Consider the following 72089-nt stretch of genomic DNA (forward strand, 5'->3'; position numbering starts at 1 on the left):
AAGAGCATGAGTTCTTAAAAGCAATCAATGATGATCTTTGCAAGAAAAGTTCTTCTTACATTGCCAAGCGTTTACTCTTGTCTACTTACATGCCACAAGTTAAATCTAGCAACAAGAGTAAGAAAGATTCTGCTTCTAGTAGCAACAACAATCATGCTAAATCCAATATTGTTGATTTTAGTAGTTCTCTTGATTCCACTAATGATTCTCTTAGCCAAGTTACACTTGAGCAAGAAAATAGCTTATTGAAGGGAATTATAGAGAAATGTGTTTACATGAGCCTTGCCGGGAGTAAGCAATTTGAGGAAATTGTACGCAAGCAAGGAAGACACCGGAAAAATCAAGGTGTTGGTTTTGAACGAAAGTTCAATGCCAATGGAGTTGAGTGGGAAGAAGATCAATACCCTAAGATGAAGTTTGTTCCTCAATAAGAGAGGTATGATCCTACTTCTTTCCAAGGAACACAAGCTCAAGATGATCTTCCACCACAAGACCACAAGCTAAAAGGCAAGGACAAGCTTCAAGAGGAGATTGATGCATTTGAAGAAGCTCCTAAAGCCTTGATCAAGTGGGTTCCCAAGACTACATCAAGTTCCACTTCATCAAGTACGACTACAACTCCAAGGATTCTCACCAAGATGGTGTGGATCCCGAAGAAGAAGAACTAGAGAGTTCTTGAGGGTGACTCCGCTAACATACCTCACTCATATCATTTTGTCAAGGACATGTGCAAACAACTTCCACATCTTGCACTAAGTTCAAGGAGTCACAAACCCTCTTGTTGGTAAGACAAGGGACAAGGTAACCCAATGCTTTCATGGACATCATCTTGTGTGAATATCACTCTATGTCTATGGATATCCTTGTTTGTTCCTTATGGGACTAACCTGTGTAGGTATTGAAAGTGCAACTCACTCCAATGGATTGCTCCGAATGATCTACATCAACATTGAGCATCCACATCTTCAACACCTACATGAAGGCATCATCGACAAAACCCAAGGTTAGTTCATCTCGCTTATGGGGGATATCACATCTAGGGGGAGATTTACTCTAATCAATTGAGCTAAAGCAACTCTAATGGTGTGAACACAACAATGCTTTATGTAAAAGTGGCAACCCCACTTGTGCTTAAACGATGAGTATGACCTACGATCAAATGTTCTCATTTGACTCCTAAGTCAATATACTCATATATAGATGACCTAGTCATCGCCAAATTGCTTGATAGATGCTAGAGTGATTGTGCATGCTTTGTCACATATTTCATTTGTCATTTTATTGTGTGAGCATGCTGGATGCATATTTTACTCATTCGAGGACATCCATTTGTTGCTTTGGTTGTTTGGATTTTCTCTTTTGCCAAATGGATGGACAAGAATGCCTAAGAACTACATCTAGCTATCTATGCTTTTCTTGTCTCAAACTCTATTCATGCTACATCACAAAGTTTGATCAAGTCAGATTCGAGCCACTCTGTGTGAGGAGCACTCGGAGTCCCCAACTCGTCATCGACTTAAACTTCCAAAACCTCTTTGTGCATTTCGGTATGACCAAGTCATCCATTTTGGTCACACCGAGATCACTAAGTTGATCTAGGTTTTCAATCTCGGTGCAACCGATTAGAACTTTTCGGTCACACCGAGTTGCAGTAACTGCTCACAGTTTTGCATCTCAGTGCCACCGAGTTGTTCCACTCGGACACACCGACAGGGTCAGGTTATATATACTGATGGGTCAAATTTTGGAAATTTTTCCAAAACCTTTCACCCGCGCGTGACCTGCTCTGCTACCTCGGGTCTCTGGATCGTCCTCTCGCCGCCAACGACCTCCCGCCGCTGGTCTCCGCCGCCATCAACGGCAATCTGCCCCGCCGTTGCCGTCATAGCAAGTTCACCACCGAAGTAGGGTATGAACTTGATCTTTGTGCTATTCCTTAACTCTGATTCTTAGCACATTTCTTTGCCATGATTCTTGCCATGTATGAAATCATCCTATATAGAGAAAGCACCCCGTAAATTAGATTTGATTTGAAAATTTAGGGTTAGGTCTCCGCCGAACTCATCTCGGACCGACCGAGTTGGAGAAATTGGTCTCACCGATTTGGCTTAGGCCATTGCACATGTGTTTTCGGTCTGACCGAAAATTGCAAATTGGTGTGACCGAGTTCAATTCTTTGTGAAACCCTAGCAGTCTCGGTGCCACCGAACTGTGACTAGGACTGACCGAGTTCACTAGTTTAGGTCCCAAAAGCTGCTTCGGTATCACTGAGTTTACAATTCGGTAGATCTGAAATGCTTTCTGTGAAGAACAAAAACTAAGTTCTCTAAGTCATCTGTTTTACAAAAACTCTACACTTTGTGATGCTCATCTACTCTACCTCATCCACAACGTATTCACAGGGTCTGCTGACAGTTTGCCAGCAAGATGTCTGATCAAAGTGACAGCCAGAACAAGTCTGAGGAGCAGGTTCAATTAAGTGAGGGCACTAGTCGCTCCAGCACTTTTGATGATGGAAGTAGGGGCACTCCAAGCAACTTGCCAAAGGCAGCAACCAGATCCAGGAAGAAGAAAACCTTAGAATCTGAAGATGAGGTCTATGTGGCTGTCGTGGGTTTGTCACGACAGATGTCCTCGTGAAAGGACTTAGTCGTGGAGCCATCGCTACGGGTTAGCTTAAAGGGGTTAAACCGGACAAGGGACACGAGGGGTTTTTATACTAGTTCGGTCCCTTCGATGAAGGTAAAAGCCTATGTCTAGTTGTGTTGGTATTGCTAGGGTTTCGATGACCAGGGAGCGAATCCACTTTGCCTGGCTCTCGAGTTGTTGTCTGTTGTCCCTAAACCGCTGCCGGGTCGTCCCTTTATATACATAGGTTGACGCCCGCCGGTTTACGGAGTCCCGAGACCGGATCATAAACGTGTCCGGCTCGGTCTCTATCCTTCCTATCTTACAATGCAAGTTATATGATAAAGTCGGTTTACATCTACAGGTCTTAACTCGCCTTTGGGCCTTGGGCCTTCGTAAAGCGCCACCATCTTTACGTCTTCATGGGCTTCTGATCTTTTTGGAGTTAATCCAGCTACTCCTGGCCGGTTTACGTCCAGTAGTAATATCCCCAACATTAGGCCCTAGATTGATTTGAACTTGTTCATGTCAATCTTCAACACTTATAAAAAATTCTTCCCTTGCATCTCCTTCATCTTGTAAACTGTCGTGACGTCATACTCCAGGATCATGATAAATCGCCATGACGTCATCTTTTTATTTTAAAAATGATACATCTCACCTTTAGTTTATGAACCTCTGACAATCGAGGCGACCGCTCCTGTTAGGTATCCAATATTCCGGCCCCTCGATTCTCGCGCCTGTTACCTCCCCCTTTACCTTATAAATAGGGCCAAGGGTCATTTCCTTTTTTTCCCTCCGTCTCTTCACTTCTTCTTCCTCCTCGCGACGACCCTGCACCAGAGCGTCGCCGCCATCGCTGAGCTCCGCCTCTGAATCTCCGTTGGCCACTGCATCGACCTGGTTGCACCAGATAGCCGTGGCGTAACTCCGCTTGCTTCAACAGCCGTTGTAAGACCTTCCCTTTCTTCCTTTATAGATCTACCTAGGGTTTTAGTGTTCATCGAAGTTCATCAAAGCTCCAACAACTGTTCTTCCTTGTTCCTCCTTAGTCCATGGAAAAACCCTCAAGCTTGATGTATTACGTGTAGTAGCTATAGCATTCCTTATCCTTTGCTATCACAACAAACCCTTATGTGCATAAAAACTGATCTGCACCTTTGTGAACTACTTCGGGACCAACCTTTTTAGGTCTAAATCTTTTTACTTTTCCTGTCTTATGGTAGATCCCAAATTTCCATGTAATCTTGTGAAACATGTTTTACCTTACTTAGTCGTTCTTGCCTTAGATCTGTATCTTCTTCATTACATAGGCGGTTTACCTTTGTAGAAAACAATCTATCACATACCATTAGTCCCCTTGTAAACCGGCAACTCCTTGATTTCTGTTGTCATATTCTGGTTTAATAATATGTGCATATCTCTTTTCCACTTATTGTCTTGTCATTCATAATTATATCATCCTCCGGTTTACCAAGCTTACATACTTGAATTCCTTTGTTCTGTTGCACCTTACGCATCACTATGAATGAATTAATAAACCGGCATTTCTTTCCAGCCTTTCACTTGCAATGGCCAAGCAGTTTTATTCCTGCAACTGGGCTCCCTCCCGAGTCACAGAGGAGCAACTGAATGGTATGGTTAAAATCCGCACCTTACCAAAGAAGAACGAGATCCGTTGGCGAGTTCCTGGGCCAGAAAATCATCCCACCCCTAAGCAGGGGGAGGTAGTGGTGTTTGTTGATCACATAGGCCGTGGCTTCAAACTACCCGGGTCAAAGTTTTTCCGGGATGTGCTTGCCAGCTTTCAACTCCACCCTCAAGATATTGGACCCAACTCGGTATCCAATATATGCAACTTTCAAGCGTTCTGTGAAGTGTACCTACAAGAAGAGCCAATTGTGGAGCTCTTCCGGGATTTCTTCCATCTGAACCGGTGCACAGAATTTGTAGACAAGCCCAATACTAAACTCGATGGCGTCTCCATTCAGAAAAGAGGTTGAAGTTCCTCATGCCAACCTACACAGTCATCCAAAGAGTGGAATCAAACTTGGTTCTACTGTAAAGACACCTCCCCTGAAGACGAGAATCCTCCGCCGGGTTACCGTGCCCACCGGCTTGCCAATACTCATCCACTTCCACAACGCCAAAGTGCCCAGGAACGGGCCCCGTATGAACCTCAACTCGCCAAGCTGAGAGCCTTCTTGGCCAATGATTTAACAGGTGTAGACTTCGTCATTTGTTGGATATCGTGGAGCATCTTGCCGTTAAGTCGCCGCTCCGGCTTAATGTGCGAGTATACTGGTGAAGTAGAAGACTCCCAACGTCATATCAATATTCAGCTAACAGATGAAGAGGTCACTGAGGCCGTCAAGAAGATATTGAATCAATCGGAAGCTGTCTGTCGCCAAACCGGACTAGCCCCTTTTTACACGCAAAACAAACCGCCTGCTATGAGTATCGTTCCTCCGCTTTACACTTGATATCCTTAGACTGTACAATCCTTGAATATCCTTATTTTTACCTTTAAACAGGGTGATGATCCGTTTTGGAAGAAGAAACCTCAAGAGAAAGCGGCAAAAACTGCCCGCCCTAAAACCAAAGCCATCAAGAAAACCACAAAGCGGAAAGCACCTGAACGCATCAGTATGGAACTGGACGACAACCCGGATGAACCGGAAGTTGAGGTAGAACTTGATTCACTTGGCTCCCTTTTCATGCATCTCATTGACAATGATACTTATTAGGAGGACGTGGAGGGCAGCCAAGCTGACGATGTAGAGGTAATTATCCTTTCCTTCGGTTCAAACTCTATGCCAACACAAAAAATCCGTCAAGCGGTCTGGAAAGTAAGCCTTTCTCATCCTCTTGCTCACCTAGATCCAACATTTATTTTGAAGATGCAGCAGCATGAGGCTCGCCGCACCACTCGGCACAGCGGCCAAAAGGTCACTTCGGCCGGTTTACCCCGGTTCGGAAGCGCCGATCTGAGGTCTCACCCAGTTCTGACAATTCTTATCCCAAGGCAGGCTATTTCTGACAACCTCTTAATCCGTCTGATTCGAATTATCAGGTGACACCTCCTTCATCCTCTGGCGAGTCAACAACGACCCAACTTCCTCCTCTCAAAACTGTAGCTGGGTAAGTACTTCAACCCCTTCTTTTGATGTTTTCATACTTTATATACTATGTTTAACTTTCGTATCTTTTTCTGTTTTTAGAGCCAAAGCCAGACCCAGCAAAAAGGCTCGGGTGAACAATCCGCCCGAAGACCAGGTGGTTCTTGAACCGGAGCAAATGGTTGAACCATAGAAAACGGCTGAACCGGAGGGTCCAAATCCTGAAGCTACCTTAGATGAACCACCCCCTCAAGATCACAATACTGATGAACAACTAGAAGTTGACACCGCTGTACCTGATGATGAACCGGGAAATCCCATCCGGGCTGACGATAGACCTTCTAGTCCGGAGAAAGCTACTGACACCCCATCAACTCCAGAAAAGACTGCTGGAGGCAAAGAAGGCGATGTTATCATTACCGATATGAGCCACAGCTCTCCTGGCCATCCTGTTATATTGGCAAAACATAGTGCCAAGGAAGAGCGTGCTGCCATGGAAAAAGGCAAATGGAGCACCGACTTGTCAAGCTACGCCCATCTCAGCGCTCAAGAACTCCACTCCGGTTTTCTAAACCGTCTGCACTCAAACCGTGATTATGAAGCCGGTTTGGTGAACCTGATGAAGGAACGCTATGAGGTATTTTCATCACTTTTCCTTTCTTAAATCCAAAGTACAAGTATCATCCCAAGTAGCCCCCAAGGGCCGGTTTATGATGGCAATCATAAACCGGGACTTTATAATACTTTAACTCTTGCAAACCTGTCCTCCATATATCAACTGATCTATTGAAGTAAACCAGACGTGATTATTGTATTCCTGTAGTTTTCGCCTATGTAGTCCTCAAGGGCCGGTTTATCTTTCTAAGGTGAACCGGGTCTTGAATCCATGTATCCATTTGAACAGATATACATTAGCCCCCAAGTGTCAAAGATAATGCTTGCATTGTATTTGAGACTTGCAAATAAAATTTTGATGATAGAACAAATAACTATTAGCCCCCAAGTACAAAGTGCATAATTGGTTATACGCTTGGTACTTCAAATATACATATCGCCTTGTTGATATATGTTGCCATTGTAGGCCGAGCTCAGTAAAAGGGATGCTCAAACCGCTGACCTTCAGGAGAACGTTAAATCTCAGCAAACAGAGGCTTCCAAGGCCAAGGAAGAGTTGACCAATGCCTTAGCAGCCATGGAAAGGCTGAAAGAGACCTTTCACAAAGAGCGTGCAGACTGGGAAACAGAAAAGCCCGGTTTAACAAAGAAGGCCGAGGACGTAGAGGCAGCCCTGAAGCCGGTGGTTGAAGAACCGACCATCTTAAAGCGGCAGATTAACGCCATGACTTCTGCTGTGTTTGGTAAGTACCCTCTTGTGCAGTTTGTCTAATTCATAATATCTTATCAATGACCAGTTTACTAATGCTTAATCATTATAGGGACCCGCATTGCTCATCTGGGCTCTGACATGCGGATGAAGCTGAAAGCGCCTATACCTTGATAGAACAGCTGTTCTCTGTATCCCAGCGAGCCATTTGCACTGCAGCTTATAACAAGCCTCCGCCAACGTTGATAAAAGAAACTATTGCAAAGCTGGCCATGCTGGCTGCCCGGATCAACGAACTGAAGAGATCAGCCGCAAGGTCAGGAGCGCTGACCACGCTAGTCCGGGCCAAGGCATGGATTCCGGATCTTGAACCGGCCGATATCATCAAAGGGTATCCTGGTGTGAAAGAAGATGGCTCAGACTTCAATAACTATGATCTCCGAAGGCTGACAAAGGAGATGTGACCGATAGCGAGCAAACTGGCGGAGGACACAAATCTATCTCATTTTCAACCGGTTTACGATGCTGAGGGAAAAAGACAACCCGCACTGATTCATAATGTTGAAGATCTTGTGCCGCCAATCCGTAAGCATACTTATGCTCCTGACATTGACCTCTCCAGCCTTATTCATGAAGAGGACATTTTTCAAGCCTTAACTGGAATCGATTGGTCAACGGTTGATTTCCAGCATCTGGGGAGGGATGAGGAGAACGTGACTGCGCAAGATGACCCTCAACCGTCAAACCGTCCCGATGAAGAATCCTAAACCGGTGGCCGGTTTATCAGTTGCAGTCTGCCACTCCTGTTTAAAACAATTATGCAATTTGGGCTGTTTTGAAGCGCCTTGTAATAAGATAGTGTAAACACTTCATCTGCCATGCCATCGAGCATGTTTGTTTTGCTTGATATTTGAAAACTTGTCCTGCTTTTAGGATCTATTTATGCATAGTCCATTATGATTTGTGTTCCTGCATATAAGAACTTGAAAGTGTCCTAGTGGTTTACCACTGGACGGGTCATGATGCCCAAAAATATATACATAACTTGGATGGATAACCAAGATTTGTGTTAACCAGATATAAAATAGATGATACATGTAACATACCTCGTTGGCTGACCAACTATTTGTGTAGTAAGGGTGAAAAAACACCAATTCGGAGTGTTGATGACTCATTGCCCTCTTGTCGGTTCAGATAAAAACCATACTGGGCGATAATAGCCGCTGATTTGTTCCTATAATGCTGGTGACATCTAGTCAAAACCAGACCGGAGCAACGTACTGCCGGTTTAAAACTGATCATGTACTGACAACTAAGCCTTGAAAGTCACGCCGGGTTGTAATAAACACCGGTTTATCATAAAATATTCATAAATCCCTTATTAAAAGATTATAAAAATAGCAAAGACAAAAGAAATATGCAAGGCTTTTCATGGGCTGTCAGGCCCTAAATCGAGGCTTTTCATGGGCTGCCAGGCCGTTGAGTTACACCATTTAGCAAAGCCTTTTAAGATGGACCTCAATCTTTAACCAATCACCCTTTTAACTTCGACAAGTTCAGGGTCTATGAGATTGACTTGTCAAACGTTCGATGGGTCATACCAGCTTTACCTGGACGGAGTGGCTTACTTAAAGAGGCAGGATAACCCGGGGTTTTAAGTGAATACACCTGTCTTCTAAGCCTGGCTTGATAGCCTATTACAAGGGTGCAAGGTCGTTGTTCTTTGAGAAGCAAGGAGCCCCCATGTAATATTTGAGCTATGCTCAGTGGTTACCCATGTTTGAGTTGTGCTTGATGCAACAAACTCTCTTGAGTTCCACATAATTTCCTTTTGGCTTTAAGCCTATCAAGAGGTGTAGCTATGGTGTGAAGACAACCAAGCCTCCTAGTGATATCCCTTTTTGGTGTTAAACCGATCAAGAGGTGTAGCTATGGTTCGAATACAACCAAGCCCCCTAGTGATTCTCTTTATATTTGTGTGGCCTTATGGGTCGGGTTAATAAAACTCCGCTTTGTAAGTAGAAGCCCCCATGGAACCACACATGATGTAAAAAAGAACAGAGACCCCACTTTAACTGAGGCTCCGGTTTATTATATACATTGTCATAAGTATGTACATAAGAAGAGCCTGTGGCTCAGTTATAGTAAGGCCAAAGAAGGGCTATATTCCACGGCCGCTTGGTCTCCTCCTCCGATTTACGTGAGTCTTTGTGCTCTCGAACATCGGTAAGGTAGTATGACCCGTTGTGTAGGTTTTTGCTGACCACAAAAGGTCCTTCCCAAGGTGAGGATAACTTGTGCATATCAGTTTGATCTTGGATGAGCCGGAGCACCAGATCACCCTCTTGAAAAGTTCTGGTTTTAACCCGGCGGCTGTGATAACGCCGGAGATCTTGTTGATAAATCGCCGAACGTGCCGCTGCGAGATCACGCTCCTCGTCTAACCGCTCCAGTGAGTCCTGACGTGCCTTCTCATTGTCAGCTTCAACGTAATCCGCCACACGGGGCGAGTCATGATGGATGTCACTAGGAAGAACCGCCTCTGCACCATAAACCATGAAGAAAGGTGTGTAACCCGTCGATCTGTTAGGTGTGGTGTTGTTACTCCATAACACAGAAGGTAACTCCTCCACCCAACAACCCGGTGTCCACTTTAAAGGAACCATAAGCCGGGGTTTGATACCCCTCAAAATTTCTTAATTTGCCCTCTCTGCTTGACCATTAGACTGGGGGTGAGCCACTGATGCCACATCAAGCCGGATGTGCTCACATTGGCAAAATTTCTCCATCTCACCCTTTGACAAATTAGTACCATTATCAGTTATAATACTGTGAGGAAAACCAAACCGGAATATCACCTTTTTGATGAATTGAATCGCCGTGGCTGCATCACACTTACTGACTGGCTCTGCTTCTACCCACTTGGTAAACTTGTCAACTGCCACTAACAGGTGGGTATTTTTGTCCTTGGATCTCTTAAAGGGTCCAGCCATATCGAGCCCCCAAGTTGCAAACGGCCAAGTAATTGGAATCATTCTCAACTCCTGAGCCGGAACATGAGCACGGCGTGCAAATTTTTGACAACCATCACACCTTTTGACTAAATCCTCCGCATCAGCATGAGCCGTCAACCAATAGAAGCCGTGACAAAAAGCCTTAGCCACCAAGGATTTTGAACCGGCGTGGTGACCACAATCTCCTTCGTGGATTTCTCGCAAAATCTCACAACCCTCTTGAGGAGACACACAACGCTGAATTGCTCCTGTGACACTGTAACGATGTAACTCCACATTCATAATGGTTATTGATTTGGATCGCCGGATTATCTGCCGGGCCAAGGTTTCATCTCCCGGTAACTCACCCCGGTTCATGTATGCCAAGTACGGGACTGTCCAATCCGGTATAACATGCAAAGCCGCCACCAACTGGGCCTCCGGGTCAGGAATAGCTAACTCCTCCTCTGTGGGTATCTTGACTGACGGATTATGCAGTACGTCGAGGAAGACATTAGGTGGCACCGGTTTACGCTGAGAACCTAGATGGCTTAAAGCATCTGCCGCTTCATTCTTTCGCGGGTCTATATGGTCAACTTGATAGCCCTTGAAATGACCATCCACTATGTCCACCTCTCATCGATATGCAGCCATGAGTGGGTCCTTAGAATCCCAAGTGCCAGATAGCTGTTGAGCCACCAGGTCCGAGTCACCGAAGCACTTAACCCGGCTTAAGTTCATCTCCTTGGCCATCCGAAGACCGTGGAGTAAGGCCTCATACTCAGTTGCATTGTTAGTGCAAGGGAACATTAAGCGAAGAACATAACAAAACTTGTCACCTCGTGGGAAAGTTAATATGACTCTAGCCCCCGAGCACTCTAATTGCCTGGACCCATCAAAATGAATAGTCCAATAAGCATTGTCTGGATTTTCCTCTGGCGCATGCAACTCGGTCCAATCATTGATGAAATCCACAAGTGCTTGAGATTTGATCGATGTGCGAGGTGTATATTTGAGTCCATGAGGTCCAAGCTCAATAGCCCACTTAGCAATCCGGCCAGTTGCTTCTCTGTTTTGAATGATATCTCCCAGAGGGGCTGAACTGACCACTGTGATAGGATGACCCTGAAAATAATGCTTGAGCATCCGGCTTGCCATAAACACCCCATACACCAGCTTCTGCCAATACGGATACCTCCGCTTTGATTCGTTAAGCACCTCACTGATATAATAAAACGGCCGTTGAACTGGATACTCCTTTCCAGCGTCCTTGCGCTCCACAACAATAGCCACACTAACAGCCTGGGCATTAGCAGCCACATATAGCAATAAAGGCTCTTTATCGACCAGAGCCGCAAGGATAGGCGGTTCAGCTAACTGCCTCTTCAAATCTTCAAATGCTTTATCAGCCACATCACTCCAGACAAAGTCATCCGTTTTTTCAGCATCTGATATAAAGGGATAGCCTTCTCCCTGAGACGACTGATAAACTGGCTCAAAGCTGCCATCCGGCCCGCCAGACGCTAAACGTCATTGATACATGCCGGTTTAGCCAAAGTGGTGATAGTTGTAATCTTCTCCGGGTTAGCCTCAATGCCCATGTTCGACACCAGAAAACCCAGGAGCTTGCCTGCTGGAACACCAAAGACACATTTGTCCAGATTAAGCATCATATTATAAACCCGGAGGTTGTCAAAGGTTTCTCTCAAGTCATCTATCAATGTTTCCTCCTTCCTAGACTTCACCACAATATCATCCACATATGCATGAACATTGCGCCCAATCTGCTTATGAAGACAGTTCTGAACACAACGCTGGTAAGTCACCTGGGCACTCTTGAGCCCAAAGGGCATAGAGACATAGCAGAAGGCTCCAAAGGGAGTTATGCAAGTTGTCTTCTCCTGGTCCTTAACTGCCATTTTGATCTGATGATAACCAGAATAAGCATCCAGAAAACACAAACGGTCACAACCTGCCGTAGCATCAATAATCTGATCAACACGAGGGAGGGCAAAGGGATCAGCTGGACAAGCCTTGTTCAAGTCTGTGTAGTCAACACACATACGCCAAGTGCCATTTTTCTTAAGGACTAGCATTGTATTAGCCAGCCATTCCGGGTGAAAGACCTCCACGATAAACCCTGCGGCCAACAGCCGAGCTACCTCCTCACCAATAGCCTTATGCCTTTCTTCGCTGAAGCGGCGGAGAAACTGCCTGACCGGTTTAAACTTAGGATCGATATTAACTGTGTGCTCAGCGAGTTCCCTCGGTACACCTGGCATGTCAGAAGGCTTCCATGCAAAGATGTCCCAGTTCTCACGGATGAACTCAATGAGCGCGCTTTCCTATTTGGGATCCAGGTTAGCGCTGATGCTAAACTGCTAGGATGAATCACCAGGAACAAAATCAACCATCTTAGTGCCTATAGCCGATTTAAACTTCAACGCCGGATCGTGCTTTGTAGTTGGTTTTTTCAAAGAAGTCATGTCCGCCGGATCAACCTTGTCTTTATAAAACTTTAGCTCCTCTATGGCACACTCCAAAGCGATCTTCCTCCTCCCATGTACTGTGATGGTCCCCTTGTGACCCGGCATATTAAGCTGTAAATAAACATAACATGGCCTCGCCATGAACTTAGCATAAGCCGGACGCCAGAACAGGGCATGATACGGACTCCTGATTTTCACCACCTCAAAAGTCAATGTTTCTGACCTTGAATCATGATCATCTCCAAAAGCCACCTCTAGGGCTATCTTGCCCACTGGATACGCAGACTTACCGGGCACCACACCATGAAAAACGGTGTTCGACGGTTTAAGATTCTTATCTGTCAACCCCATACGACGGAAGGTATCATAGTAAAGAATATTGATACCGCTTCCCCCATCCATAAGCACCTTGGTGAACTTATACCCCCCAACTTGAGGTGCCACCACTAAGGCCAGATGACCGGGATTATCAACCCGGGGTGGGTGATCCTCTCTACTCCATAAAATGGGCTGCTCAGACCAGCGCAGATACTGAGGCACCGCCGGTTCAACAGAGTTTATTGCCCTCTTGTGAAGCTTCTGATCGTGTTTACACAAGCTAGTGGTAAAGACATGATACTGCCCACTATTCAACTGCTTCGGATTACTCTGATAACCCGACTGCTGCTGCTACTGATTCCCCTAATGGTTATAACCTCCTTGATTGCCCTGGTTCCCTTGATGGCCATGTCCGGTTTGATTGCCTTGGAATCTTGAACCGGAGCTGCCACCTCCATAACCCGGCCCATGAAAACCGCCTCCTGAGCCGCCGGGCGGGGCGTTGTCATATTGAAACATATTGGAATTCTTAAACTCCCGCATAATGAAACAGTCCTTCCAAAGATGTGAATCTGGCCTTTCCTTCGATCCGTGCTTTGGACAAGGCTGATTTAACAGGCGCTCCAGATTGGGGCCTGACTCTCCGCCCCTCTGAGGATGTTTACCCTTACGACGCTGACCGTTGTCCTGAGCGCTGGTGTTAGCCACAAAGTCCAAACTATTGTCTGCCTTGCGCTTACCATTATTCCCATGACCTGCCGGATTGTGCTGCCGCCCCTTGGTATTGCCGTTCTTTTTCCCTTTCCCCGGTTTGTCATCCTCAGACTCAGGGTCTTTGGTACTACCTGAATCAGCGTATTTCACCAAAGCAGCCATAAGAGTTGACATGTCATTGCAGTGATGCTTGAGCCTCCCTAGCTTCAATTTTAACGGCATAAACCGGCAGTTTCCCTCCAACGTCAAAACTGATGTATCTGCATTAATGTGGTCTGATGAATGTAAAATAGCTGAGACTCGCTTCACCCAATGCGTAGTAGACTCCCCCTCATCTTGAACACAAGCGGCTAGGTCCACAATTGACATAGGCTGCTTACATGTATCTTTGAAATTCTGGATAAACCAGTGCTTTAGCTCAGCCCATGACCTGACAGAGTTAGCGGGTAAGCTCTTTAACCAAGTTCGAGCTATCCCCTCCAACATCATGGTGAAGTATTTAGCACATACTGCTTCATCCACGTCCAGCATCTCCATCGCCATCTCATAACTCTCCACCCATGACTCCGGTTGTAAATAGGCAGTGTAATTCAGCACCTTACAAGGGCCCTTAAAATCCTTGGGCAGTCGTACATTACACAAAGAGGGGGTAAGACACGGCACCCCTAAAGAACTGAAGATCACACCTGGCTCCACTAAGGTGGTAGGGCGAACCGGAGTAGGTTGATGAGTGGCGTGCAGAGCTGCTAACTCGGCTTCTTGACGTGCACGACCATGATCCACCACATCCTGCGCATTAGCACCACCACCTGCTGGGTTGTGCCCTCGCGGCGAGTTACGGTGACGTGCACTGCTTGATACGGCCGGTTCATCCTCAACGTGCCAGCTGTAGCTCCGACTCGGACGGGGGATGGAATGAATCCTCTCGCGACTATGCGAATAAGCCTGCTGCTGGTGTAAAGCTGTTTGAAGGAGCTCTCTAGCCCGTCGTGTCTCAATCGCCACTGGTGACTCGCCGTCAGTTGGGAGGGCTGCCAATCGTGAAGTGGCAGCCACAATGTTATCCAACGGGTTGGAGTAATGCCCCGGGGGTGCCGGAACATACTGCGGCACAAAATTGTTCTGACGAGGCGGTTTCATCGTGCATGGCTGAACCGGCGCTCCTGTTCCCGGCGCCTCCGTCCGGTTTACCACTGGCTGGTTACTAGTTCCGGCTCCTGGCGTGTTGAAGAGATTTCTTGGCTCATAACGCGGCGGAAGGTGCGACCGGTATCTCCTCCTCATGACCTCATCTAAGGCATTCTGGTCCAACCTAAGCTAGTAGGCCTGAGCTTCCAACTCGGCCCGTTCTGTAGCCATCCTGGCGTTCTCTGCTGCCAAGTTCGCTTTAGCCTGAGTTATCTGATCCTTCACCTTTGCAATCTCCGCATTGTGCTGATCTCGGGCTGTAGCGTCCACCTCCGCGGCCATCAATGTTGCCAAAGCGTCGAATAAATCAGACAAAACCTGAGCGGGAGGCGGCGCAGAGCCCCCTGCTCCTGCTGGCGTTGTTGTTGCTGAATCGGAGAACATCGCCACGGCGGTAGAAGAGTGTTGCGTTGGTTGTGTACCGGCCATGAAGACCGTGACCCGGTTTGGCAGATCGAGGTGGTCTAGAATACTGTTGCCATCGGAACTCCCACTAATCCGACCGTCCTGCAGCTGATACAGCGACTCAGTTTCTCCGGTTGAAGATTCATCATCCGAAGGGATAAGGGTTTCTCCATCAGATGCCGGTCCATCCTCATACTCCACTCCACGGATGACTCCTACGAAAACATGCCTTGCTATGGGCTGGACCAGGGCAGGGCTTGCACGCTGAGACGTCTCGACGATGTCGGTGCAGGTGTCCGGCTCAGGGCCCGGTTCACCGATTTTGCCGATGAAGACATGAATTCCACCAAAGGGGGCCCGGTTCCCGTATTCGATCGAACCGGCCTTGGGACCCCACCCTGCGTTGTCGATGTAGAGCTTGTCGTGACGACTCTTCGTCATCCGGCCCACAGCCTATCCCTTGAGTCCTTCGAAGCTGCCCTTCAAGAACTCGAAACCATTGTGCGATAGCCCCACGGTGGGCGCCAACTATGATGGGTTTGTCATGGCAGATGTCCTCGTGAAAGGGCTTAGTCATGGAGCCATCGCTACGGGTTAGCTTAAAGGGGTTAAACCGGAGAAGGGACACGAGGGGTTTTTATACTAGTTTGGCCCCTTCGATGAAGGTAAAAGCCTATGTCTAGTTGTGTTGGTATTGCTAGGGTTTCGATGACCAGGGAGCGAATCCGCTTTGCCTGGCTCTCGAGTTGTTGTCTGTTGTCCCTAAACCGCTGCCGGGTCATCCCTTTATATACATAGGTTGACGCCCTCCGGTTTACAGAGTCCCGAGGACGGATCATAAACGTGTCCAGCTCGGTCTCTATCCTTCCTATCTTACAATGCAAGTTATATGATATAGTCAGTTTACATCTACAGGTCTTAACTCGCCTTTGGGCCTTGGGCCTTCGTAAAGCGCCACCATCCTTACATCTTCATGGGCTTCTGATCTTCTTGGAGTTAATCCGGCTACTCCTGGCCGGTTTACGTCCAGTAGTAATATCCCCAACAGTGGCTGTTGAGGAGGAAGTCAGCTCTAAAAGAAAGGTGTTGAAGAAGGAATATGGAACAGCTCCTACAGTTAAGCCAGGGATGAACAAGAAGGCACCAGCAAAAAGAGTTCCTATGTCTAAGGCCAGAGCCTCAACTGCTGAAACCTCCAAGCCAACTGAAGAGGCAGTTGGAGAAGCAAAGAAAAGGAAGGAAAGGGTCAAGAAGACCACTGCCAGAGTGCTTGGTAGATCCTCCATTATGAGAGATTCAGAAGAAGAGGAGGAGGAAGAGGATGCTGTACCAGCTCCTAAGGCTCAGAAGCTCATGGGAGATGCAATCAAGTCAGGGGCTGCTCTATCTAAGCCCAAATCTGCTCCCAAAGCTGCTGCTCAGAAGCCCCCAAAGCCCAAGAGAAACACAAGAAGTATACCTGCTGAGGAGAAGAACAAGGCCCTAGTTCCTGAAGCAGCAAAAGAAGAAGATTCTCATGTTTTGAGGAACTTGAAACCCAAGATCCCTGACCACAATGATGCTCATCCAGTCGCTGAGGACATGCACATCAGGAGAGACTCGGGACTGGGATTGTGGAGAGAGTCTGATCCATATGCTATTAGGAGGAGGACTGAAGTTGACTACAGGTTCCATACAAAGGAACAACAAGATTTCTATGAAACCATTCTGCTTGACAAGAAGCCCATAGTGTGTGACATGAGATGGGTCGATTGGGAATTCATCCAGGAAAATGAAGATCACTTCCCAAGAGTGTATGGCAGCTTTAAGGCTTGTGGAGTAGATGAATTCGTCGGACAAAAGCTCACTAAATGGAATGATGAGCTGATCATGCAGTTTTAATCCACTTCCCACTTCTATCCATATGGGAGGATAGTTTGGATGTCATAAGGTACTAGGTACCAGTCCATAGTTGATGAATGGGCTAAGCTGATCAATGCCCCTGCAGAGCATGGAGATGACTTGGATGTATATGCCAAGAAGAAGAAAGACCACAACTCCATGGAAAACATGTACAAGGAGATCCCTGACAAAGCTTTGGAAACACATAAGTTTGGATCTATACACTATCTGTTGTCTGGTTTGCTTACCATTAACTGGATCCTAAGGCACACTCTGCTACCCAAGTCAGGAGATCACAAGATGATCAGAGGGCATTCTATCAATCTGCTCCAATTGTTTGATGTCCCTCAGAAGTTCAAGGTTATGAGCTTAATGATAGAAACAATCAAGAGGACTGCTGCTGACCAGAAGAGAAGTTGTTGGTATGCTCCACATATTCAGGAGCTCATCAACTCTAAGATGGGCACAGGGAATTATTTGCTAGAAAAGGAGCATCTACCCTTATATCCTGATTTTGAAGACAATACCGTTGTGATGACTGAGGAAGATCCATCATCTGTGCAAGCACATGAGAAGAGAGAGAAGGCAAGGGCAGAGAAAGCTACAAGGATGCCAACTGCTGAAGAGGCATCTCAAGTCTTCCTGAAGAGCAAGCAAGATCAGTTAGGCTATCTGATTCAAGCTACACTAAGGATTGAGAAGGGCTTGGCCACCCTGACTCAGAATCAGGAGAGCCTTGAGAGGATTGTGGAGACAAAATTCTATGATCTTGATATGAAGGTGACTGAGATTCAGACTGCAGTTGAGCAGCTTCAGGAGGAAGCAGAAGAGAGGAGAGGAAAAGCAACCACTAATTCTTTTAAGCATGTGCCATGAGGTCCAAGGTCTGCTGTAGTGCCAGTCTCAGATGCTAGAGCTTTAGTGTCAGCACCAGCAGCTGCAGCTCTAGTGCCAACTCCAGCACCCACTCAATCAGCTCCAACTACATCGTCCGAAGCCTTCGTCCTTGGAGTTCTATCTACACCACTTCCCGAAGACCAAGCCTGAGAGACGTATAGCACTATGCATTTTCAAAAAATTTGGTAACTTGTTGCCAAAGGGGGAGAAAAATGTATAGATCATAGGCTTCGAGAGAGAGTGTTTGTTTTTTTATCTCTCTTTCTTTTTGGTTGAACTTTTATTGTGTGCTTGTGTGAGATACTTTATGCCTGTCCTTATGAGATTCTTATATGATCATGTGGTTGATCATATGCTACATTAATGTTTGGTTGAATGATGCTACCCTTTATATTCCTTATATGATCATTCACTTGCTTGGTGATGAGTGCATGCTTTTGATTTCTATCATTTTGAGTGCTCCACCAAGATGTATGTGACATGGAAGAGTAACCCATGATCCTAATCGATTGTGCATTTGCATTCAAAAGCAAATTTTAAATAATGCACAAATTTAGGGGGATCTCTTGATTATCACATACTTCTCAAAGCGACGATGTTTTTCAATCTTATAATCATTTGTCGAAGCTTTGATCTATATGTTGTCATCAATTACCAAAAAGGGGAGATTGAAAGTGCAACTATCCCTGGGTGGTTTTGAAGGAAATATGCCCTAGAGGCAATAATAAAGTTATTATTTATTTCCTTATATCATGATAAATGTTTATTATTCATGCTAGAATTGTATTAATCGGAAACATAATACATGTGTGAATACATAGACAAACAGAGTGTCACTAGTATGCCTCTACTTGACTAGCTCGTTAATCAAAGATGGTTATGTTTCCTAACCATGAACAAAAGAGTTGTTATTTGATTAACGGGATCACATCATTAGTTGAATGATCTGATTGACATGACCCATTCCATTAGCTTAGCACCCGATCGTTTAGTATGTTGCTATTGCTTTCTTCATGACTTATACATGTTCCTATGACTATGAGATTATGCAACTCCCGTTTGCCGGAGGAACACTTTGTGTGCTACCAAACGTCACAACATAAATGGGTGATTATAAAGGTACTCTACAGGTGTCTCCAAAGGTACATGTTAGGTTGGCGTATTTCGAGATTAGGATTTGTCACTCCGATTGTCGGATAGGTATCTCTGGGCCCTCTCGGTAATGCACATCACATAAGCCTTGCAAGCATTGCAACTAATGAGTTAGTTGCGAGATGATGTATTACGGAACGAGTAAAGAGACTTGCCGGTAACGAGATTGAACTAGGTATTGAGATACCGACGATCGAATCTCGGGCAAGTAACATACCGATGACAAAGGGAACAACGTATGTTGTTATGCGGTCTGACCGATAAAGATCTTCGTAGAATATGTAGGAGCCAATATGAGCATCCAGGTTCCGCTATTGGTTATTGACCGGAGACGTGTCTCGGTCATGTCTACATTATTCTCGAACCCGTAGGGTCCGCACGCTTAAGGTTTCGATGACAGTTATATTATGAGTTTATGAGTTTTGATGTACCGAAGTTAGTTCGGAGTCCCGGATGTGATCACGGACATGACGAGGAGTCTCGAAATGGTTTGAGACATAAAGATTGATATATTGGACGGCTATATTCGGACACCGGAAGTCTTCCGGGGAAGTTTCGGATAAAACCGGAGCACCGGGGGGTTACCGGAACCCCCCGGGGGGTTAATGGGCCTTAATAAAGTTATTATTTATTTCCTTATATCATGATAAATGTTTATTATTCATGCTAGAATTGTATTAACCGGAAACATAATACATGTGTGAATACATAGACAAACAAAGTGTCACTAGTATGCCTCTACTTGACTAGCTCGTTAATCGAAGATGGTTATGTTTCCTAACCATGAACAAAAGAGTTGTTATTTGATTAACGGGATCACATCATTAGTTGAATGATCTGATTGACATGACCCATTCCATTAGCTTAGCACCCAATCGTTTAGTATGTTGCTATTGCTTTCTTCATGACTTATACATGTTCCTATGACTATGAGATTATGCAACTCCCGTTTGCCGGAGGAACACTTTGTGTCCTACCAAACATCACAACGTAAATGGGTGATTATAAAGGTACTCTACAGGTGTCTCCAAAGGTACATGTTCGGTTGGCGTATTTCGACATTAGGATTTGTCACTCCGATTGTCGGATAGGTATCTCTGGGCCCTCTCGGTAATGCACATCACATAAGCCTTGCAAGCATTGCAACTAATGAGTTAGTTGAGAGATGATGTATTACGGAACGAGTAAAGAGACTTGCCGGTAATGAGATTGAACTAGGTATTGAGATACCGATGATCGAATCTCGGGCAAGTAACATACCGATGACAAAGGGAACAACGTATGTTGTTATGCGGTCTGACCGATAAAGATCTTCGTAGAATATGTAGGAGCCAATATGAGCATCCAGGTTCCGCTATTGGTTATTGACCGGAGACGTGTCTCGGTCATGTCTACATTATTCTCGAACCCGTAGGGTCCGCACGCTTAAGGTTTCGATGACAGTTATATTATGAGTTTATGAGTTTTGATGTACCAAAGTTAGTTCGGAGTCTCGGATGTGATCACGGACATGACGAGGAGTCTTGAAATGGTTGAGACATAAAGATTGATATATTGGACGGCTATATTCGGACACCGGAAGTGTTTCGGGGAAGTTTCGGATAAAACCGGAGCACCGGGGGGTTACCGGAACCCCCCGGGGGGTTAATGGGCCTCATGGGCCTAAAGTGGAGAAGAGGAGGGGCTGCCAGGGCAGGCCGCGCGCCCCCTCTTCCCCCTAGTCCGAATTGGACAAGGAGGGAGGGGCGGCACCCCCCTCTCCTCTCTCCCTTCCTTCCCCCTCTCCTAATTGGACAAGGAAAGGGAGGGGAGTCCTACTCCCGGTAGGAGCAGGACTCCTCCTACGCGCCTCCTACTAGGGCCGGCCGCACCCCCCTTGGATCCTTTATATACGGAGGCAAGAGGCACCCCATAGACACAAGTTGATCCACGTGATCGTATTCTTAGCCGTGTGCGGTGCCCCCTTCCACCATAATCCTCGATTATATTGTAGCGGTGCTTAGGCGAAGCCCTGCGATGGTAGTACATCAAGATCGTCACCACACCGTCGTGCTGACGGAACTCTTCCCCGACACTTTGCTGGATCAGAGTCCGGGGATCGTCATCGAGCTGAACGTGTGCTAAAACTCGGAGGTGCCGTAGTATCGGTACTTGATCGGTCGGGCCGTGAAGACGTACGACTACATCAACCGCGTTGTGCTAACGCTTCCGCTGTCGGTCTACAAGGGTACGTAGATCACCCTCTCCCCTCTCGTTGCTATGCATCACCATGATCTTGCGTGTGCGTAGGAAATTTTTGAAATTACTACGTCCCCCAACAGTTGCATCCGAGCCTAGGTTTTATATGTTGATGTTATATGCACGAGTAGAACACAAGTGAGTTGTGGGCGATATAAGTCATACTGCTTACCAGCATGTCATACTTTGGTTCGGCGGTATTGTTGGACGAAGCGGCCCGGACCGACATTACGCGTACGCTTACGCGAGACCGGTTCTCCCGACGTGCTTTGCACATAGGTGGCTTGCGGGTGATAGTTTCTCCAACTTTAGTTGAACCAAGTGTGGCTATGCCCGGTCCTTGCGAAGGTTAAAATAGCACCAACTTGACAAACTATCATTGTGGTTTTGATGCGTAGGTAAGATTGGTTCTTGCTTAAGCCCGTAGCAGCCACGTAAAACTTGCAACAACAAAGTAGAGGACGTCTAACTTGTTTTTGCAGGGCATGTTGTGATGTGATATGGTCAAGACATGATGCTAAATTTTATAGTATGAGATGATCATGTTTTGTAACCGAGTTATCGGCAACTGGCAGGAGCCATATGGTTGTCGCTTTATTGTATGCAATGCAATCGTGCTGTAATGCTTTACTTTATCACTAAGTAGTAGCGATAGTCATGGAGGCATAAGATTGGCAAGACGACAACGATGCTACGATGGTGATCAAGGTGTCGCGCCAGTGACGATGGTGATCACGATGGTGCTTCGAAGATGGAGATCACAAGCACAAGATGATGATGGCCATATCATATCACTTATATTGATTGCATGTGATGTTTATCTTTTATGCATCTTATCTTGCTTTGATTGACGGTAGCATTTTAAGATGATCTCTCACTAATTATCAAGAAGTGTTCTCCCTGAGTATGCACTGTTGCGAAAGTTCTTCGTGTTGAGACACCACGTGATGATCGGGTGTGATAGGCTCTATGTTCAAAAGCAACGGGTGCAAAACAGTTGCACACGCAGAATACTCAGGTTATACTTGACGAGCCAAGCATATACAGATATGGCCTTGGAACATGGAGACCGAAAGGTCGAGCGTGAATCATATAGTAGATATGATCAACATAGTGATGTTCACCAATGAAACTACTCCATCTCACGTGATGATCGGACATGGTTTAGTTGATTTGGATCACGTGATCACTTAGAGGATTAGAGGGATGTCTATCTAAGTGGGAGTTCTTAAGTAATATGATTAAATTGAACTTAAATTTATCATGAACTTAGTCCTGGTAGTATTTTGCAAATTATGTTTTAGATCAATAGCTCGCGTTGTTGCTTCCCTGTGTTTATTTTGATATGTTCCTAGAGAAAATTGTGTTAGATGTTAGTAGCAATGATGCGGATTGGATCCGTGATCTGAGGTTTATCCTCATTGCTGCACAGAAGAATTATGTCCTTGGTGCACCGCTAGGTGACGGACCTATTGCAGGAGCAGATGCAGACGTTATGAACGTTTGGCTAGCTCAATATGATGACTACTTGATAGTTTAGTGCACCATGCTTAATGGCTTAGAATCGGGACTTCAAAGACGTTTTGAACATCATGGAGCATATGAGATGTTCCAGGAGTTGAAGTTAATATTTCAAGCAAATACCCGAGTTGAGAGATATGAAGTCTCCAACAAGTTCTATAGCTAAAAGATGGAGGAGAATCGCTCAACTAGTGAGCATGTGCTCAGATTGTCTGAGTACTACAATCGCTTGAATCAAGTGGGAGTTAATCTTCCAGATAAGATAGTGATTGGCAGAATTCTCTAGTCACCATCACCAAGTTAGTAGAACTTCGTGATGAACTATGATATGCAAGGGATAACGGAAACGATTCCCAAGCTCTTCGTAATGCGGAAATTGACGAAGGTAGAAATCGAGAAAAACATCAAGTGTTGATGGTAGACAAGACCACTAGTTTCAAGAAAAGGGCAGAGGGAAGAAGGGGAACTTCAAGAAGAACAGCAAGCAAGTTGCTGCTCAAGTGAAGAAGCCCAAGTCTGGTCCTAAGCCTGAGACTAAGTGCTTCTACTGCAAAGGGACTGGTCACTGGAAGCGGAACTACCCCAAGTGATTGGCGGATAAGAAGGATGGCAAAGTGAACATAAGTATATTTGATATACATGTTATTGATGTGTACTTTACTAGTGTTTATAGCAACTCCTCAGTATTTGATACTAATTCAGTTGCTAAGATTAGTAACTCGAAACGGGAGTTGCAGAATAAATAGAGACTAGTTAAGGGTGAAGTGACGATGTGTGTTGGAAGTGGTTCCAAGATTGATATGATCATCATCGCACACTCCCTATAATTTCGGGATTAGTGTTGAACCTAAATAAGTGTTATTTGGTGTTTGCGTTGAGCATGAATATGATTTGATCATGTTTATTGTAATACAGTTATTCATTTAAGTAAGAGAATAAATTGTTGTTCTGTTTACAGGAATAAAACCTTATATGGTTACACACCCAATGAAAATAGTTCATTGGATCTCGATCATAGTGATATTCATAATCATAATATTGAAACCAAAAGATGCAAAGTTAATAATGATACTGCAACTTATTTGTGGCACTGCCGTTTAGGTCATATTGGTGTAAAGCGCATGAAGAAACTCCATGCTGATGGGCTTTTGGAATCACTTGATTATGAATCAGTTGATGCTTGCAAACCATGCCTCATGGGCAAGATGACTAAGACTCCGTTCTTCGGAACAATGGAGCGAGCAATAGATTTGTTGGAAATCATACATACTGATGTATGTGGTCCGATGAATATTGAGGCTCGCGATAGGTATCAATATTTTCTGTTCTTCACAGATAATTTGAGCAGATGTGAGTATATCTACTTGATGAAACATAAGTCTGAAACATTTGAAAAGTTCAAAGAATTTCAGAGTGAAGTGGAAAATCATCGTAACAAGAAAATAAAGTTTCTACGATCTGATCATGGAGAAGAGTATTTGAATTACGAGTTTGGTCTTCACTTAAAACAATGTGAAATAGTTTCACTACTCACGCCACCTGGAACACCACAGTGTAATGGTGTGTTCGAACGTCGTAATCGTACTTTATTTGATATGGTGCGATCTATGATGTCTCTTACAGATTTACCGCTATTGTTTTGGGGTTATGCATTAGAGACAGCTACATTCACGTTAAATAGGGCACCATCTAAATCCGTTTGAGATGACACCGTATGAACTATGGTTTAGCAAGAAACCTAAGCTGTCGTTTCTTAAAGTTTGAGGTTGCAATGCTTATGTGAAAAAGTTTCAACTTTATAAGCTCAAACCTAAATCGGAGAAGTGCGTCTTCATAGGATATCCAAAGGAAACTATTCGTGGGGTGGTAGGTGCGACATATGCCAACGGGTGGCTTATCATTGTGGGAGCCAGTAAGACGTCGCCGGTGCCTGGAAACGGGAGGAGGCGAAGACATGCACGCCGGCGAATCTTACCCAGCTTTGGGGCTCTCCGTGGAGATAACACCCCTACTGCTGCTCTGCGGGGTCTCCGCATGATCACTAGATGAACAAGTAGCTACACAATGCTCCTTGAGCTGTTCGGTGGGAGGAGGAAGAAGGGCACGGCTGGCTTGCTTCCCCTCCTTGTGTGTGTCTAGATCTAGCTGAGGGTCGAACCCTTTGCATGGGTGCCCCGGGGGGTTTATATAGGCCTACCCCCCGGGGGTACAATGGTAATCCGACTGGGCGCGGGGCCCAGCCGTCTGTGACCGCGCTCGCCGGCTTCTGCGCCGACTGCTGGGGCCCGCCGGCTGGTGGGTCCTGCCGGCTACCAACTCCTTGGCAACAGGCAGGCCCCACTGCCAAGGGTCTTGTCGATGGCTGGTTACTGTTGCCTCACCCTGATGACGAGGGCTTTGTCGAGGTAAGCGTGGCTACAGTGCCGCCGTCCGGCGGGCGATTACCGTAGCCTTACCGTGTCTTGTCTCCTTAATGGGGCGTCTTCTTCGAGGGCGGAAGCGAGCCGGCTACGGGGAGCCGGCCCCGTCTCGGGCCGACTGGGGGAGGCCAGGCCGCCTTCGGGTGTCTCTCTGCCCAAAGGGGCCCACCGCCCGTGGGCCGTACTGGTAGCCCATCGTGGATCACATCAGGGTCAACATGGCAACAGTGCCGCGCCAGATGGGTCATGGCCACTCCGTACGGTGCACTGTGCCAGGCGTGCTCCGGGATTCGGGGGTGGCAGGCTTTACTGTAGCCACGCCCCGTCTCATCGCCGCTAGGTGGATGCAAACTTTGAGGGTACGGCCTCGACCGCTTTATGGGAGCCGGCTTCTTGGAGTGGGCCTCCTCATGGCTGGCTTCTTGGAGTCGGCATCTTGGAGCCGGCTTCTTCGAGTCGGCCTCCCATGGTTTTCTTCATGAGGGGTAAAGTCGGGCCGCCTTCTTCGAGCTGGCCTGGGTGACAGCCAGCAAGGGGAAGGCGGCCCCACGTCTTGGATTCCTGAGAGCCGGACGGGCTCGTAATTTTTTCAGAAGGGCCAGGGGAAGCCGGCTAGGCTACCCATGGCTATTTACTCCGACAGTAGTCCCCGAAGCTGATCGAGCTTCGAGGCGGACAGAGGGACGAGAAGCTTGGTCAGCTTCCAATCCTGAAGAGCCGGCTTCGCTTGTGCACGCTGACTTCAGAGAGCTCCGGTTCTCGTAGGCATGAACGCGGACCACGTGGCGAGGAAATCCTGCCAACGCAAGCGCGCGACGGGACGTCGCCGCAGGCCCGGGCCCACCACTCGCAGGCCTCGGTCTGAGCGCGGATCTTCCGTGGCCCACATGGACCGCTCGCCTTCCCGCGGCGGTTTTATTCTTCCATCATGGCACAGTAATCGCGGGACGTGGGGGAGTGGGCACGATCGATCCCCACGCTTCCCCACGCCGCGCCTCCTCGGTTCCTCCACGCGAGCCTATAAGTAGGGGGAGGAGGGGGAGCGACAGAGGTTCGCACGCTCTCTCTCGCTCCGCCCCTTCTCGTCCTCCTCTCTTCCTCTCATTGCCGCCGCAACCTCCCGTCTCAGCGCCGCCGCACTGCCACATCGTCTAGCTCCCATGGCGCTGTCGAGCTCATGGGACGGCTCCAACGTCCATGAGGACCACGTTGCGTTCCTCCGCCATACTCGGCGCCTGCCCGACGCCAACCTCGTGCGGGTCCGCCTGGCGCCGGAGACGGAGATCTCGCCGGCACCGGAGGAGGGCGAGCGGGTCGTCTTCCGCTCGCACTTCCTACGCGGCTTCGGCCTTCCGGCGAGCGGATTTCTACGCTCCTTCCTCGAGTTCTACAACCTTCAGCCGCATCACCTCACGCCCAATGCGGTGATGCTGCTGTCGGCCTTCGTCTCCCTCTGCGAAGGCTTCTTGGGGCTGCTCCCCACGCTGAAGCTCAGGGGGGAGTTCTTCCAGATCAAACTCGGCACCGTCGTCGCCGGCGTGCCCGCCCCCTGCGGGGCCTTCATCGCCATGAGGAGGGCGGGCGAGAACAACCCGTTCCCGCCCATCCCCCTGATCCAGTCGGTGAAGATCTGGCAGAATTCATACTTCTACGTGAAGAACGTCGCCGAGCAAGGAGACCACGTCAACCTGCCGGCTTACGTAGCCGGCCCGCCGGCTGGGAGGTAGCCCTCATGGAGTTTCCGGTCCCGGTCACTGTCTCAGGCCGAGAATGCTGCCGTCTCCCGGCTTCGGGTGATGATCTAGTCGGAAGGTCTGAGCGGGGCCGACTTGGTGGCCGCCTTCGTGGAGCGCCGGATATCTCCTCTCCAAAGCCGGCCCCACATGATGTGCCAGATGAGCGGCCGGTTCGACCCATGCCGGCTGAGCACCAGGGAGATGCCTCATGCGGAGGTATCGTACATGGTAAACTACATCTCCAATTGCAAGCTTCTGATCAGTCGGTTCTTCTTAGCAGAACCCTCTTCTCCCGCCGACGACCAGGGCAGCGGGGATAGAACGCCAGTACGCCCCCGACCGCATGGCGGACGACGTCGACGACCCGGACTTGGGGGCGGCCGCCATGGAAGACGCCGTCGTGGGGGACGACGCCGAGCCCGGGGGCACAAGGCTCACCGCCAGCTTCGAGGACTGGCCGGATGATTTCGAAACCGAAGTCGCCCCGCGTCGCCAGCCGGCGGCCGACCATCAGGGCGCGGGCTCGTCCATCACGCCGGCTGCAGGCGGCGGTGCACAGAAGCGTCGGGCCGCTTCAGGCCTCTTCGGCAGTCGGCCGAAGAAGTCCAAAGCCTCCACCGCGGCAACCAAGCGAGACGAGGCGGCTGCAAAAGCGGCCCGCTTCCGCAAGGCGGTGAAGCAGCCTCAGGCGGTCTCAGCGTAAGTCGTCAATTGCCTTGTCGCATGCTCTTCATCATTCTCTTCTTGTTTGAGCATTCTTCTTAATTTCTTCCACTTGCTGGACAGGGCGCCGCTTTCCCTTGAGCGTGGTCCGGGCGGCTCCGTAGTTGGGCCGGCTGGAGGTTCTTCAAGCTCCCGCCGCGTGGACCCCCGCGCCGACCTCAGGGAGGCCATAGAGCGGAACGCCCGTGAAGCGCGGGAGGAGCGCGAGGCAGCGGAGAAAGTGGCCGCCCAGGCGGCGAGGCAGCAGGCCGACATGGCAGCCACGGCCCAGATGGAGGCGGCGACCGCGGAGACGGAGGCGGAGGGTTCGCGCAACCAGCCTCTGCTGCTCGCCATTCCCCTCCGAGCCGTGGCCCCCGACACCCCATTGCCCTTGGCAGAGGAGATCGTCCAAAACCCGTCGTTGATGGAGAGGGGGGAGGACCCCGTGGCCTTTGCGAGGAAAGCGCCGCCAGCAGCGCCAACCGGAGCGGGCCAAGGCGGCCAATCGTCAGCGGCACCAGAGGGGCCGACCGGGGGTGAGCCGGGGAACGGAGCCGGCCTCGAGGTGCAGCCGGCGACGGGCCAGCACGCAGGGGGAGGCGCCGCTCCGCCGGAGTTGCGCCGAGTCGCGGGCGCAGGCCAGTCGGCGGAAGATCTGGAGGCGGCCAGCACCACCACGTCTGAGTGGACTCCCAGCGGGGGGACTGGCGAGCTGAATGTGGCGGCTCAAGGGGTCCGGAGCCGGCTGCAAGCTCAGGCCGCCCTGCTGCAACAGTTCACCCAGGAGTTCCTGTCGACGCGAGCCACCATCCAGGTGAGTCCTTCATTCTTGGCCGCTTTGCTCTCTTAATTTCTTCCGTGGGGGCGCGTCAATGCACCCACTAGGTGTAGTCCCTGAGACTCGGTCCGACTGCTGCGCAGTCGGGTCGGATCTTTCTTGACGGCTACCTTATTTTTGTCTCTTGTCTGAACTTCTAGGAATATCACAACCTCCGTGCTACCGCCTTCAACTCCCAGGCTCGGGAGTTGAGCCGGAGGACCGACGACCTGGCCGATAGCCGAAGTAAGTACTCGATCTTGTCTGTCTCCTGTGGGGGCGCGTCAGCGCACCCACTAGGTGTAGTCCCCGAGATTCGGGCCGACTGCTGAGCAGTCGGGTCGGATCTTTCTTGACGACTCTTTTCTTATTGGTTTTTCTTTTTCTTTGTCTTCAGGGGCCAACGCTGACTTGAGGAAGGAGCTCGGCGAAGCGAAGGCCGCCCTTCATACCAAGGATGCCGAGTACGCTGCCTTGGTCCAGGAGCGTGATCGCCTCGCCAAGAAGCTGGCCGACCAGGATAAGAGCCACAAGGCGGCCCTATAGGCGGCGCAGGATAGCGAAGCCGCCCTGAAGGCAGAGTATGAGACCGAGGCGGCGAGCTGGGCTGAGACCCGGCGAGCCCTGGATGAAGGCTTCGACCGGATCGAGGGTTTGATCGACGGTAAGCCACCTTCCTCGCCCCTCTCCTGCTCCTTGCCGCCTGGGTCTTTGGCTTAACTTGAGCTGCTGCTTGTTTTTTGGTGCAGACTACTTCCCCGGCTACTCCGCCTTTGCCGCCCAAAGCATCGAGGCCCATCGCGAGGCGCGCCGTCAGGCGGGGGCCAACATCGCGCCGGATGCGAACCGGACGCTTGAGGAGCAGCTCTTGGCTGTTCAGGCGCGGTTGCAGCCGGCTCATCGGATGCTTCGCCGGCTCCAACGTGCCGGGGCGCAAGTGTTGGCCGCCCTCTGGCCCGGCGAGACGATCCCCCGCACCCCAAGCCGGACTGCCGACTGGCTGGAGGTCGCAGTTGGTCGCTTTGAGGCTTGGAAGGCGTCGGCGGCCCGCCTCGGAGCCGGGCGGGCATTGGAGTTCGTTCGGGCTTGGTACCCAGGGCTGAGCCTGGACCAGCTGCGCACTTGGCGGATGGAGGCCGACGCGGAGCTGGAAGAGGTGAGGCCGGCTATCGCCCAGCGGGCTTCAACGATCGCCGTGTGCACCGACATCAGCGTTTTTGCACCCGAGATCGATGATGACAGTGTTGCCCAGCCGGAGGAGTGGTTCGGGCTGAACCCGGCGGTGGGCGAGGACTCAGCGGAGGAGATCGCCTCTAGCAACGAGGGCGAGGGTGACGAGGAGGAGGACGGCGAAGACGTCGAGCCGGCTGGTGGAACAACTGGCCGACCTCAGGCCGACCGTGCCTCCAGCAACGAGGCGCGTGGAAGCGTGCCTTCTGTGGGAGGCGGTAACCAAGCCGAGGTTCGCTAGCCGGTCGCTCCTTCAGCCGGCACAACCGTCTCCGCCAACCAGCCCGGCTCGTCGGTCGCTCCGCCGGCTTGACCTGCCGTCCTTATTTTTCCTGCTTGTTGTCTTTTGAACAATCTTCATTAAGTTTTCGCAGTTCCACCCACTGGGGGTGTATCCAAACTATGTTGAATGCTGGCCTCCCGGAGGTCTTTTATGTAAATATTATTACGTGCATGTTTGGTTTCCATTCGCGTATGCTTTTTATCCTTAGGCTTTTTCCTTTGCCGCCTTCCCTCTTTGGGGAGGTAAGTACTTGAGCTTTCTTGGATTGAAGTGAAGTGAATGGAAACCGGCCGGCCGGCTACTCTGGTAGCCATTCGGCGGTGGGAGAAAAACCGGCTTTTGTTATATTAGTCTGTTAGTCCCTAGCCGTTTTTCGTGTGGGCGCCCGTTCCTGCCTTTAACTCTTGCCAGTCGGACAACCGGTTCTTCGAACTGCGACTTTTGGCAAGAGAAAGCTTGGGAGCCGGCACACTACTTGTCTGACTACGGGTAGGACTTCTAATATAACTCCAGTCGGCCAGTCCCCGGGCCGACTAGTCGAACCCAGTGCCGGATGGAACAAGTAAATGAAATGGCAAAGTCATAAGCATGATATTTTTCATTCATAGATAAGAGATGGCAGTCCCCGAGCCCTCCTTGGGGGGCCTATTGTCTCGTACTTAATACAAAAGTTAGCGTGATACATACTGCATTTCAACTGTAAAATCTTCGAAGGAGGTTGGCGTCCCATGGTCGTTCCGACTCCTTGCCGGAGTCGTCTCTCTTGCGTGCCTTCGGCTTCTGTGCGTCGATCAGGTAGTAGGAGTCGTTGCCTAGAGCTCTGCTGATGACGAAGGGGCCTTCCCAAGGGGCCGAGAGCTTGTGCTGGCCGGCTGTTCGCTGGATCAGCCGGAGCACAAGATTGCCCTCTTGAAAAGATCTTGGCCTGACCTTCCGGCTGTGGTAGCGGTGCAAACCCTGCTGGTAGATGGCAGACCGGCTGAGGGCTAACAGCCGGCTTTCCTCCAGCAGGTCTATGCCATCTTCTCGTGCTTCCTTGGCCTCCTCTTCAGTGTACATGGTTAATCGAGGCGAGTCGAACTTGATGTCAGTTGGGATGACCGCCTCGGCACCATACACAAGGAAGAAAGGGGTGAAGCCGGTTGACTTGTTTGGTGTAGTGCGCAGACTCCAGAGGACAGCCGGCAGCTCATCGAGCCAACAGCCGGCTGAACACTCCAGAGGTACGACCAGTCGGGGCTTGATGCCGGAGAGGATGAGGCCGTTGGCTCGCTCGACCTGGCCGTTTGACTGCGGGTGGGCGACGGACGCTAAGTCCAGCCGAATACCTTGGGTTGCGCAGAAACGTGCCAAGGCTCCTTTGGCAAAATTCGTGCCATTGTCGGTGATGATGCTGTGTGGCACGCCGTACCGAGTTGTTATGTCTGCGATGAATGTTACAGCAGTCGGCCCATTCAGCTTCTTGATCAGCTTTGCCTCAATCCACTTGGTGAATTTGTCCATGGCAACGAGCAAATGCGTCATGCTGCCGCGCGCCGTCTTGAATGGGCCCACCATGTCCAGTCCCCAAACGGCGAAGGGCCAGGTGAGGGGAATGGTCTTGAGTGCCGAAGCCGGCATGTGTTGCTTGGAGCTGAAAAGTTGGCACCCTTTGCAATATTTAACTAATTCCTTGGCGTCATCCCAGGCAGTCGGCCAAAAGAAACCATGGCGGAAGGCTTTGGCGACGAGTGATCTTGAGGCCGCATGGTGGCCGCATTCTCCTTGGTGAATGTCTCTGAGGATTGCAATGCCCTTTTCTTGCTCGACGCATCGCTGGAGAACTCCAGTGACACTGCGCTTAACGAGCTCTCTGTTGACGATTGTGTATGCTCCGGCTCGGCGTTGGACTTGTCTTGCCTCTGCTTCGTCAGCCGGCAGATCTTGGTTTACTAGGAAGTTGACGATGGACTGAGCCCATGACGGAGCCGCGACTTCTCCCACTGCCAATGTGGCTACAGCCACCAGGGTGGGCGGGCTGGGTGGTGAAATGCTGGAGTTGGCCGCCGGCTGTTGTGCTGGTGCAGTCCCCGGGCCGGCTACCGCAGTCCCCGAGCCGGCTACTGCAGTCCCCGAGCCGGTTGCCGAAGCCCCCGGGCCGACTACTGAAGTCCCGGGGTCGCCCGCTTGGTTCTTCGAGCCGGACCCGGCCGCGTCGGGGTCAGGCGGCACGAAGATGGAATCGGACTCTGGAGACGGCTTGATGGACGGCTTGAGGAGGCGTTGTAGAGCGATGCCGGTTGGTATTGCTTGCCGAGTGGAGCCTATTCGATCCAGGGCATCGGCTGGCTCGTTGTTGGCTCGCGGTACGTGGAGGAACTCGCATCCTTCAAAGTATCCGCTGAGTTGTTGGACCAGGAAGCGGTAGCTTGCCATATTTGCGTCCTTGGCGTCCCAATCGCCGGATGATTGCTGGACCACCAAGTCCGAGTCGCCATAACATAGGATCCGACGGATGCCGAGTTCCTTGGCAAGCCGGAGCCCGTGTATGAGCGCCTCGTACTCGGCCACGTTGTTGGAGGCGGCAAAGTGAATTTGCAGCGTGTATCTGAGCTTGTCGCCCTTGGGAGAGGTAAGGACAATGCCGGCTCCCAAGCCGATGTGCATCTTGGACCCATCAAAGTGCATGCGCCAATGGGTGGAGTCAGGAGCGGGCGGCAGGTACTGGGTCTCGGCCAGTCGACGAGGAAGTCGGCCAGTGCTTGGGACTTGATGGCGGTGCGGGGCTGGTAGAAGATCGTGTAAGGGGCCAGCTCGATGGCCCATTTCGCCACCCGGCCGGATGCGTCCCGGCTGCCTATGATCTCGGCCAGCGGGGCGGTCCATACGACCGTGACGGGGTGCTCTTGAATGTAGGGCTTCAGCTTCTTGGCGGTGAAGTACACGCCGTAACACATCTTCTGGTAGTGCGGGTAGTTCTGCTTTGAAGTGGACAGCACCTCGCTCAAATAATACACCGGCCTCTGGACCAGCTGGGCTCGGCCTTCTTCTGGGCGTTGGACTACGACGACGGTGCTGACCACCCGGCTGGTTGCGGCAATGTAAAGGAGCATGGGCTCTTTCTCAGTCGGCGCCGCCAGGACGGGCAGCGTGGCCAGCATCTTCTTCAGCTCGTGAAAAGCTTGGTCGGCCTGGTCGTTCCACTCGAAGTGAGTGCTCTTCTTCATGAGGCGGTAGAGGGGGAGAGCCTTCTCTCCGAGCCGGCTGATGAAGCGGTTCAAGGAGGCCAAGCATCCGGTGAACTTTTGGATGTCTCGAAGCTTGGTGGGGATCGCCATTCTCTTGATGGCCTTGATCTTCACCGGGTTGCATTTGATGCCGCGTTCGGAGACCAGGAAGCCTAGGAGCTGGCCGGCTGGCACTCCGAACACGCATTTCTCGGGGTTGAGCTTGATTTGGAACCGGCGTAGGTTCTCAAACGTTTCCTTGAGGTCTCCCAGCAGAGTGTCGTGCTTCTCCGTCTTCACCACAATGTCGTCCATGTAGACGTGAGCGTTTCTGCCGAGTTGCTTGAGGAGGCACTTCTGCATGCAACGCTGAAAAGTGGCACTGGCATTTCTTAAGCCGAATGTCATAGTCAGGTAGCAGAAGGCTCCAAATGGCGTGATGAAGGCGGTCTTCAGGCGGTCGTCCAGATCTAGCTTTATCTGGTGATATCCTGAGTAAGCATCCAAGAAACTCAACAGCTCGTATCCGGCCGTGGAGTCTATCACTTGGTCAATCCTTGGCAGGGCAAAGGGATCTTTGGGGCAAGCCTTGTTGAGGCTCGTGTAGTCTATACACATGCGCCACTTGTTATTCTTCTTTAGCACAAGGACCGGGTTGGCGAGCCATTCTGGAAAGAAAACTTCCATAATGAAGCCGGCTGCCAGAAGCCGGGCTATTTCCTCTCCCACAATCCTGCGTTTCTCCTCCGACAGTCGGAGAAGGGGTTGTTTGACTGGCTTTGCGTCTTCTCGGACGTGTAGTTTGTGCTCGGCGAATTTCCTCGGAACACCCGGCATGTCCTTGGGGGACCACACAAAGATGTCCCGATTCTCATGGAGGAAATCGGCGAGCTCACCTTCCTATTTGCTGTTCAGGCTTGCCCCGATGACAGCAAACCTCTCTGGATGCTCGGGGTCAAGAGGTATCTTCTTCGTCTCCTTGGCCGGCTGGAAGGATCCTTGAGCATCGTGCTCCTTGGGGTCGGGGGACACGGTCGACTGCTTGCCGGCTATGGCCACGACTCGGTCCAGCATCTTCTTTTCTTCGGCAATCACAAGGGACTCGGCCAGCCGACTGCTGGCTACCGCGCACTCAGAGGACTTCTTGTAATCGCCGGCTACGGTGATGACGCCTTTGGTGCTCGGTATCTTCATCTTGAGGTATGCATAGTGGGGAACTGCCATGAATTTGGCCAAGGCAGGTCGGCCAAGCAATGCATGGTAAGGGCTCTCCAGGTCCACCACTTCAAACCAGATCGCTTCTCGGCGGAAATGCTCCTTGTCCCCAAAAAGTACATCAATCTTGATTTTGCCAATGGGGGCGCAGGACAGGCCGGGTACGATGCCATGGAACACTGTTCAAGTAGGCATGAGCTGCTTCGTCTTGACATTTAGCTTCTCCAGGGTATCATGGTACAGGATGTTGATGCTGCTCCCGCCGTCTATCAGCACGCGGGAGAAGCGGGCAGCGCGTCTGTCCGTCGCGAGGGTGGCTTCCAGGACCAGCGCATAAGTGCCGGGAGACGGCATCACCTCTGGATGGTCGGCCCAGCTCCAGCTGATGGGCTTTTCTGACCAATGCATGTGTCCGGCGGGGTTGGCAGCGACCATGCTGACTTCCTGGTGCTCTCGGCGTTTGCTGCGCCGGTCTTCGGGCTGGCTCGTAAAGACGATGTAGGTTGCTTGCTCGTCAGGGAAATCGTCATGCACGGCTCCGACTGCGGGCCGAGCCACCGGAGGCGGCGGAGGCGGAGGCGGCGGGCCGGCAGGCGGAGGCGGCTCGAGCCCCTCGCCTTTGGAAATTCGGGTGAGCCAATGGCACTTTCAGGTTGTGTGGTTGGACGGCTTCGCGCCGCTGTGGAACTTGCAGGGGGCGTCGAGAGTTTGCTCGTAGGAGAAGGCCGGCTGCCAAGCCGGCCGGCCGCCCTTGGGTTTCTTGGGTGCGGGCCGCCCTTCAGGCGGCACGTCTTCAACTGTGGCCACCTACCGACTGGCGGGAGGCGGCGTGGGGCCCTTGCGCCTGTGGTCGTTCGGGTGTGTGCGTCGGCCGGGATCCCCAGCCCGCGTCTTGGGCGCCGGGTTGAGTACTTTTCCGGACGCGTCTACCCGAAGCTCGGTCTTCATTGAGGAGTCGGCGGTCGCATATTTGTCCGCTATGTCCAGAAGCTCGTCGAGGGTAGCCGGCTCGTCGCAGAGAAGCTTGTGCTTGAGGAGGGTACCTTCTCGGCACCCGGCTGTGAAGTATTCTATGGCTTGCACCTCGTGCACCCCCTCGCAAGAATTGCGGAGCTCGGCCCAACGCGTGAGGTAGTCGCGAGTGGACTCGGCTGGGCCCTGTACGCACAGGGAGAGCTGCCTGGGCTTGGGGGCCCGCTTGTAGGTGCTGGTGAAGTTGCGGATGAAAGCTTCGGTGAAATCTAGCCAGCTGTTGATGCTGAGAGGCTTGAGGCTGTTGAGCCAGGTCCACGCCGTGCCTTGCAGCATGAGGGGCACGTACTTCACGGCAACGCGCCGGTTGCCGTTGGCTATGCTGACCGCCATGGAGTAGTCGATCAACCAATCTTCCGGCTTCACGGAGCCGTTGTACTTGGGCGTGTCTCTTGGGAGCGAGAACCCTTTGGGGAAAGGCTCATCGCGGATGCGGGGGCCGAAACAAGGTGGGCCGACATCGTCTTCTTCTTCCAGCGCCAGGGATCGCGCCAGGAGGTCGATCCGATGGCGGGCGTCGTTCTCACCGACTCCTTCGCGGCGACCTAGTCGGCCGCTGAGAGTCGGGTGTGCCACTGGCGGCGGGGTGGGATATCTCTCTCCACGGGGTCGAGGCGGAGGCGGGTTGCCCCGCCATTCCATGGCTCGGGGATGGCCGTCGGTGTCTCGCTCGATGGAGATTCGGGTCCGGCTTTGGCTGGCCGCCGGCTCTTTCTCGCGCCGCGCGCGGGTGTTGCTCGTAGTCAGTGTCCGGGACGTCGCGCCGTGATCTCGGCGCGGGGGAGGGCTTCCCGCGCAGGTGTCGGCTTCGTGCCGCTGTGCGGCTGCATCGATCAGCTGCTGGATGCGCCGGGTCATGTGGGGGAGGTCTTCGGCCTCCAAGCCGTCCAACTCATCCACGGCCGCCTGGGAGGCGCGCAGGTTCTCGAGTGGAGTGGTGTAGACTGGGCGGTCGACTCCCAGCGTGTCAGCGATGACGGCGCCGCATTGCTTGACAAGGCCGGCCCGGCTTGGCCCGCCCGGGGCCGGTGTGCCGAAGGCGGCGCGGTCAGCTTCGCGCTGGTAGGCCTCTGTGAGGCGTCTCACGGAAGCCAGCCTCCGGCCCTCTGCAAGGAGGGCGAGGCGGCATGCCTCCAGTGCTTCGTCGTCGGCATTAGCCGGGAGTGGGGTGGACAAGTCGTGGGCCGCCACGTGCGGGACGTCGTGGGCGCTCTCGCCGGCCGGGCCGCCGTGGCCGATGACCATCACTTCGGTGGTGACGGTATCGCGGCCGTCGGTCCGAGGAAGCGGGACGTTGTAGATCGCGACGTTGGTGGGGAAGGTGTCGAAGGAGGCCATGTCGGAGTCGACAGGCATCGGGTCGGTGGAGCCAACCGACTCCAGATCCACAGCGGGCTCGCTGGAGACATGGAGCTAGCCGAGGAGGTTGGCGAGGTGATCGGTGCCCGCATCGGAGGCGAGCTCGTCGGAGATGAGGGTTTCATCGGGGAGATCGGCGAGGCTGCTCGCCGCGCGGATGCTGGTGACGCCTTGCAGCGCGTCATGGCAAGCGCCATCGGGCGTGCCGGGCTGGCTACGCTCGCTGGGGAGGAAGAGGGTTCCCATCCAGAACAGGTCTCCGGACGACGGTGCACCTAGCCCCACGGTGGGTGCCAAATGTCGGGTGGTAGGTGCGACATATGCCAACGGGTGGCTTATCATTGTGTGAGCCAGTAAGACGTCGCCAGTGCCTGGAAATGGGAGGAGGCGAAGACATGCACGCCGGTGAATCTTACCCAGCTTCGGGGCTCTCCGTGGAGATAACAACCCTACTGCTGCTCTGCGGGGTCTCCGCATGATCACTAGATGAACAAGTAGCTACACAATGCTCCTTGAGCTGTTCGGTGGGAGGAGGAAGAAGGGCACGGTTGGCTTGCTTCCCCTCCTTGTGTGTGTCTAGATCTAGCTGAGGGTCGAACCCTTTGCATGGGTGCCCCGGGGGATTTATATAGGCCTACCCCCTGGGGGTACAATGGTAATCCGACTGGGCGCAGGGCCCAGCCGTCTGTGACCGCGCTCGCCGGCTTCTGCGCCGACTGCTGGGGCCCGCCGGCTGGTGGGTCCCGTCGGCTACCAACTCCTTGGCAACAGGCAGGCCCCACTGCCAAGGGTCTTGTCGATGGCTGGTTACTGTTGCCTCACCCTGATGACGAGGGCTTTGTCGAGGTAAGCGTGGCTACAGTGCTGCCGTCCGACGGGCGATTACCGTAGCCTTACCGCGTCTTGTCTCCTTAATGGGGAATCTTCTTCGAGGGGGGAAGCGAGCCGGCTGCGGGGAGCCGGCCCCGTCTCGGGCCGACTGGGGGAGGCCAGGCCGCCTTCGGGTGTCTCTCTGCCCGAAGGGGCCCACCGCCTGTGGGCCGTACTGGTAGCCCGTCGTGGATGACATCAGGGTCAACATGGCAACAGTGCCGCGCTGGACGGGTCATGGCCACTCCGTACGGCGCACTGTGCCAGGCGTGCTCCGGGATTCGGGGGTGGCAGGCTTTACTGTAGCCACGCCCCGTCTCATCGCCGCTAGGTGGATGCAAACTTTGAGGGTACGGTCTCGACCGCTTTATGGGAGCCGGCTTCTTGGAGTCGGCCTCCTCATGGACGGCTTCTTGGAGTCGGCATCTTGGAGCCGGCTTCTTCGAGTCGGCCTCCCATGGTTTTCTTCATGAGGGGTAAAGTCGGGCCGCCTTCTTCGAGCTGGCCTGGGTGACAGCCAGCAAGGGGAAGGCGGCCCCACGTCTTGGATTCCTGAGAGTCGGACGGGCTCGTAATTTTTTCAGAAGGGCCAGGGGAAGCCGGCTAGGCTACCCATGGCTATTTACTCTGACACTATTGGATACACCTTCTATCACAGATCCGAAGGCAAGACTTTTTGTTGCTAAATTCGGAAACTTTCTAGAGAAAGAGTTTCTCTCGAAAGAAGTGAGTAGGAGGAAAGTAGAAAACTTGATAAGGTAATTGTACCTTCTCCCTTATTGGAAAGTAGTTCATCACAGAAATCTGTTCTTGTGACTACTACACCAATTAGTGAGGAAGCTAATGATGATGATCATGTAACTTCAGATCAAGTTACTACCGAATCTCGTAGGTAAACCAGAGTGAGATCCGCACCAGAGTGGTACGGTAATCCTATTCTGGAAGTCATGTTACTAGACCATGACGAACTTGCGAACTATGAGGAAGCGATGATGAGCCCAGATTCCGCGAAATGGTTTGAGGCCATGAAATCTGAGATATGATCCATGTATGAGAACAAAGTATGGACTTTGATGGATTTGCCCGATGATCGGCAAGCCATAGAAAATAAATGGATCTTCAAGAGGAAGACGGACGCTGATAGTAGTGTTACTATCTACAAAGCTAGACTTGTAGAAAAAGGTTTTGACAAAGTTCAAGGTGTTGACTATGATGAAATTTTCTCACTCGTAGCGATGCTTAAGTCTGTCCAAATCATGTTAGCAATTGCCGCATTTTTATGAAATCTGGCAAATGGATAAACAAAACTACATTCCTTAATGGATTTAAAGAAGAGTTGTATATGATGCAACCAGGAGGTTTTTGTCAATCCTAAAGGTGCTAACAAAATATGCAAGCTCCAGCGATCCATCTATGGACTGGTGCAAGCATCTCGGAGTTGGAATATATGCTTTGATAAGTTGATCAAAGCATATAGTTTTATACAGACTTGCGGTGAAGCCAGTATTTACAAGAAAGTGAGTGGGAGCACTACAGCATTTCTGATAAGTATATGTGTATGACATATTCTTGATCGGAAATAATGTAGAATTATTCTACAAAGCATAAAGGAGTGTTTAAAAGGATTTTTTTTCAAAGAAAACCTCGGCGAAGCTGCTTACATATTAAGCATCAAAATCTATAGAGATAGATCAAGACGCTTGATAAGTTTTTTCAATGAGTACATACCTTAACAAAATTTTGAAGTAGTTCAAAAATGGAACAGTCAAAGAAAGAGTTCTTGGCTGTGTTACAAGGTATGAAATTGAGTAAGACTCAAAGCCCGACCACGGCAGAAGATAGAACGAGAATGAAAGTCATTCCCTATGCCTCAGACATAGGTTCTATAAAGTATGCCATGCTGTGTACCAGATCTATTGTATACCCTACACTGTGTTAAGCAAGGGAGTACAATAGTGATCTAAGAGTAGATTACTGGACAGCGGTCAAAATTATCCTTAGTGGAATAAGGAAATATTTCTCAATTATGGAGGTGACAAAAAGGCTCGTCGTAAAAAGTTACGTTCATGCAAGTTTTAACACAGATCTGGATGACTCTAAGTCTCGATCTAGATACATATTGAAAGTGGGAGCAATTAGCTAGAGTAGCTCTGTGCAGAGCATTATTGACATAGAAATTTGCAAAATACATACGGATCTGAATGTGGCAGACCCGTTGACTAAACTTCTCTCACAAGCAAAACATGATCACACCTTAGTACTCTTTGGGTGTTAATCGCATAGCGATGTGAACTAGATTACTGAATCTAGTAAACCCTTTGGGTGTTGGTCACATGAAGATGTGAACTAATCACATAAAGATGTGAACTATTAGTGTTAAATCACATGGTGATGTGAACTAGATTATTGACTCTAGTGCAAGTGGGAGACTGAAGGAAATATGCCCTAGAGGCAATAATAAAGTTATTATTTATTTCCTTATATCATGATAAATGTTTATTATTCATGCTAGAATTGTATTAACCGGAAACATAATACATGTGTGAATACATAGACAAACAAAGTGTCACTAGTATGCCTCTACTTGACTAGCTCGTTAATCGAAGATGGTTATGTTTCCTAACCATGAACAAAAGAGTTGTTATTTGATTAACGGGATCACATCATTAGTTGAATGATCTGATTGACATGACCCATTCCATTAGCTTAGCACCCAATCGTTTAGTATGTTGCTATTGCTTTCTTCATGACTTATACATGTTCCTATGACTATGAGATTATGCAACTCCCGTTTGCCGGAGGAACACTTTGTGTCCTACCAAACATCACAACGTAAATGGGTGATTATAAAGGTACTCTACAGGTGTCTCCAAAGGTACATGTTCGGTTGGCGTATTTCGACATTAGGATTTGTCACTCCGATTGTCGGATAGGTATCTCTGGGCCCTCTCGGTAATGCACATCACATAAGCCTTGCAAGCATTGCAACTAATGAGTTAGTTGAGAGATGATGTATTACGGAACGAGTAAAGAGACTTGCCGGTAATGAGATTGAACTAGGTATTGAGATACCGATGATCGAATCTCGGGCAAGTAACATACCGATGACAAAGGGAACAACGTATGTTGTTATGCGGTCTGACCGATAAAGATCTTCGTAGAATATGTAGGAGCCAATATGAGCATCCAGGTTCCGCTATTGGTTATTGACCGGAGACGTGTCTCGGTCATGTCTACATTATTCTCGAACCCGTAGGGTCCGCACGCTTAAGGTTTCGATGACAGTTATATTATGAGTTTATGAGTTTTGATGTACCAAAGTTAGTTCGGAGTCTCGGATGTGATCACGGACATGACGAGGAGTCTCGAAATGGTTGAGACATAAAGATTGATATATTGGACGGCTATATTCGGACACCGGAAGTGTTTCGGGGAAGTTTCGGATAAAACCGGAGCACCGGGGGGTTACCGGAACCCCCCGGGGGGTTAATGGGCCTCATGGGCCTAAAGTGGAGAAGAGGAGGGGCTGCCAGGGCAGGCCGCGCGCCCCCTCTCCCCCTAGTCCGAATTGGACAAGGAGGGAGGGGCGGCGCCCCCCTCTCCTCTCTCCCTTCCTTCCCCCTCTCCTAATTGGACAAGGAAAGGGAGGGGAGTCCTACTCCCGGTAGGAGTAGGACTCCTCCTGCGCGCCTCCTACTAGGGCCGGCCGCACCCCCCTTGGATCCTTTATATACGGAGGCAAGAGGCACCCCATAGACACAAGTTGATCCACGTGATCGTATTCTTAGCCGTGTGCGGCCTCCTACTAGGGCCGGCCGCACCCCCCTTGGATCCTTTATATACGGAGGCAAGAGGCACCCCATAGACACAAGTTGATCCACGTGATCGTATTCTTAGCCGTGTGCGGTGCCCCCTTCCACCATAATCCTCGATAATATTGTAGCGGTGCTTAGGCGAAGCCCTGCGACGGTAGTACATCAAGATTGTCACCACGCCGTCGTGCTGACGGAACTCTTCCCCGACACTTTGCTGGATCAGAGTCCGGGGATCGTCATCGAGCTGAACGTGTGCTAAAACTCGGAGGTGCCATAGTATCGGTGCTTCATCGGTCGGGCCGTGAACACGTACGACTACATCAACCGCATTGTGCTAACGCTTCCGCTGTCGGTCTACAAGGGTACGTAGATCACACTCTCCCCTCTCGTTGCTATGCATCACCATGATCTTGCGTGTGCGTAGGAAATTTTTGAAATTACTAGTTCCCCAACAGGTTTCGGTAATTCCTAACAACATATAGCTCATTGAGCTAATACTATTTCAAGATAAATATTTCAGGAAAAGCTCAATGATTGGCATGGCATGGATTAGAAAGTGGACCCCTCAAAATGCTAAGGACAAAAAGGACTGGCTCAAGCTCAAAGCACAAGAATCTACATTTCATTTTTAGTGATCCAAGATCACATTGAGTCCATAGGAAAGCCAATACTATTAAGAGGGGGTGAGGTGTTGCTTAATGAGTTACTTGCTCAAAATGCTTAGTGATATGCTCCAAAAACTCTGAACTACTTTCTCATATCCAAATATGTCTCAAACCAAAAGTCAAACTCGGCCCCACTGATTTGATCTATCCGGCGCCACCGAGTTCTCTTAACATAGCCACTGGCACAAACCCTAGTCTTTTCGGTTCCACCGATAGGGATCTCGGTCTCACCGAGATGGGATTGTAATCTTTCTTTTTCCCTTCGTAAAGTTTCAGTCCAACCGAGATGAGCGATCGGTCCCACCGAGATTGCAATGCAAACTCTCTGTTTCCCTTTCGTAATGTTTCGGTCCTACCGAGATGAGCGAATTGGTCCCACCGAGTTTGCCTGACCAACTCTCTGGTTAGTCTATTACCAAAATCGGTCTCACCGAGTTTGTGTAATCGGTCTCACCAAGATTATGTTATGCCCTAACCCTAATGGCATCGGTCCCACTGAGTTGACATGCTGGTCCCACTGAAAATCCTAACATTGACATTTTGAACTAAATCAGTCTGACCGAGTTCTCTGAATCGGTCCCACCGAGTTTGCTAAATTGTGTGTAACGGTTAGATTTTGTGTGGAGGCTATATATATCCCTCCACCCACTCTTCATTCAAGGGAGAGCTATCAGAACATGCCTACACTTCCAACATACATTTTCTGACAGAGAACCACCTACACTTGTGTTGAGGTCAAGATATTCCATTCCAACCACATAAATCTTGATCTCTAGCCTTCCCCAAGTTGCTTTCCACTCAAATCATCTTTCTACCAAATCCAATCCTATGAGAGAGAGTTGAGTGTTGGGGAGACTATCATTTGGAGCACAAGAGCAAGGAGTTCATCATCAACACACCATTTGTTACCTCTTGGAGAGTGGTGCCTCCTAGATTGGTTAGGTGTCACTTGGGAGCATCCACCAAGATTGTGGAGTTGAACCAAGGAGTTTGTAAGGGCAAGGAGATCGCCTACTTCGTGAAGATCTACCCTAGTGAGGAAAGTCCTTCATGGGCGACGGCCATGGTGGGGTAAACAAGGTTGCTTCTTTGTGGACCCTTCGTGGGTGGAGCCCTCCGTGGACTCGCGCAACCGTTGCCCTTCACGGGTTGAAGTCTCCATCAACGTGGATGTACGATAGCACCACCTATCGGAACCACGCCAAAAATCTCTGTGTCTACATTGCGTTTGCTCCTCCAAACTTCTCCCTTTACCTTCATATGCAATTGTTTTACATTCCGCTGCTATACTCTTAGAATTTCATGTGTAGGTTGATTGCTTGACTTGTGCTAAGTTGCTAAAATCTGCCAAGAATTAAAATTGGGAAAAGGCTAGATTTTTATTTGGTCAAGTAGTCTAATCACCCTGCCCCCCTCTAGACATACTTTCGATCCTACAGCTCTCCAGGTTGTTACGGCACACACGGTAGGTAAAACACAAACATTTGCGATATACACCGAAATCCAAGACGGTTCACAGAGAGGAAACGTGTGCAAGGATGCACACAGTTGCCGTTTCCAAAGCGTGTGCGATGTCAGACAATATCACAAACGGTGTGGCCAAACTAAACATTTGTGTTAGTTGCCTTATCATACACAATTCGTGACCATGAACTGTTTCTGATGAAGTATGCATCAGAAACATTGCACCACAGAATAGCGTGTGTGATAGTTGTCATGTACGACGATGTTACGACGGTCCAACGTTTCGTAATCCTGTCCGACACTCGTACCACGATTAGCTAATCTTCTTAACAGTGAACCGTTTGTGATGGGCCGCGCATCATACACGTTCTATAATAGTGAGCCATTTGTGATGGGCCGCACATTGTAAACGTAACACCACAGAATACTGACCATGATGGCAATGTGAGCAGAAACGAGTAGGAGTACTGTAGGGTCCCTATCCCCGACGGTTTCTGGGTCGTGTGGGAAGGACCCCCCTCTCGCCCGCACTCACTTGGCGACGGTTTGAAATGCCATCACGGGAAGGGGTTAAAAACCGTTTGTTTAGCACCGACGGCTACCTCTTCAGCATGTGTTGATTTTCCCTTGAAGCGGAAAGGGTGATGCAACAAAGTAGTGTAAGTATTTCACTCAGTTTGTGAGAACCAAGGTATCAATACAGTAGGAGACAACGCTCAAGTCACCTAGTACCTACACAAACAATAAAGAACCTCGCAACCAACGCGATAAAGGGGTTGTCAATCCCTTCACGGTCACTTGCGAAAGTGACATCTGATAGAGATAGTAAGATAAATATTTTTGGTATTTTGTTGTATAGATTGGAAAGTAAAGGTTGCAAAATAGTAAATGAGATGCGATAATAAAAGAGATGCAATATAATAAGAAAGAGACCCGGGGCCATAGGTTTCACTAGTGACTTCTCTCATGATAGCATGTATTACGGTGGGTGAACAAATTACTGCCGAGCAATTGATACAAAAGTGCATAGTTATGAGGATATCTAAGGCAATGATCATGAATATAGGCATAACGTTCGTGTCAAGTAGATCGAAACGATTCTGCATATACTACTATTACTCCACACATCGACCGCTATCCAGCATGCATCTAGAGTATTAAGTTCATAAGAACAGAGTAACGCATTAAGCAAGTTGACATGATGTAGAGAGATAAACTCAAGCAATATGACATAAAACACATCTTTTTATACTCGATGGAAACAATACAATATGTGCCTTGCTGCCCCTACTGTCACTGGAAAGGACACCGCAAGATTGAACCCAAAGCTAAGCACTTCTCCCATTGGAAGAAAGATCAATCTAGTAGGCCAAACTAAACCGATAATTCGAAGAGACTTGCAACTATATCAAATCATGCATATAAGAATTCAGAGAAGAACCAAATAATATTCATAGATAATCAAGTTCATAAACCCACAATTCATCGGATCTCGGCAAACACACCGCAAAAGAGTATTACATCGAATAGATCTCCAAGAACATTGAGGAGAACTTTATATTGAAGATCAAAGAGAGAGAATAAGCCATCTAGCTAATAACTATGGACCAGAAGGTCTGTGGTAAACTACTCATGCTTCATCGGAGAGGCTATGGTGTTGATGTAGAAGCCCTCCGTGATTGATTCCCCCTCCGGCAGATCACCAGAAAAGGCCCCAAGATGGGATCTCATGGGTACAGAAGGTTGCGGCGGTGGAAAAGTGGTTTCGTGGCTCCCCCTAATGTTTCTAGGGTATAAGGGTATATATAGGCGAAAGAAGTATGTCGGTGGAGCTTCGTGGGGCCCACGAGGGTGACTAGCGCACCCTCCTGCCTCGTGGCTGCCTCATAGAGTTCCAGACTTCCACTCCAAGTATCCTGGTTTGCTTTCGGTCCAAGAAAGATCATCATGAAGATTTCATTCCGTTTGGATTCTATTTGGTATTCCTTTTCGGCGAAACACTAAAATAGGCAAAACAAATAGAAACTGGCACCGGGCCTTCGGTTAATAGGTTAGTCCCAAAAATAATATAAAAGAGCATATTAAAGCCCATTAAACATCCAAAATAGATAATATAATAGCATGGAACAATCAAAAATTATAGATGCGTTAGAGACGTATCAAGCATCCCCAAGCTTAATTCCTACTCGTCCTCGAGTAGGTTAATGATAAAAACAAATTTTTTGTTGTGGAATGCTACCTAACATATTTATCAATGTAATTTTCTTTATCATGGCATGAATATCAGATCCGAAAGATTCAAGACAAAAGTTTAATATTGACATAAAAATAATAATACTTCAAGCATACTAAGAAAGTAATTATGTCCTCTCAAAATAACATGGCCAAAGAAAGTTCATCCCTACAAAATCATATAATTTGATCATGCTCCATTTTCGTCACACAATATAGTCAAATCATGCACAACCCCGATGACAAGCCAAGCAATTGTTTCATACTTTAGTAATCTCAAACCTTTTCAACTTTCACGCAATACATGAGCGTGAGCCATGGACATAGCACTATAGGTGGAATAGAGTGGTGGTTGTGGAGAGGACAAAAAGGAGGAAGATGGTCTCACATCAACTAAGCGTATCAATGGGCTATGGAGATGCCCATCAATAGATGTCAATGTGAGTGAGTAGAGATTTCCATGCAACAGATGCACTAGAACTATAAATGTATGAAAGCTCAACAAAAGAAACTAAGTGGGTGTGCATCCAACTTGCTTGCTCACGAAGACTTAGGGCATTTGAGGAAGCCCATCATTGGAATATACAAGCCAAGTTCTATAATGAAAATTTCCCACTAGTATATGAAAGTGACAAAATAAGAGACTCTCTATCATGAAGATCATGGTGCTACTTTGAAGCACAAGTGTGGAAAATGATAGTAGCATTGTCCCTTCTCTCTTTTTATCTCATTTTTTTTATTTTTTGGGCCTTCTTGTTTTTATATTATTTGGCCTTTCTATTTTTTTTCTCACATGGGACAATGCTCTAATAATGATGATCATCACACTTCTATTTACTTACAACTCAAAGATTACAACTCGATGCTTAGAACAAAAATATGACTCTATATGCGTGCCTACGGCGGTGTACCGGGATGTGCAATGAATCAAGAGTGACATGTATGAAAAAATTATGAACGGTGGCTTTGCCACAAATATGATGTCAACTACATGATCATGCAAGGCAATATGACAATGATGGATCATGTCATAATAAACGGAACGATGGAAAGTTGCATGGCAATATATCTCAAAATGGCTATGGAAATGCCATAATAGGTAGGTATGGTGGCTGTTTGGAGGAAGGTAAATGGTGGGTTTCTGGTACCGGCGAAAGTTGCGCGGTACTAGAGAGGCTAGCAATGGTGGAAGGGTGAGAGTGCGTATAATCCATGGACTCAACACTAGTCATAAAGAACTCACATACTTATTGCAAAAATCTACAAGTCATCAAAAACCAAGCACTACGCGCATGCTCCTAGGGGATAGATTGGTAGGAAAAGACCATCGCTCGTCCCCGACCGCCACTCATAAGGAAGACAATCAAAGAAATACCTCATGCTTCAATTTTTTTTACATAACGGTTACCATACGTGCATGCTACGAGACTTGCAAACTTCAACACAAGTATTTCTCAAATTCACAATTACTCAACTAGCATGACTCTAATATCACCATCCTTATGTCTCAAAACAATCATCAAGTATAAAACTTCTCCTATTATTCAATGCACTTTATATGAAAGTTTTTATTATACCCATCTTGGATGCCCATCATATTAGGACTAGTTTTATAACCAAAGCAAACTACCATGCTATTCTAAAACACCTCCAAAATAATATAAGTGAAGAATGAGAGATCAAAAATTTCTATAAAATAAAACCACCACCATGCTCTAAAAAGATATAAGTGAAGCACTAGAGCTAAATTGTATAGCTCAAAAGATATAAGTGAAGCACATAGAGTATTCTAATAAATTCCGATTCATGTGTGTCTCTCCCAAAAGGTGTGTACATCAAGTATGATTGTGGTAAACTAAAAGGCAAAGGCTCAAATCATACAAGACGCTCCAAGCAAAACACATATCATGTGTTGAATAAAAATATAGCCTCAAGTAAAGTTACCGATAGACGAAGATGACACAAGGGATGCCTTTCGGGGCATCCCCAAGCTTAGGCTTTTGGTTGTCCTTGAAATTTACCTTGGGGGGCCTTGGGAATCCCCAAGCTTAGGCTCTTGCCACTCCTTGTTCCAAAATCCATCAAATCTTTACCCAAAAACTTGAAAACTTCACAACACAAAACTCAACAGAAAATCTCATGAGCTCCGTTATTATAAGAAAATAAACCACCACTTTAAGGTACTATAATTAACTCATTCTTTATTTATATTGGTATTAAACCTAATATATTCCAACTTCTCTATGGTTCATATCCCCAGATACTAGCCATAGATTCATCAAAATAAGAAACAAAACGCGAAAAACAGAATCTGTCAAAAACAGAACAGTCTATAGCAATCTGAAGGTTCCGAATACTTCTGTAACTTCAAAAATTCTGAAACAATTGGACGACCAGTAGAATTTGTATATTGATCTACTGTAGTTGGAATTGCTATTTTATCACTCTCTGGTAAAAATGTAAATTATTTTCGTGAGCGCATACTTTCTGTTTTTATCAGCAAGATCAAACAACAATCACCCAAGAAGATCCTAAATGCTTTACTTGGCACAAACACTAATTAAAACATAGAAACACAATCATAACAGAGGCTAGATAAATTATTTATTACTAAATAGGAACAAAAACTAAAGAACAAAAACTAAATTGGGTTGCCTCCCAACAAGCGCTATCGTTTAACACCCCTAGCTAGGCATAAAAGCAAGAATAGATCTAGGTATTGTCATCTTAGGTATGCAATCCATAAGTGGATCTCATAATAGAGTCATAAGGTAATTTAATTTTCTTCCTAGGAAAGTGTTCCATGCCTTTCCTTAATGGAAATTAGAATCTAATATTTCCTTCTTTCATGTCAATAATTGCACCAATCGTTCTAAGGAAAGGTCTACCAAGAATAATAGGACATGTAGGATTGCAATCTATATAAAGAACAATGAAATCTACGGGCACATAATTCCTATTTGCAACAATAAGGACATCATTAATTCTCCCCATAGGTTTCTTAATGGTGGAATCCGCAAGATGCAAATTTAAAGAACAATCATCGAATTCACGGAAACCTAGCACATCACACAAAGTTTTTGGAATCGTGGAAACACTAGCACCCAAATCACATAAAGCATAGCATTCATAACCTTTAATCTTAATTTTAATAGTAGGTTCCCACTCATCATAAAGTTTTCTAGGGATAGAAACTTCTAGTTCAAGTTGTTCTTCATGGGATTGCATTAAAGCATCAACGATATGTTTAGTAAAAGCTTTATTTTGATCATAAGCATGAGGAGAATTTAACACGGATTGCAACAAGGAAACACAATCTATCAAAGAGAAATTATCATAATTAAATTCCTTAAAATCCAGAATAGTGGGTTCATTTCTATGTAAAGTTTTGACCTCTTCAATCCCACTTTTATTAATTTTTGCATCAAGATCTAAAAACTCCAAATCTTTGGGATACCTTTTAAATAAAGTTGATTCATATCCAGTCCCATCTTTATCAAGATTCATATTGGAAAACAAAGATTTGATAGGAGACACATCAATAACTTTTAGATCTTCATCATTATTATCATGAAAACTAGAAGAACACGCTTTCACAAAGCAATCTTTTTTAGGACGCATCCTAGCAGTTCTTTCTTTGGACTCATCAATGGAAATTCTCATGGCTTCGAGAGACTCATTGATGTCATGCTTAGGTGGAATAGATCTAAGTTTCAAAGAATCAACATCAAGAGAAATTCTATCCATGTTCCTAGCCAATTCATCAATCTTAAGCAATTTTTCTTCAACCAAAGCATTGAAATTCTTTTGCGAATTCATAAATTCTTTAACACTAGTCTCAAAATAAGAGGGCATATTATTAAAATTTTCCATAAGAGTTGTTGTAGGGATTACCATAATTATTAGAGGAATTACTAGGAAACGACCTAGAATTAAAGTTTCCTCTATACACGTTGTTACCAAAATTGTTCCTACCAACAAAATTCACATCCATAGATTCATTATTATTCTCAATCAAAGTGGACAAAGGCATATCATTAGGATTGAATGAAACACTTTTATTAGCAACAATTTCATAAGTTCATCCATCTTTCCACTCAAAACATTAATCTCTTCAATTGCATGAACTTTTTTACTAGTGGATCTTCCAGTGTGCCATTGAGAATAATTTAACCATAATATTGCCTAGCAGTTTAGTAGCTTCTCCTAAAGTAATTTCCATAAAAGTTCCTCCCGCGGCCGAATCTAAAAGATTTCTAGAAGCAATATTCAATTCGGCATAAAAAATTGTATAATCATCCATAAATTCAAACCATGAGTAGGGCAATTACGTATCATTATGTAACATCCCAAATTTTCAATTTGGAATGTTATACATTAGATCATCAATGCATATCATATTTTATTTTGCATTTTGGTTGATCCTAGAAATTCTATGCAACTCAATGACCCACGGAGAGAGTTGGGGATTTCGTTATTTTCATATTTGAGTTTTCTCAAATTTTGAGAATGGGATCATTTGATTTTAATTATTTTATCGTCAATTATTTCTATTACAAAAAATATGAGAGAGGGAATAAAATGACTTTCCCAAAAATAAAGAAATATTGAGGATTTAATAATAAAACCAATAAGATTTTATTTCGTAGTTTTTTCGGTGTTTTATTTGAATTTAGGAAAAAAGTGCATTTTTCAAAATTGCATTTAGGTCCCAAATAAATGTTCACCTTGTGCGGCTTGATTTTAGAAGCCCGTGAAAATTTATTTCGGAATATTTGGAGTCCGTTTAGTATTTCTTTTTATTTTTATTCCGAGCGGAATAATTCAAAAAACGAACCGACTTAACGGGTCATATCCGACCTGGACACCGACCCGGGAGGCCTTTATAAGCCGAGGCCGGCCCCGGGGGAAACCCTAAAGCGCCCTAAGCCGCCGCCACCCTAAGAAGCCGCCGCCGCCGCCGTCGCCGGATCTCGCCGCCGAGGTTCGTCGCGCCTCGTTTTCCGTGCCGAAAAAAAGAAAAAAAAGTCGGCGTTCGTCGTTTTTCTTTTTCTCGGATTAAATCCGTGATTTTTCTGATCGCGATTCTTGATCCGATTTTCGTTTTAGTATAACTTTTCGCTCGTTTATCGGAATCAGGCGATTCAAGCGCCTAGGGATTCGTCTCGAAACCCTCTATCCGTTTAACCAACTTAAACAAGATTTTGCTACTGTAAAATTTTCCCTAGATCCAGATTACTAGAACGAAGTTGTTTTCTTTCACCGTTTGACTTTCATTTCTTCGTTCGATTTGATTCTTTTTGCCAACCGGAGTTCTTAAGTTGAACCTTCTAGTTAGATCTTTTATTTGAGTTTTACCTGTGCATTAGATGAGTACTTATTGTATGCTTGTTTGTTTGTCTGCGATAGAATACCCGGAGTGCGCCGCTTGTTACTTCGAATCGTTAGGTTTCGCGGATCATCAGCAAGGCAAGTAAAACTTTGATCATACCTTTTCTACTACCCAGTTTTATTGCATTAGATCAATCCTCACACATTGCATGATTAGGATCTAATTAAATTGTGGGATGGGAAGTAGATGAGGTAGTACATATTACCTGTTATTATCAAACCTTTGGGAGTTACTTCTATGTTTGCTTATTGTGCCATGCTATGCTAGTAGACGTGGATTGGGTGAGTGATATCCATGACAGATGTGAGTTAATTAATGGTTTATCTAAGGTGGCAACTTAAACACACATCTGGGTGGATTGAGGCACCCGGGTATTCCAGGACTTGCCTGTTTTCTTTTGGACCGCCACCCAGGCTCAAAGGGATCATGAGACTATTCATACTAGAAACTTCCGTGTGTAGCCACAAGCTATTATGGGCTCTAGCATAGTTGACTAAGTTGTGCAAACTCTTACAGTGGTAGACTAGCAGATGTAGGGGATGTAGGTGGTAAGGTCTACCCGATCGTAAGGTGCTAGCGCTTCTGAAAGACTATGTCTCGGTCATCCGTCTTCTCAAACACCATGTAGTGCGAGAAACCAAACGGAGGCGATCGAGTCTTGTGGGGATAAGTGCGCAAACCTCTGCAGAGTGTAATAAACTAATCATGGTTAGCCGTGTCCCCGGTTATGGACATCTTGAGTATCTAGTACTTGGATTATCATGTGAATCTCAACATGTTACCCTAAATTAATTTTGTTGGGTTATGTTTAATGATGATGCTTAATTGGGATTGAGAATGCTGTCGACCATTCTCAATGTTTAACAACCACCATGATAGTAATTAAATTTTATTCCTTTGAAGTAGAGAAAAATTGGCTTTACGCAAACCTGTAACCATAGAGCTTTCCACCAGCCAAATATGCATATAGTATAGCTGTTACATTCCATTACTCTCTATGTGTTACCTTGCCAGCATATTCCATGTGCTGACCCGTTTTGGGCTGCAACGTTAATGTTGCAGACTTTTCAGACGACGATTAAGGAGTTTTTAGGTCGTGGTTCTATACTCAGTGATGCCGTTGGAGTTGATGGACTCACTTATCTTCCAAGCCTTCCGCTGTTATCGTTATTAGATGGCCTTAAGCCATATTTATTGTACTAAGTTCTCTTATGAGACACTCGATGTAATAAGTGTGTGATTGCTACTCTGCTATAAATCCTCCGAGTACTGTGTGGTGTCAGCATTACTGATCCAGGGATGACACCAGAGCACAGAGATCAGACTGTTTGAGGTTTGGTCGCTACAGAGATGGTATCAGAGCACATGCTGACTGTAGGACATGACCACTAAGCACAATACCTAGATCACTATTCACTCTCTTCTCTTCTGACCTCTCATCTTTTCTAATCTTTAGGATGGCGGATGCAAGGAACAAGTTCACACAACCTGATGAAGATACACCCTTTGGACGACACTTGAAGGAAGTCACTAGATACCTGAACATAGGAGTACCAAGTTTCACAGGAACCTACAACACCACTTTACCTGAAGAAGAGCGCTGGATGATTCAAGTTCAAGTTCCAGGAAGGACGTTCATACCAGTCACTGAGCCCATAGAGTTTTCTTTTGATCCACCAACTTGGAGTCTAGGAAAGAGCATGGCAGCTCACATTGCCATGGGACGCATTGGAGAAGTCTGCCGCAAGGATCTCAAGGATACTATCTACCAGATTTGTGGGCGCCGAGATGAACACTGGGAGATGATCAGCACCAGGAAGGATAGATCAATTGCAGCTTTTATCCAGGAGCTAAACCAGCACATTCGACGACAGGAGAACCAGATGTGCACCGACATGATAGATCTGAAGAAGGCAAAGACTAGAATCAAGGTACTGGAGGAAGAACTTAAGGCTACACGTGAAGATTATGAAGAAGAAATTGAAGTATTGGTGGAGAAGAATGACGACCTGATTAAGAAGATTGGAATATTTATGGGAGGGCCTACGCCAGTAGATGCAGACGAACAACCCAAGGAAATTAGCCCGGAAGACTACATCATCATCGACGGCACCGACTCGGAAGCAGATAGTAGCGATGATGACTATGTTGATGAACTTGGAGCAGATATTATGGAGTCAACAACCGAAGAATATTTCTAGTAGACCACCTCATCAGTAGTAGTAGTCCACCATGTAAATATAGTAGTCCGAGCACTTTTGCGACAGTTAGATCGATTGTATGCCCTTGTTTGATTGATTGAAGTGAATTGTTTGCTTTTGCCTCATGTGCATATGGGTAGTGTTTTCTCTTTAGACCCCCTCTATTCTTATATATCATCTTTTCTAAACCCTCAGATGCCTCCGAGACGTGACCCCGGATTTACCTTTCCACCGGAGCTCACCCAGTTGATCCAGCAGCAGAACACATTGATGTAGTTGCTAGTACAGAATCAGAATCAGGGGAACAACAACAAACAAACCACCACCACCACCTGTTGACCACTTAGCCTGTTTTCTTAGGCTGGATCCGACGGTGTTTTCCAGTAGCACCGAGCCGATAGTAGCAGATGATTGGCTCCGCAAGACAGCTAGGGAGTTGACCACAGCAGGATGCACAGATGCGGAGAAGGTGAAGTTTGCCGCACATCAGTTAGAAGGACCCGCAGCATCATGGTGGGAGAATTTCACAGCCACTTTTCCTGTCGACACTGTCACATGGGACTAGTTTCAGCAGGCTTTTCATACTGCACACGTTTCAGCAGGAGCTATGGCCATGAAGAAGCGTGAGTTTCGCAACTTGCGCCAAGGAGGAAGGACAGTTGGCCAGTATGTGGAGGAATTTAGTAAGCTAGCATGTTATGCCCCAGATGACGTCGCTACGGATGCAGCTAAGCAGGAGAAGTTTCTGGAAGGACTGAATGATGAGTTGAGCATGCAGTTGATGGTAGCCACCTTCAACAACTACCATGAGTTGGTAGATAGTGCTCTTATGATTGAAGGGAAGCAGCAGCAGATTGAGAATCGCAAGAGGAAGTATGGACAAGGAAAATACAATTCGGGAGCTCAGCAGAAGCCACGTTTTACCCCTAGACCGGGAGGACATTTTCAGCATACCCATGGAGGAGGTAGCTCGCACAATCACAATGGCACCAAGAATGGTAATGGCAATGGAGGAAGCAACGGCCAGAATTGCACCAACCCATCAACCCCAGCCAAGAAGGACTTAAGCCAAGTCACTTGTTTTAAGTGTTCGAAGACCGGACATTATGCCAATGAATGTCCTGAGTTACAAAATGGAAATAGCAATGGAAGTTCTGGGAAGAAGCCGAACCTTTTCAACAGGGGACAGGTGAACCACGTTAGCGTGGAGGAGGTTGAAGCTCAGCCCGATGCAGTAATAGGTAAGTTTTTGGTTAAGTCATTTACTGCACTCGTTCTTTTTGATACTGGCGCATCACATTCATACATCTCAAGGGGATTTGTGGATAAGTATAACCTATCAACCCAAGCCCTTAGGTCACCCATGTTAGTAACCTCGCCCGGAGCAGAGTATGTGGCTAGTCTATGGTGTGATCGGTTACCATTAAGGATTGGTAACTATGTTTTTCCCTCAGACCTAATAGTATTGGAATCTCAAGGATTGGATGTGATATTAGGCATGGATTGGTTATCAAAGTATGAAGGGAATATTGAATGTGCTAGTAAGTCAATTTTGCTTACCACCCCAGAAGGGAGAAGGATCAAGTATGTATCCCTGCATGTGCCAAAGAGGACTCAAGTAATTTGCCTAACAGGAGTTGTGCAAGAGGAAGTACCAGTGGTAAGAGATTTCCCTGATGTATTTCCAGAGGAGTTGCCAGGCATGCCACTGGATAGAGATATTGAGTTTTTGATTGAGCTATTGCCAAGCACAGGTCCAATATCAAAGAGACCATATAGGATGCCAGCAAAGGATTTGGTGGAAATTAAGCAGATTAAGGAGTTACTGGATAAGGGATATATTCGCCCAAGTTCTTCGCCTTGGGGATCGCCAGTACTTCTAGTGGAGAAGAAGGATGGATCATTAAGGATGGTTGTTGATTATCGAGGATTGAATGAAGTAACGATCAAGAACAAGTACCCACTACCAATGATGAGCGATCTGTTTGATCGGTTGCAGGGAGCTAAGGTATTTTCCAAGATCGATCTGCGATCAGGATACCACCAGTTGAAGATTCGAGAACAGGATATTCCGAAGACAGCTTTTACTACTAGGTATGGGTTGTACGAGTATACCGTTATGTCATTTGGTTTGACTAACGCACCTGCCTATTTTATGAACATGATGAACAAAGTGTTTATGGAGTTATTGGATAAGTTCGTCGTAGTGTTCATTGATGATATCCTAGTTTATTCAAAGAATGAAGAGGAGCATAAGGAGCATTTGCGTTTGGTACCTGGAAGGCTCAGAGAACATCAATTATATGCCAAGTTCAGCAAATGTGAGTTTTGGTTGAAGGAAGTAGGATTCCTCGGACATGTTATATCTAGAGAAGGTATAGCAGTAGATCCCGCTAAAGTTGAAACCGTGACCAAGTGGGAAGCCCCAACAACAGTTGGAGAGATCCGGAGTTTTCTTGGACTCGCAGGATACTACCGGAGATTTATTGGGAATTTCTCAAAGATTGCGAAGCCTATGACTAAGTTGTTGAAGAAGGATACCAAGTTCATATGGACAGAGGAATGTGAGGCTAGTTTCCAGGAGTTGAAGAAACGCTTAGTTACCTCACCAGTATTGATCTTGCTAGACCAGACCAAGGATTATGAGGTGTATTGTGACGCTTCACGTCGAGGACTTGGAGCAGTGCTTATGCAGGAAGGGAGAGTTGTTTCATATGCCTCAATACAACTGAAACCTCATGAGTTGAATTATGCCACGCATGATTTGGAGTTAGCAGCCGTAGTGCATGCATTGAAGACATGGAGACATTTTCTCATTGGAAATCATTGTGAGGTGTACACGGATCATAAGAGTTTGAAGTACATTTTCACCCAGAAGGAGTTAAATCTCAGACAAAGGAGATGGTTGGAGCTTATCAAGGATTATGATATGAAATTGCATTATCACCCCCGAAAGGCTAATGTAGTAGCAGACGCATTAAGCCGCAAGAGCCATGTCAATACGTTAATGACGGGAGAAATACCCAAGGAGTTAGCAGAAAATCTTCGTGAACTATGTTTGGAAATAGTTCCGAGAGGCTACATAGCAGCATTGGAGATTCAGTCAACCTTGATGGATAAAATCAGGGAAGCTCAGAAAGCTGACAAAGAGATTGCCGCTATAAAGGAGAAACTAAGCAAAGGAAAAGCTAAAGGATTTCGTGAGGATGAGCACGACACCCTATGGTTTGAAGACCGTGTTTATGTGCCCAATGACCCGGAGATCAGGAAGTTGATACTACAAGAGGCACACGACTCACCATATTCGATTCACCCAGGAAATACCAAGATGTATCTGGATTTCAAGGATATTTTCTGGTGGACCGGAATGAAGAAGGATATTGCGGAGTATGTAGCAGTTTGTGATGTATGTCAGAGTAAAGGCAGAGCATCAGAAGCCAGCAGGATTGTTACAACCATTGCCGATACCCGAATGGAAGTGGGATAAGTTAGGCATGGATTTTATCATGGGATTGCCCCAGGACTCGTTCAGGCTATGACTCGATTTGAGTTGTAGTTGATCGATTAACGAAAGTAGCTCATTTCATCCCAGTAAAGACCACTTACACCAGTGCTAAGTTGGCAAAGATATACATGACCAGGATCGTATGTCTGCATGGAGTTCCAAGGAGTATCATATCAGATAGAGGAACCCAGTTTACCTCAAAGTTCTGGAAGCAGTTGCACAAAACTTTGGGTACCAGGCTAGAATTCAGTACAGCTTTTCATCCACAGACAGATGGATAGACCGAGAGAGTCAATCAGATTTTGGAGGATATGCTGACAGCTTGTGAGCTAGATTACGGATCTAGTTGGGACGATAATTTGCCATATGCAGAGTTCTCTTACAACAACAGTTACCAAACCAGTTTGAAGATGGCCCCTTTCGAAGCTTTGTACGAAAGGAGGTGCAGGACACCGTTGTCGTGGGACGAAGTTGGAGACCGCCAGTTTTTTGGACCTGACTTGATTAAAGAGTCTGAACAGACGGTGAAGTTTATTCGCGATAGGCTCAAGGTAGCCCAGTCCAGACAGAAAAGTTATGCAGATTCTAAACGCAAGGAGACAGTTTACGAAGTCGGAGATAGAGCTTATCTTCGAGTATCTCCACTTCGGGGAACAAAGCGTTTTGGAGTTAAAGGGAAGTTAGCGCCACGATTTGTAGGACCATATCGAGTTTTGGAGCGTATGGGAGAAGTAGCCTACAAGTTGGAATTGCCCGAAGGATTGTCAGGAGTTCATGATGTGTTCCACGTTTCTCAGTTAAAGAAGTGTCATGCGGAGATGGCTGATATACCGTTGAGAGACACATTGCCCTTGGAAACTATTCAGTTGGATAACAATAGGACCTATGAGGAGAAACCAGTCAAGATTCTCGAGTTTGCCAGCTGAGTTACCCGCAGCAAGGTTATCAAGTTTTGCAAGGTTCAGTGGAGCCACCACACGGAGGATGAAGCCTCCTGGGAACGAGAGGAAGATTTGCTCAAAGACCACCCTCACATATTTTCTAGCCAACCCGAATCTCGAGGGCGAGATTCATCTTAAGGTGGGTAGGTTTGTAACATCCCAAAATTTCAATTTGGAATGTTATACATTAGATCATCAATGCATATCATATTTTATTTTGTATTTTGGTTGATCCTAGAAATTCTATGCAACTCAATGACCCACGGAGAGAGTTGGAGATTTCGTTATTTTCATATTTGAGTTTTCTCAAATTTTGAGAATAGGATCGTTTGATTTTAAATATTTTATCATCAATTATTTCTATTACAAAAAATATGAGAGAGGGAATAAAATGACTTTCCCAAAAATAAAGAAATATTGAGGATTTAATAATAAAATCAAATAAGATTTTAGTTCGGAGTTTTTTCGGTGTTTTATTTGAATTTAGGAAAAAAGTGCGTTTTTCAAAATTGCATTTAGGTCCCAAATAAATGTTCACCTTGTGTGGCATGATTTTAGAAGCCCATGAAAATTTATTTCGGAATTTTTGGAGTCCGTTTAGTATTTCTTTTTATTTTTCTTCCGAGCAGAATAATTAAAAAAACGAACCGACTTAACGGGCCGTGTCCGACCTGGACACCGACCCGGGAGGCCTTTATAAGCCGAGGCCGGCCCCGAGGGAAACCCTAAAGCGCCCTAAGAAGCCACCGTCGCCACCGCCGACGTCCACCGCCACCGTCGCCGGATCTCGCCGCCGAGGTTCGTCGCGCCTCGTTTTCTGTGCCGAAAAAAAGTCGGCATTCGTCGTTTTTCTTTTTCTCGGATTAAATCCGTGATTTTTCTGATCGCGATTCCTGAACCGATTTTTGTTTTAGTATAACTTTGCGCTCGTTTATCGGAATCAGGCGATTCAAGCACCTAGGGATTCATCTTGAAACCCTCTATCCGTTTAACCAACTTAAACAAGATTTTGCTACTGTAAAATTTGCCCTAGATCCAGATTACTAGAACGAAGTTGTTTTCTTTCGCCGTTTGACTTTCGTTGCTTCGTTCGATTTGATTCTTTTTGCCAACCGGAGTTCTTAAGTTGAACCTTCTGGTTAGATCTTTTATTTGAGTTCTACCTGTGCATTAGATGAGTACTTATTGTATGCTTGTTTGTTTGTCTGCGATAGAATACCCGGAGTGCGCCGCTTGTTACTTTGAATCGTTAGGTTTCGCGGATCATCAGCAAGGCAAGTAACACTTTGATCATACCTTTTCTACTACCCAGTTTTATTGCATTAGATCAATCCTCACACATTGCATGATTAGGATCTAATTAAATTGTGGGATGGGAAGTAGATGAGGTAGTACATATTACCTGTTATTATCAATCCTTTGGGAGTTACTTCTATGTTTGCTTATTGTGCCATGCTATGCTAGTAGACGTGGATTGGGTGAGTCATATGCATGACAGATGTTAATTAATGGTTTATCTAAGGTGGCAACTTAAACACACATCTGGGTGGATTGAGGCACCTGGGTATTCCAGGACTTGCCTGTTTTCTTTTGGACCGCCACCCAGGCTCAAAGGGATCATAAGACTATTCATACTAGAAACTTCCGTGTGCAGCCACAAGCTATTATGGGCTCTAGCATAGTTGACTAAGTTGTGCGAACTCTTACAGTGGTAGACTAGCAGATGTAGGGGATGTAGGTGCTATGGTCTATCTGGTCGTAAGGTGCTAGCGCTTCTAAAAGACTATGTCTCAGTCATCCGTCTTCTCAAACACCATGTAGTGCGAGAAACCAAACGGAGGCGATCGAGTCTTGTGGGCAAAAGTGCGCAAACCTCTGCAGAGTGTAATAAACTAATCATGGTTAGCCGTGTCCCCGGTTATGGACATCTTGAGTATCTAGTACTTGGATTATCATGTGAATCTCAACATGTTACCCTAAATTAATTTTGTTGGGTTATGTTTAATGATGATGCTTAATTGGGATTGAGAATGCTGTCAACCATTCTCAATGTTTAACAACCACCATGATAGTAATTAAATTTTATTCCTTTGAAGTAGGGAAAAATTGGCTTTACGCAAAACTGTAACCATAGAGCTTTCCACCAGCCAAATATGCATATAGTATAGCTGTTACATTCCATTACTCTCTATGTGTTATCTTTCCAGCATATTCCATGTGCTGACCTGTTTTGGGCTGCAATGTTAATGTTGCAGACTTTTCAGACGACGATTAAGGAGTTTTTAGGTCGTGGTTCTATACTCAGTGATGCCGTTGGAGTTGATGGACTCACTTATCTTCCAAGCCTTCCGCTGTTATCGTTATTAGATGGCATTAAGCCATATTTATTGTAGTAAGTTCTCTTATGAGACACTCGATGTAATAAGTGTGTGATTTCTACTCTACTATAAATCCTCCAAGTACTGTGTGGTGTCAGCATTACTGATCCAGGGATGACACTGGAGCACAGAGATCAGACTGTTTGAGGTCTGGTCGCTACACATTAATTTCATCCTCTCCCAAGCTTGTGCAGCATGCTCGTGATCAAGTTGCTTAAAATTCATAATATCGTTCCTAAGGGAGATAACTTTAGCAAGAGGAAAATACTTAGAGATAAAAGCATATTTGCACTTATTCCATGAATCAATACTATTTTTAGGCAAAGAAGAGAACCAAGTTTTAGCACGATCTCTAAGCGAAAACGGAAATAGCTTCAATTTAACAATATCATTATCCACATCTTTCTTCTTTTGCATATCGCACAAATTAACAAAGTTGTTTAGATGGGTAGCGGCATCTTCACTAGGAAGGCCAGAAAATTGATCTTTCATAAAAAGATTCAACAAAGTGGTATTAATTTCACAAGGTTCAACATCGGTAGTAGGAGCAATCGGAGTGCTAATAAAATCATTATTGTTGGTATTGGAAAAGTCACACAATTTAGTATTATCTTGAGCCATCGTGACAAACAATCAATCCAACACACAAGCACACAAGAAGCAAGCAAAAAGAGACGAACGGAAGAGGGCAAATAAAACGGCAAAGCTGAAGTGGGGGAGAGGAAAACGAGAGGCAAATGGCAAATAATGTAATGCGAGGGAGAAGAGTTTATGATGGGTACTTGGTATGTCTTGACTTGGTGTAGATCTCCCCGGCGACGGTGCCAGAAATCCTTCTTGCTACCTCTTGAGCATGCGTTGGTTTTCCCTTGAAGAGGAAAGGGTGATGCAGCAAAGTAGCGTAAGTATTTCCCTTAGTTTTTGAGAACCAAGGTATCAATCCAGTAGGAGACAACGCTCAAGTCACCTAGTACCTGCACAAAAAATCAAGAACCTCGCAACCAACACGATAAAGGAGTTTTCAATCCCTTCACGATCACTTGCGAAAGTGAGATCTGATAGAGATAGTAAGATAAATATTTTTGGTATTTTTTTGTATAGATTGGAAAGTAAAGGTTGCAAAATAGTAAACGAGATGCGATAATAAAAGAGATGCAATATAATAGGAAAGAGACCTGGGGGCCATAGGTTTCACTAGTGGCTTCTCTCATGATAGCATGTATTACGGTGGGTGAACAAATTATTTCCGAGCAATTGATAGAAAAGTGCATAGTTATGAAGATATCTAAGGCAATGATCATGAATATAGGCATCATGTCTGTGTCAAGTAGATCAAAACGATTATGCATCTACTACTATTACTCCACACATCAACCACTATCTAGGATGCATCTAGAGTATTAAGTTCATAAGAACAGAGTAACACATTAAGCAAGATGACATGATGTAGAGGGATAAAGTCAAGCAATATGACATAAAACCCATATTTTTATCCTCGATGGCAACAATACAATACGTGACTTGCTGCCCCTACTGCCACTGGGAAAGGACACCGCAAGATTGAACCCAAAGCTAAGCACTTCTCCCGTTGCAAGAAAGATCAATCTACTAGGCCAAACTAAATTGATAATTCAAAGAGACTTGCAAAGATATCAAATCATGCATATAAGAATTCAGAGAAGAACTAAAATAATATTCATAGATAATCAAGTTCATAAACCCACAATTCATCGAATCTCGGCAAACACACCGGAAAAGAGTATTACATCAAATAGATCTCCAAGAACATCAAGGAGAAATTTGTATTGAAGATCAAAGAGAGAGAAGAAGCCATCTAGCTAATAACTATGGACCCGAAGGTCTATGGTAAACTACTCACGCTTCATCGGAGAGGCTATGGTGTTGATGTAGAAGCCCTCCGTGATCGATTCCCCATCCGGCAGATCGCAGAAAAAGGCCCCAAGATGGGATCTCACGGGTACAGAAGGTTGCGGTGGTGGAAAAATGGTTTCATGGCTCCCCCTGATGTTTCTAGGGTATAAGGGTATATAGAGGCGAAAGAAGTACGTTGGTGGAGCTCCATGGGGCCCACAAGGGTGGGGGCGTGCCTACCCCCATGGGCGCGCCCTCCTGCCTCGTGGCCGCCTCACGGAGTTCCAGACTTCCACTCCAAGTCTCCTGGTTTGCTTTCGGTCCAAGAAAGATCATCGCAAAGGTTCCATTCCATTTGGTATTCCTTTTCTGCGAACACTGAAATAGGCAAAAAATAGAAACTGGCACTAGGCCTCCGGTTAATAGGTTAATCCCAAAAATAATATAAAAGAGCATATTAAAGCCCATTAAACATCCAAAATATATAATATAATAGCATGGAACAATCAAAATTTATAGATACGTTGGAGACGTATCACCGACGCGCACCAGTGATGTCGTTAATCCTTAAAGACATCGTTGTACTATGATCAACAATTTGACCATACTAGTAACTTTTACTTACAACTAACTTGGAGTACTGGAAATATCTGGTTGTTTACATACCATGGAATACAAGTGTGGTTGAAATCATATTTCGCTCATCAGTATTTCAGGACACCGACTCCTTCCATGTGACATTTGACAAGAAACTCGTCTTGACATTTTACATACTAAACTGCTTTAGTATTTTGTCAATATGTATTTTGGCTAAGTCCGATTAGACAACATTATCTCCATAGATCATTATGTCTATTACCAAGACTACTCATTGCTGAGGTGCTTTACTGAAAAACTAGTTTCAATAAAGTCTTAATATTTGTCAAAAAAATCGAATCAACTATGTGTCATGCACACATAGTGTTTAGAAATAATATCATGCTCCACTTACTTTCTTGTAAATACAAGCATATTTGCTTCTACCATTGATATCATATTATTCGATCAATTCATCAAAACAAATATTCCAACTCCACTATGCTTGCTTCAAATCTTTGAAGTTTGCACACTTACTTGTATCCTCTAGATTGAGAAAATTGCCTTGGTCTGTATCAAATATACAACCTTGGCTCTATTTCCATCTCATGGGAAATATTCTGACATCCATCTGATATATCTCATAATTGAAATTTTTAGTAATTGCTAGTTTAATCCGAATTGACTTTAAGTATTATTATGATGAGATAATCTTGTCATAATCAACTCCTTGATCTTTTCATAAACTCATTTGTAACAAGCCAAGCATAAAACATTTTTATCATTTTCAATCTATAGATCCATCACTACACTTTAACTTTTAGTCTTTGAGAGGGTCCATCAGGTTTGAAACTTGAATTATGTGTATGGATACTATCTCGGATTATTCTAGCGTATAGCCAATTCCGGAGTCAGGGCCCATCAACGCTTCTCTATGTATCATAGGTTCATTGTTTGTTCAACAATATTTCATCTATGCACCATGAAGGTTTGCACGAATATTACCAACCTATATATTTGAGCTGCAAGTTCGACCGAAGTAGAGGCTTTTGTATCAGTAGCAGTAAGAAATCTTAGAACCACTTCTAGCGTTTCTTTTCTTCGACCTGGTCACGAAGATTCTATAATCTCATCGATTTGCACTGTCCTCCCACTTAGTATTTTGTAGAAAACATTTTCTTAAAAATTTCCGCACTTTGTGGCAAAACACTTTTGTCTCGACGTAGTGATATAGGAATACCCAACCATTTGGGATAACCTACAAAGTAGCACTTTTAGATTTGATGGCAATCCTTTTTCAGTGTAAAAGCCATAGTCTCTAAAGCATCACATTAAGAGTATATTGGCAAAATCGATTAATGTCATCTTTGACCTCACTATGTCATACATAGTTTGATTACATCTACTCAAAACACTCTACTCTTAGTAGTGTCTCTAGTAGGTGTAAGCTTGAAAACTATGCCCCTCGGGTCTACTTTAATCATATTATAAAAACCAAAAATACCTTATTGCAATTTTTTAATTTTATTTTGTTTTGCAATTTATCTATCTACCAATACAAGATTTGATCTTTGCAAGTAACGAGTTCAAGGGGATTGACAACCCTTTTGCTCGCGTTGGGTCCAAGTATTTGCTTTTGTGTGTGCCAGTGTTGTTCACTAGGATTTGTGTGGTTCTCTATTGTTTGATAACCTTGGTTCTCACTAAGGGAAATATTTATCTCTGCTGTACTGCTCCAACTCTCTTCGGGGAAAATCCCAATGCAGCTCACAAGTAGCAAGCATCTCCGATATGTGCTTCTATCCTTAGAGGGACTTCTAAGTTCCTTGAGGATAGGACTGCATATTGGGTGTTACAAGTTAGTTCTTGTAATAGCTTGGTGGCTCTTTATTGGTCGTCACCTGTTGCATCTTGGCTTTGAGCACCTCTTCGGCATAGAAGAGCTCATTCAAGTGGTCCTCCAAGTATTGCGCATTCTTGCGAAGGCGTTGCTTCTCGCTGGTTATCTTTTAGGTCGCATTGACCAACCTTGACCTAAGTGCATAATGATTAGGGTAGCCAAGCGATTCATTCTAAGTCTCGCTAGCATTGTCATTACTACCTTCCCCACTGTTGGGATTGGGGTCCTGATACGTCTCCAGCGTATCTATAATTTTTGATTGTTCCATGCTATTATGTTATCTGTTTTGGATGTTTTATATGCATTAATATGCTATTTTATATTATTTTCGGGACTAAGCTACTAACCTAGGGCCTAGTGCCAGTTCCTATTTTTTCCTTAGTTTTGAGTTTCGCAGAAAAGGAATACCAAGCGGAGTCCAAACGGAATGAAACCTTTGCGATGATTTTTCTTGAACCAGAAGACAACCAGGAGACTTGGAGATGAAGTCAGAGGAGCCACGAGGCAGCCATAAGGATGGAGGGTGCACCCAAGGGGGTAGGGCGCGCCCCAACCCTTGTGGGCCCCCCATGACCCTCCTGACCTAATTCTTTCGCCTATATATTCCCAAATATCCCCAACCCACCAGATGCATCCACAACTTTTCCACCGCCGCAACCTTCTGTACCCGTGAGATCCCATCTAGGAACCTTTTCTGGCACCCTGCCAGAGGGGATTCGATCACGGAGAGCTTCTACACCAACTCTATTGCCCTTCTGATGAAGCGTGAGTAGTTTACCACAGACCTACGTGTCCATAGCTAGTAGTTAGATGGCTTCTTCTCTCTCTCTTTGATTCTCAATACCATGTTCTCTGTGATGTTCTTGGAGATCTATTCGATTTAATACTTTTTTGTGGTGTGTTTGTCGAGATCCGATGAATTGTGGATTTATGACCAGTTTATCTATGAATATTATTTGAATCTTCTCTGAATTCTTTTATGCATGACTTTATATCTTTATAATTCTCTTCAAACTATCGATTTGGTTTGGCCAACTAGATTGGTTCTTCTTGCAATGGGAGAAGTGCTTAGCTTTGGGTTCAATCTTGCGGTGTCCTTTCCCAGTGACAGTAGGGGCAGCAAGGCACGTATTGTATTGTTGCCATCGAGGAAAAAATATGGGTTTTTCATCATATTGCTTGAGTTACTTCCTCTACATCATGTCATCTTACTTTATGCGCTACTCTATTCTTCATGAACTTAATACTGTAGATGCAGGCAGGAGTCGATCGATGTGTGGAGTAATAGTAGTAGATGTAGAATCATTTCAGTCTACTTGACACGGACGTGATGCCTATATTCATGATCTTTGCCTTAGATATCATCATAACTTTGCGCTTTTCTATCAATTGCTCGGCGGTAATTTGTTCACCCACCATATTATTTGATATCTTGAGAGAAGCCTCTAGTGAAACCTGATACGTCTCCGTCGTATCTACTTTTCCAAACACTTTTGCCCTTGTTTTGGACTCTAACTTGCATGATTTGAATGGAACTAACCCGGATTGATGCTGTTTTCAGCAGAATTGCCATGGTGTTGTTTATGTGCAGAAACAAAAGTTCTCGGAATGACCTGAAACTTCACGGGACAACTTTTCAGAAATAATAAAAAATCCTTGCAAAAGATGAAGGCGAGGGGCCCACCACCTGTCCACGAGGGTGGGGGCGCGCCTGCCCCCTAGGGCGCGCCCCCTACCTCGTGGGCCCCCTAGAGCTCCTTCGACCTCAACTCCAACTCTATATATTTGGTTTCAGGGAGAAACAAATCAGAAGAAGGATTCGTCGCGTTTTACGATATGGAGCCGCCGCCAAGCCCTGAAACCTCTCGGGAGGGCTGATCTGGAGTTCGTTCGGGGCTCCGGAGAGGGGAATCCGTCGCCATCGTCATCATCAACCATCCTCCTTCACCAATTTCATGATGCTCACCGCTGTGCATGAGTAATTCCATCGTAGGCTTGCTGGACAGTGATGGGTTGGATGAGATTTATCATGTAATCGAGTTAGTTTTGTTAGGGTTTGATCCCTAGTATCCACTATGTTCTGAGATTGATGTTGCTATGACTTTGCTATGCTTAATGCTTGTCACTAGGGCCCGAGTGCCACGATTCCAGATCTGAACCTATTATGTTTTCATCAATATATGAGAGTTCTTGATCCTATCTTGCAAGTGTATAGTCACCTATTATGTGTTATGATCCGTTAACCCCGAAGTGACAATAATCGGGATACTTACAAGTGATGACCGTAGTTTGAGGAGTTCATGTATTCACTATGTGTTAATGCTTTGGTCCGGTACTTTATTAAAAGGAGGCCTTAATATCCCTTAGTTTCCGCTAGGACCCCGCTGCCACGGGAGGGTAGGACAAAAGATGTCATGCAAGTTCTTTTCCGTAAACACGTATGACTATATTTGGAATACATGCCTACATTACATTGATCAACTGGAGCTAGTTCTGTGTCACCCTAGGTTATGACTCTTACACGATGAACCGCATCCGGCATAATTCTCCATCACCGATCCATTGCCTACGAGCTTTCCATATATTGTTCTTCGCTTATTTACTTTTCCGTTGCTATTGCTATCATCACTATAAAATACCAAAAACACTACTTTTACTGCTGTTACCTTTTTCTACCGTTACCACTACTATCATATTACTTTGCTACTAAATACTTTGCTGCAGATATTAAGTTTCCAGGTGTGGTTGAATTGAGAACTCAGCTGCTAATACTTGAGAATATTCTTTGGCTCCCCTTGTGTCGAATCAATAAATATGGGTTGAATACTCTACCCTCCAAAACTGTTGCGATCCCCTATACTTGTGGGTTATCAAGACTATTTTCTGGTGCCGTTGCCGGGGAGCATAGCTCTATTCTTTGAGTCACTTGGGATTATTGTCTGCTTATCATTATGAAGAACTTGAGAGATCCAAAAACCAAGATCTATCCCTCAACTACGAGGGGAGGTAAGGAACTGCCATCTAGCTCTGCACTTGATTCACCTTCTGTTTTGAGTAAGCTAGCGACACCTAAACCTGCTTCTGCTATTCGTTCTGATATGTCGCATGTTATTGATGATGCCACTTCTGCTATACATGATACTTATGATTAAACTAATTCTATGCTTGATACTACTGTGCCACTAGGTGAATTTCTTGATGAACAACTTGCTAGGGCTAGAGAGAATGAAAATATTGAATCTGATAATACTGATGAAAGTGATGATGAAGATTCACCTGTTATTCCTAAGGGTTATGTTTTTGATAAATAAGCTTCTTTAGCTATTTTATCTTGCAAAGATAGATATGAACTCAAAAGGTTATTAGCTAAATGGAATAAGCAATCTCTAAATGCTAGGATGAAACCTGACCCTGCTTTTGCTACTTCACCTATCTGTGTTACTGATAAGGATTATGAATTCTCTGTTGACCCTGATATAATTACTTTGGTTGAATCTAATCCCTTTCATGGCTATGAATCCGAAACTGTTGTGGCACATCTTACTAAATTAAATGATATAGCCACCCTGTTCACTAATGATGAGAGAACTCGTTACTTTTATATCCTTAAAATATTTCCGTTCCCATTAAAGGGTGATGCTAAGATATGGTTTAATTCTCTTGATCCTGGTTGTGTGCGTAGTCCCCAGGATATGATTTATTACTTCTCTGCTAAATATTTCCCTGCTCATAAGAAACAAGCTGCTTTAAGGGATATATATATATTTTTGCAAATTGAAGAAGAGAGTCTCCCACAAGCTTGGGGGAGGCTTCTCCAATTACTTAATGCTTTGCCTGATCATCCTCTTAAGAAAAATGAAATACTTGATATCTTTTATAATGGACTAACCGATGCCTCCAGAGATTACCTGGATAGTTGTGCTGGTTCTATTTTCAGGGAAAGAACACCGGATGAAGCTGAAATTCTATTGAATAATATGTTGGCAAATGAAAATAATTGGACACTTCCTGAGCCAGCTCCTGAGCCTATTCCTAAACTAACTCCAAAGAAGAGGGGTATTCTATTTCTCAGTCCTGAAGATATGCAAGAGGCAAAGAAATCTATGAAAGAAAAAGGTATTAAAGCTGAAGATGTTAAGAATTTACCTCCTATTGAATAAATACATGGTCTTAATTTACCGCCTGTTTAAGAAACATATGATCTTAATCCATTACCTATCGAAGAAACTCATAGTCTTGATAACCCGACACAGGTAGTAAAGGTAAATTCTCTCTCTATATATGATAAGGCTGAAATCCCATTTACTAAGTTTGCTAGCCCATGCTTAGATGAGTTTGATACATTTATGGCTAAGCAAGAAGATTTTAATGCTTATTTTGGTAAACAATTGAAATACAATTCAAATATGCTTGAACACTTGGGTGATTATATGGCTAATGTTAAAGATGAACTTAAACTTATTAGTAAACATGCTTCTAGGGTTACCACTCAAGTAGAACAAGTACTTAAAGCTCAAAATGACTTGCTCAATGAATTGAATAGTAAGGATAATGATAATGTTGTCAGAGTTCTGACTAGAGGTGGTAGAATGACTCAGGAACCTTTGTATCCTGAAGGCCACCCTAAGAGAATTGATAAATATTCTCAGAGAAATAATGTGGATGCACCTAGTCCTTCTAATAGGAAGAAAAAGAAAAATGATAGGACTTTGCATGCTTCTAGTGAACCTATTACTGAAACACCTGAGAATCCAAATGATATTTCTATCTCTGATGCTGAAACACAATCTGGTAATGAACCTGAAACTAGTAGTAATGCTAATAATAATGTTCATGATGATGCTCAACCTAGTAATGATAATGATATAGAAATTGAACCTGCCGATGATCTTGATAACCCGCAATCAAAGAATCAACGTTATGATAAGAAAGACTTTGTTGCTAGGAAGCACGGTAAGGAAACAGAGCTTTGGGTTCAGAAACCCATGCCTTTTCCTCCCAAACCATCCAAGAAAAAGGATGATGAGGATTTTGAGCGCTTTGCTGAAATGATTAGACCTATCTTTTTGCGTATGCGATTAACTGATATGCTCAAAACCAATCCTTATGCCAAGTACATGAAAGATATTATTACAAATAAAAGAAAGATACCGGAAGATGAAATTTCCACCATGCTTGCTAATTATACTTTTAAGGGTGGAATACCAAAGAAACTTGGAGATCCCGGTGTACCAACTATACCATGCTCCATTAAAAGAAACTATGTTAAAACTGCTTTATGTGATCTTGGAGCTAGAGTTAGTGTTATGCCTCTCTCTTTATATCGTAGACTTGATTTGAATAAGTTGACACCTACTGAAATATCTTTGCAAATGGCTGATAAATCAACTGCTATACCTGTCGGTATTTGTGAGGATGTGCCTGTTTTAGTTGCAAACGTTACTATTTTAACGGACTTTGTTATTCTTGATATTCCTGAGGACGATAGTATGTCTATTATTCTTGGAAGACCCTTTTTGACTACTGCAGGGGCTGTTATTGATTGCACTAAAGGCAATGTCACTTTTCATGTTAATGGTAATGAGCATACGGTACACTTTCCGAGGAAACAACCTCAAGTTCATAGTATCAACTCTATTGGGAAAATCCCATCGATTATATTTGGAGGTTTTGAATTTCCTCTTCCTACTGTCAAGAATAAATATGATATTCTTATTATTGGGGGTGTGCATATCCCCGTTGAGGTAACATAGTGTTATTTGAAATTTATCTGGTTCCATGTTATTCGGAATGAGTTCATTAACAAGACTTGATCAACCTTGTTAGTGGATTCCTTTTGATGATCATGAGATGGATGAAACTAGAAGGCACAACCTTATGTACCCTCCTCTTACTTTCTGTTATTTATATTAAATAGAATAAAAATAAGCATTTTCCGTCTGCTATCTGATTATCTGTGCAATATAAAAATACCCTAAAAATAAAAGTTCTCCAAATGCCCTAAAATTTAAATATGATATTTTTCTAGAATATTTGAGAATATTTGGCACTGAGAACACGGCAGGGGGTCATCCACCTGGCCACGAGGGTGGAGGGCGCGCCCTCCTGCCTTGTGGGCCCACTGTGGCCCTCCTCCACTTATTCCTGCACCCACACACTTCTTCTTCCTCCCACAAAGACGAATATCCAGCAAAAGCACGAGTTCTAGCTCATCTTGCTGCCATTTTCGATCTCCTTGCTCAAAGCACCTCTCACAAAACTGCTTGGGGAGATTGTTCCTTGGTATGTGACTCCTCCATTGGTCCAATTAGTTTTTTCTAGTGCTTTATTTATTGCAAATTTATGCTGCCTAGGTGACCATATTTTTGAGCTTGCATGTCAAATTTATATGGTCAAAAGTAGTTTAGATGCATGATATAGGCTCTAGGCACTAGTAGGAGTAGCTGCTATCAATATTATTGAGTTTGGCTTACTTTTATTTTGAAGTTACTAAAAATTTCAGAATTTTTTAGAAAATAATGAAGAGACTTTTGAGGGGCTCATCGAGCCGAAGCTTGAAGGAAAAGGCACCGAAGCCCAAATATAATCTGCCTCGCATCGCGGAGGTTCGGTCATGTGAATGGCCTTCCGGTGATTTCTTGAGAGCAGCCGGGATTTATGAAGATTTTTATGAGTTGGCTGAGAATGCAAGCCTCACCGCCTTCCTCCACGACCAATGCGATCAGTATCTCTTACTCACAAATATCTTTGTGCAAAACTTTCATTTCCATTCTAGGAGCTCACCACCTATGGTGGAGTTTTATTTATATGATGAGCATAAGTAGATGTCACTTTATGATTTTTTTCGGGTTTTTTTGATCCCTTCCGAGGGCAGTGTAGAGGAACCACATCGAGACAATGTGGATGGGTTTATTGATACCATCACTGTAGGGGAAACGAGGAAGGTTTCCGATGCACGAATCACTAGCATACATTTTCCTGTTTTACGCTACTTTGCAATATTTGCTAGTCATTGCTTAATTGGTCGTGGAAACTGTGGAAACCTTAGTGTCCCTGATATTATTATTTTGTTCCACGGTTTATTCAGTGATAACTCTGTTAGTATGGGCGGTATTATTGCTAAACGGTTAAGTCTGAACCGTACCAAAGGGCCCATCTTTGGAGGCATCTATGCTTCACGCCTAGCTGCACATTTTAACATACCTATTAGGCATTATGAGAAGGAATAAAAATTGCTACCTCGTGTTTACTTAGATTATAAGAGTATGGTAGCACACGATTTTATTGTTAAGAATAGGGAAGGGGAGCTTAAATACAAATTGTTCTTTGACAAACATCATCCTGAGACTATTACCCTGCCTGCTCCTTCCTTGTTTGATTTATCTGTAGGCCAGTACCTTGTTCCATT

The sequence above is a fragment of the Triticum urartu genome, chromosome 3, assembly GCF_003073215.2.
Source record: "Triticum urartu cultivar G1812 chromosome 3, Tu2.1, whole genome shotgun sequence".
Taxonomy (NCBI): Eukaryota; Viridiplantae; Streptophyta; class Magnoliopsida; order Poales; family Poaceae; genus Triticum; species Triticum urartu.